Source organism: Triticum dicoccoides, chromosome 1A (genome assembly GCF_002162155.2).
Source record: "Triticum dicoccoides isolate Atlit2015 ecotype Zavitan chromosome 1A, WEW_v2.0, whole genome shotgun sequence".
Taxonomy (NCBI): domain Eukaryota; kingdom Viridiplantae; phylum Streptophyta; class Magnoliopsida; order Poales; family Poaceae; genus Triticum; species Triticum dicoccoides.
Window position 1 is genome coordinate 409,139,806 of NC_041380.1, and position 62,097 is coordinate 409,201,902.

The 62,097-nt window shown below is 44.6% G+C and overlaps 6 protein-coding genes and 1 pseudogene across 8 annotated transcripts; 4 read left to right on the forward strand and 3 right to left on the reverse strand.

Annotated features, from left to right (window-relative positions):
- Window positions 1-18,128: 18,128 nt before the first annotated feature.
- On the forward strand, window positions 18,129-18,732 carry LOC119295818 (metallothionein-like protein 1). The gene is made up of 2 exons (XM_037574293.1): window positions 18,129-18,249; window positions 18,337-18,732. The coding sequence occupies exons 1-2, from the start codon at window positions 18,197-18,199 to the stop codon at window positions 18,503-18,505; spliced, it is 222 nt and encodes a 73-aa protein (XP_037430190.1). The 5' UTR covers window positions 18,129-18,196; the 3' UTR covers window positions 18,506-18,732.
- A 19,983-nt stretch (window positions 18,733-38,715) lies between these two features.
- On the forward strand, window positions 38,716-39,216 carry LOC119295891 (metallothionein-like protein 1). Its single transcript, XM_037574347.1, has 2 exons — window positions 38,716-38,824; window positions 38,915-39,216. The coding sequence occupies exons 1-2, from the start codon at window positions 38,772-38,774 to the stop codon at window positions 39,084-39,086; spliced, it is 225 nt and encodes a 74-aa protein (XP_037430244.1). The 5' UTR covers window positions 38,716-38,771; the 3' UTR covers window positions 39,087-39,216.
- Window positions 39,217-41,377: 2,161 nt separating this feature from the next.
- Window positions 41,378-41,991, forward strand: LOC119295967 (metallothionein-like protein 1). The gene is made up of 2 exons (XM_037574417.1): window positions 41,378-41,467; window positions 41,552-41,991. The coding sequence occupies exons 1-2, from the start codon at window positions 41,415-41,417 to the stop codon at window positions 41,721-41,723; spliced, it is 225 nt and encodes a 74-aa protein (XP_037430314.1). The 5' UTR covers window positions 41,378-41,414; the 3' UTR covers window positions 41,724-41,991.
- A 2,157-nt stretch (window positions 41,992-44,148) lies between these two features.
- LOC119276282 (60S ribosomal protein L29-1-like) lies at window positions 44,149-45,499 on the reverse strand. Its single transcript, XM_037557313.1, has 3 exons — window positions 45,383-45,499; window positions 45,149-45,274; window positions 44,149-44,430 (listed from the first exon to the last, which is right to left on the reverse strand). Exons 2-3 carry the CDS (start codon window positions 45,248-45,250, stop codon window positions 44,350-44,352), a joined length of 183 nt encoding a protein of 60 aa, XP_037413210.1. The 5' UTR covers window positions 45,251-45,274; window positions 45,383-45,499; the 3' UTR covers window positions 44,149-44,349.
- Window positions 45,500-45,783: 284 nt separating this feature from the next.
- On the reverse strand, window positions 45,784-48,203 carry LOC119353415 (annotated as a pseudogene).
- A 3,836-nt stretch (window positions 48,204-52,039) lies between these two features.
- On the forward strand, window positions 52,040-53,066 carry LOC119353423. Its single transcript, XM_037620050.1, has 3 exons — window positions 52,040-52,731; window positions 52,809-52,976; window positions 53,020-53,066. Exons 1-3 carry the CDS (start codon window positions 52,308-52,310, stop codon window positions 53,064-53,066), a joined length of 639 nt encoding a protein of 212 aa, XP_037475947.1. The 5' UTR covers window positions 52,040-52,307.
- Window positions 53,067-57,957: 4,891 nt separating this feature from the next.
- Window positions 57,958-60,337, reverse strand: LOC119276288 (pumilio homolog 24-like). Of its 3 annotated transcripts, none has more exons than XM_037557330.1 (8): window positions 59,946-60,337; window positions 59,816-59,857; window positions 59,576-59,637; window positions 59,438-59,497; window positions 59,294-59,333; window positions 58,956-59,027; window positions 58,586-58,635; window positions 57,958-58,072 (listed from the first exon to the last, which is right to left on the reverse strand). In XM_037557330.1, the coding sequence occupies exons 1-8, from the start codon at window positions 60,051-60,053 to the stop codon at window positions 58,042-58,044; spliced, it is 465 nt and encodes a 154-aa protein (XP_037413227.1). In that variant the 5' UTR covers window positions 60,054-60,337; the 3' UTR covers window positions 57,958-58,041. The 3 variants fall into 3 exon arrangements, with proteins under 3 accessions (XP_037413227.1, XP_037413222.1, XP_037413230.1); XM_037557325.1 differs by lacking the exon at window positions 57,958-58,072 and adding an exon at window positions 58,091-58,492; XM_037557333.1 differs by lacking the exons at window positions 57,958-58,072; window positions 59,816-59,857 and adding an exon at window positions 58,091-58,492.
- Between the last annotated feature and the right edge of the window lie 1,760 nt (window positions 60,338-62,097).

Genomic DNA, 62,097 nt, shown 5'->3' on the forward strand with positions numbered 1-62,097 from the left:
GGAGATACCTGTAATGCACCTTTATAGTCACCCAGTTACGTTGTGACGTTTGATACACCCAAAGCACTCCTACGGTATCCGGGAGTTACACGATCTCATGGTCAAAGGAAAAGATACTTGACATTAGAAAAGCTCTAGCAAACGAACTACACGATCTCACGCTATGCTTAGGATTGGGTCTTGTCCATCACATCATTATCCTAATGATGTGATCCCGTTATCAATGACATCCAATGTCCATAGCCAGGAAACCATGACTATCTATTGATCAACGAGCTAGTCAACTAGAGGCTTACTAGGGACATGTTGGTGTCTGTTATTCACACATGTATTACGATTTCCGGATAATACAATTATAGCATGAATAAAGACAATTATCATGAACAAAGAAATATAATAATAATGCTTTTATTATTGCCTCTAGGGCATATTTCCAACAGTCTCCCACTTGCACTAGAGTCAATAATCTAGTTACATTGTGATGAATCGAACACCCATGGAATTCTGGTGTTGATCATGTTTTGCTCTAGGGATAGGTTTAGTCAACGGATCCGCTACATTCAGGTCCGTATGTACTTTACAAATCTCTATGTCTCCATCTTGAACATTTTCACGGATGGAGTTGAAGCGACGCTTGATGTGCCTTGTCTTCTTGTGAAACCTGGGCTCCTTGGCAAGTGCAATAGCTCCAGTGTTGTCACAGAAGAGCTTGATCGGCCCCGACGCATTGGGTATGACTCCTAGGTCGGTGATGAACTCCTTCACCCATATTGCTTCATGTGCTGCCTCCGAGGCTGCCATGTACTCCGCTTCACATGTAGATCCTGCCACGACGCTCTGCTTGCAACTGCACCAGCTTACTGCCCCACCATTCAAAATATACACGTATCCGGTTTGTGACTTAGAGTCATCCAGATCTGTGTCGAAGCTAGCGTCGACGTAACCTTTTACGACGAGCTCTTCGTCACCTCCATAAACGAGAAACATTTCCTTAGTCCTTTTCAGGTACTTCAGGATATTCTTGACCGCTGTCCAGTGTTCCTTGCCGGGATTACTTTGGTACCTTCCTACCAAACTTACGGCAAGGTTTACATCAGGTCTGGTACACAGCATGGCATACATAATAGAACCTATGGCTGAGGCATAGGGGATGACACTCATCTCTTCTATATCTTCTGTCGTGGTCGGACATTGAGCTGAGCTCAATTTCACACCTTGCAAAACAGGCAAGAACCCTTTCTTGGACTGATCCATTTTGAACTTCTTCAAAATCTTATCAAGATATGTGCTTTGTGAAAGACCTATGAGGCGTCTCGATCTATCCCTATAGATCTTGATGCCTAATATATAAGCAGCTTCTCCAAGGTCCTTCATTGAAAAACTCTTATTCAAGTAGGCCTTAATGCTGTCCAAAAGTTCTATATCATTTCCCATCAAAAGTATGTCATCTACATATAGTATGAGAAATGCTATAGAGCTCCCACTCACTTTTTTGTAAACACAGGCTTCTCCATAAGTCTGTGTAAACCCAAACGCTTTGATCATCTCATCAAAACGAATGTTCCAACTCCGAGATGCTTGCACCAGCCCATAAATCGAGCGTTGGAGCCTGCACACCTTGTCAGCATTTTTAGGATCGACAAAACCTTCCGGTTGCATCATATACAATTCTTCCTTAAGGAAACCATTAAGGAATGCCGTTTTGACGTCCATTTGCCAAATTTCATAATCATAAAATGCGGCAATCGCTAACATGATTCGGACGGACTTCAGCTTCGCTACCGGTGAGAAAGTCTCATCGTAGTCAACCCCTTGAACTTGTCGATAACCCTTAGCGACAAGCCGAGCTTTATAGATGGTCACATTACCATCCGCGTCTGTCTTCTTCTTAAAGATCCATTTATTTTCTATGGCTCGCCGTTCAACGGGCAAGTCAGTCAAAGTCCATACTTTGTTTTCATACATGGATCCTATCTCGGATTTCATGGCTTCTAGCCATTTGTCGGAATCCGGGCCCGCCATCGCTTCTTCATAGTTTGAAGGTTCACTGTTGTCTAACAACATGATTTCCAAGACAGGGTTGCCGTACCACTCTGGTGTGGAACGTGTCCTTGTGGACCTTCGAATTTCAGTAGGAGCTTGATCAGAAGTATCTTGATCATTATCATTAACTTCCTCTCTAGCCGGTGCAGGCACCTCAGGAACATTTTCTTGAGTTGCGCCATTTTCCGGTTCAGGAGGTAATACTTCATCAAGCTCTACTTTCCTCCCACTTACTTCTTTCGAGAGAAACTCTTTCTCCAGAAAGGACCCATTCTTGGCAACAAAGATCTTGCCTTCAGATCTGAGGTAGAAGATATACCCAACAGTTTCTTTAGGGTATCCTATGAAGACGCATTTTTCCGATTTGGGTTCGAGCTTTTCAGGTTGAAGTTTCCTGACATAAGCATCGCATCCCTAAACTTTTAGAAACGACAGTTTAGGTTTCTTCCCAAACCATAATTCATACGGTGTCGTCTCAACGGACTTCGACGGTGCCCTATTTAAAGTGAATGTGGCAGTCTCTAAAGCATAGCCCCAAAGATAGTGGTAAATCGGCAAGAGACATCATAGATCGTACCGTATCTAATAGAGTGCGATTACGACGTTCAGACACACCATTACGCTGAGGTGTTCCAGGCGGCGTGAGTTGTGAAACTATTCCACATTTTCTTAAGTGTGTACCAAACTCGTGAGTCAAGTATTCTCCTCCACGATCTGATCGTAGAAACTTGATCCTCCTGTCACGTTGATTCTCAACTTCACTCTGAAATTCCTTGAACTTTTCAAAGGTCTCAGACTTGTGTTTCATTAAGTAGACATACCCATATCTACTCAAGTCATCAGTGAGGGTGAGAACATAACGATAGCCACCGCGAGCCTCAACACTCATTGGACCGCACACATCAGTATGTATGATTTCCAATAGGTTGGTTGCTCGCTCCATTGTTCCTGAGAACGGAGTCTTGGTCATTTTACCCATGAGGCATGGTTCGCACGTGTCAAATGATTCGTAATCAAGAGACTCTAAAAGTTCATCAGCATGGAGCTTCTTCATGCGTTTGACACCTATGTGACCAAGGCGGCAGTGCCACAAGTATGTGGGACTATCAATCTTACATCTTTTGGTACTTACATTATGAATATGTGTAGCATTACGCTCGAGATTCATAAAGAATAAACCATTCACCATCGGAGCATGACCATAAAACATATCTCTCATATAAATAGAACAACCATTATTCTCGGATTTAAATGAGTAGCCATCTCGAATTAAACGAGATCCTGATACAATGTTCATGCTCAAACTTGGCACAAAATAACAATTATTGAGGTTCAAAACTAATCCCGTAGGTAAATGTAGAGGTAGCGTGCCGACGGCGATCACATCGACCTTGGAACCATTCCCGACGCGCATCGTCACCTCGTCCTTCGCCAGTCTCCGTTTATTTCGCAGCTCCTGCTGTGTGTTACAAATATGAGCAACGGCACCGGTATCAAATACCCAGGAGTCACTACGATTACTGGTAAGGTACACATCAATTACATGTATATCAAATATACCTTTGGTTTTGCCGGCCTTCTTGTCCGCTAAGTATTTGGGGCAGTTCCGCTTCCAGTGACCACTTTCCTTGCAATAAAAGCACTCAGTCTCGGGCTTGGGTCCATTCTTTGGCTTCTTCCCGGCAGCTTGCTTGCTGGGCGCGGCAACTACCTTGCCGTCCTTCTTGAAGTTCTTTTTACCCTTGCCCTTCTTGAACTTAGTGGTTTTATTGACCATCAACACTTGATGTTCCTTCTTGACTTCTACCTCTGCTGATTTCAGCATAGCAAATACTTCAGGAATGGTCTTTTCCATCCCCTGCATATTAAAGTTCATCACAAAGCTCTTATAGCTTGGTGGAAGCGACTGGAGGATTCTGTCAATGACCGCATCATCCGGGAGATTAACTCCCAGCTGAGTCAGGCGGTTATGTAACCCAGACATAGTGAGTATGTGCTCACTGACAGAACTATTTTCCTCCATCTTACAGCTGAAGAATTTGTCGGAGACTTCATATCTCTCGACCCGGGCATGAGCTTGGAAAACCATTTTCAGCTCTTCGAACATCTCATATGCTCCATGTCTCTCAAAACGCTTTTGGAGCCCCGGCTCTAGGCTGTAAAGCATGCCACATTGAACGAGGGAGTAGTCATCGGAACGTGCCTGCCAAGCGTTCATAACGTCTTGTTCTGCAGGGAGAACAGGTGCGTCACCCAGCGGTGCTTGTAGGACATAATCTTTCTTGGCAGCTATGAGGATGATCCTCAGGTTCCGGACCCAGTCCGTATAGTTGCTGCCATCGTCTTTCAGCTTGGTTTTCTGTAGGAACGCGTTGAAGTTGAGGACTACGTTGGCCATTTGATCTACAAGACATATTGTAAAATATTTAGACTAAGTTCATGATAATTAAGTTCATATAATCAAATTATAATGAACTCCCACTTAGATAGACATCCCTTTGGTCATCTAAGTGTTACACGATCCGAGTCGACTAGGCCGTGTCCGATCATCACATGAGACGGACTAGTCATCGTCGGTGAACATTCTCATGTTGATCGTATCTTCCATACGACTCGTGTTCGACCTTTCGGTCTCCGTGTTCCGAGGCCATGTCTGTACATGCTAGGCTCGTCAAGTTAACCCTAAGTGTTTTCGCTGTGTAAAACTGTCTTACGCCCGTTGTATGTGAACGTAAGAATCTATCACACCCGATCATCACGTGGTGCTTCGAAACGACGAACTGTAGCAACGGTGCACAGTTAGGGGAGAACACTTCTTGAAATTTTTTAAGGGATCATCTTATTTACTACCGTCGTCCTAAGTAAACAAGATGCATAAAACATAATAAACATCACATGCAATTATATAAAGTAGTGACATGATATGGCCAATATCATATAGCTCCTTTGATCTTCATCTTCGGGGCTCCATGATCATCTTGTCACCGGCATGACACCATGATCTCCATCATCATGATCTCCATCATCGTGTCTTCATGAAGTTGTCACGCCAACGACTACTTCTACTTCTATGACTAACGCGTTTAGTAATAAAGTAAAGTAGTTTACATGGCGTTCTTCAATGACACGCTGGTCATACAAAAAATAAAGACAACTCCTATGGCTCCTGCCGTGTATGTTGCAATTAATACATAAATAAAAACTAATAGACTTGACAACCACATGTGTTGAGCACAACATATCGTGACAAATACCTCCATCTTCTACATGTTTCCTCTATGATTACATCCAAGCAACCATTGAAATTTTCAAGAACGCTAACCCGACCAAATAATAACAGTAACGGTCATCTTTATCTTGCCCAAGGAAAGGGTGGACAAACAGCGGCATGAACTCCTGTTGTTGGCGAGGTTGATGATATCATGGTGCAGTGTGAAGGTGGTACTTAGATCAACTCTAGCAGAGTCATCATAATGGGCCAATCGCCATAATAACTGCCAATATGGTGGTTCTGACCAAAAAAGGCATTCTAATAGAACGAAAATACTGGACAGACGACACTCCACGCACGATGCATGCACGATTCACAATCATATGGATGTGAAGCACTTTATTCTCTGATTCAATGGCTGGATGTGGAGCATCATGCCTGGATCGTCCAAAAACATCGTGTGTATAGCAGCTCTGCTAATAGAATCACCATACCTGTCAGAAACGACATAATTTATGGACCGCCATCCATATCTGGTCTTTGTGTATGGAGTGAAGGAGTCTTCACATGGTGATGGCACGGAGATTGTGGGAAAAGGATGTCCAATTGACGAGTGGATCCCATGATATGAAGGCAGCCTAAATGGAGACTTTGAGTTTGTGCATCACCTCGGTAGCCTCCATAATGCACATGGAGCGTGCTTTGTGTGCATAAGGAGGCTGCCAATACAACGACTCTACTAGAGTTGCCCTTATACACCAATGTCGGATTCCACTACTACCGATACAACAGTACTCTAACTTTAAGTACTCCTCCACTCTGTGTGTGTCCACCATGCACCACCACGGGTAAGTAGCTCGACCCCGGCGGCCGACATCATCGTTGACAAGATTGACATGAGGGATGTACCCCACCCGTTTATCGAAAAGAAGATCATTGTACGCAACCACACTCCTCCAAGTTGGATGCATTGTTACCTTAGCCCTGGAAGGACGAATGGCATCGACCAAGTCAGTCTCCGTCTTGATTTAGTTCTTGAAATTGGATGGATTATGAAGTCAATATGGTATCAGAACCGAGAGGTCATTGTATAATATCGTATAAGTTTGAGATAAGATTTAGATATAGAATAGGTTTAAATCATATACGACTTGTCTTCTAGTCTGTTCTCTCGAGTACAAGACCTTGCCAATGAAATATTAAAAAACATTGCGGTCCACATCAAACGTAGGGTCTAAGTTCTAAAAGAGCCCAGACATGAGGATGAGTTTTGAAATATATGGCATGCCTCTCTCCATCAGCTAATTCTCACTTCAGAAAAAATAGATTACAAGGATGCACACCTACACAACAATGCACAAACCCATGCACGCCCTTACTGAAACACTCAGATATGTAGTTCACGGACTGTAGGTGACGATATCAATAGCCCTGATAGGGTAGAGCGCAGAGTCGGAAGTTCTAGAACGGAATGCCTCAGGGGGGATTTACACAGGTTCGAGCCCTCATCATGGAGGTGATACCCTACTCCTGCTTTTGTTTTGATTGATATGGGGAACGCCCCGTGTGAGGGGGTTACAATATGCATGGAGTTGTTTCAATCGAGGCTATGACTAGATGTCAGATGCCTCGAGCTATCCCTAGTCTTGCCTTATAATTAAAGGGGGGCGAGACCTAGGGTTACACAGTTTGCTAACCGACCAAGAGCCTTGATCGAATGAGGGGTTCTTGACTTGCATGCCAAGATGAAGATCCTTCTAGAAGGACGGCTTCATGTGGGACGTGGGGCCCTGGTCACACCTTGGGCGCTAGGCCCTGAGGCCGGCCCAACGACGTGATGGGGAACGTTGCAGAAAACAAAAAATTTCCTACGGTTTCACCAAGATCCATCTATGAGTTCATCTAGCAACGAATGATTAGATGCATCTACGTACCTCATAGATCGCGAGCGGAAGCGTTCAAAGAACGGGGATGATGTAGTCGAACACGACGTGATCCAAATCGCCGGAGATCCTAGCACCGAACGGACGGCACCTCCGCGTTCAACACACGTACGGAACAGCCACGTCTCCTCCTTCTTGATCCAGCAAGGGGGGAGGAGAGGTTGAGGGAGATCGCACCAGTAGCAGCACGACGGCATGGTGTTGATGGAGCTGCAGTACTCCGGCAGGGCTACGCCAAGCACTATGGAGGAGGAGGAGGTGTTGGAGAGGGAGAAGGAGGCAACCAAAGGCCTGGGGTGTTGATGTTCCTCCTTTTCCCCACTATATATAGGGCCAAGGGAGAGGGGGAGGCGCAGCCCTTGCCCCTTCCTCCAAGGAAGGGTGCGGCCAAGGGGGGGAGGAGTCCATCCTCCCCAAGGCACCTCGGAGGTGCCTTCCCCCTTTAGGACTCTCCCCTTTTTTTCTTCTCTTGGCGCATGGGCCTCTTGGGGCTGGTGCCCTTGGCCCATGTAGGCCAAGGCGCACCCCCTACAGCCCATGTGGCCCCCGGGGATGGGTGGCCCCACCCTGTGGGCCCCCGGGACCCTTCCGGTGGTCCCGGTACAATACCGATAACCCTGAAACTTGTCCCGATGCCCGAAACAGGACTTCCCATATATAAATCTTTACCTCCGGACCATTCCGGAACTCCTCGTGACGTCCGGGATCTCATCCGGGACTCCGAACAACATTCGCGTTACTGCATATACATATCCCTACAACCCTAGCGTCACTGAACCTTAAGTGTGTAGACCCTACGGGTTCGGGAGACATGTAGACATGACCGAGATTGCTCTCCGGTCAATAACCAACAGCGGGATATGGATACCCATGTTGGCTCCCACATGCTCCATGATGATCTCATCGGATGAACCACGATGTCGAGGACTTAATCAACCCCGTATGCAATTCCCTTTGTCAATTGATATGTTACTTGCCCGAGATCCGATCGTCGGTATCCCAATACCTCGTTCAATCTCGTTACCGGCAAGTCACTTTACTCGTACCGTAATGCATGATCCCGTGACCAGACACTTGGTCACTTTGAGCTCATTATGATGATGCATTACCGAGTGGGCCCAGTGATATCTCTCCGTAATACGGAGTGACAAATCCCAGTCTCGATCCGTGTCAACCCAACAGACACTTTCGGAGATACCTGTAATGCACCTTTATAGTCACCCAGTTACGTTGTGACGTTTGATACACCCAAAGCACTCCTACGGTATCCGGGAGTTACACGATCTCATGGTCAAAGGAAAAGATACTTGACATTAGAAAAGCTCTAGCAAACGAACTACACGATCTCACGCTATGCTTAGGATTGGGTCTTGTCCATCACATCATTATCCTAATGATGTGATCCCGTTATCAATGACATCCAATGTCCATAGCCAGGAAACCATGACTATCTATTGATCAACGAGCTAGTCAACTAGAGGCTTACTAGGGACATGTTGGTGTCTGTTATTCACACATGTATTACGATTTCTGGATAATACAATTATAGCATGAATAAAGACAATTATCATGAACAAAGAAATATAATAATAATGCTTTTATTATTGCCTCTAGGGCATATTTCCAACACGACGAGCCTCTTAGCCGACGGGCCACCAACGGTTCAATCGTCAGTAGGACACAACGAATTTGCATGGGAAAGAAGGTGTGACAGATAGTGTTTAATCCAAAAATTGAACCATCATAATCCTCACCGACAAGCCAAAGCTCACTTTTGATGGTAGTTCTTTGTATTACACTATCACTATGTATTGCATTATTTTTTCTATAAGGCAAAGGATTAACTGATTTTTATTTGAAAACTCCTTTCAGATAAAAAGAGTTAGTATTTCCTTTCTCATTTGTGTGAAGTGATACAAAAAATGCTTATTTATCAAGAAGACGCTAGTTCCTTTGAGTCAAAATAGATGGTGATTTGAGATACAGAGCGGTTGTTCTATTGGGATCAAGGTCTAAGGACAAAGGAGGGTGAATAGGGCTACAAAATAATGCAACTACCAAACTTTAGGTTGACAGTTTTTAACTTAAGGCAACAAGGACTAGACAACCACAAGCACTTAACATGCAAGAGATCAAGAGTAATAAGGAGGGGAATTGTAAGAATCTTGCAAGTAGGAGGTAGGGTTTAGACATGAAAACACTCGTGAAGCGACAAATTTTCCATGCTCTGGATAGTTGTCTCTATCTTGCGTCCACGTTGATGGAGGTTTCAAACCAAGATGTTCTAGGATCCAAAGATCCCGGCTGCGTCTCCGACCAAGCGGCACATGAAGCAGAACCAGCATATTCCATAATGGCTTGTACTTAGAAGCCCCACTAAGGGTACATCTCCACAAAGTGGGCAATCTCCGGGCACATACAAACTCTTGAGTCCTTCACAGATTGAACTTGATAGAATCACAACTATCTTCTGACCATCTCGATGCACTCACCATCCAAGCGTAATAAACAAAGCAAAGTCACTTGGTAAGAACACCTTGAAATATTCCCAAACAAAGCTTCTCTCTAAACTCCTAAGAAACAGTCTCTCACATGAATAGGAATGTGTTGAAAGAGATGATCTCGAGGTATAAGTATTCAAGAGAGGAGTTCTTGACTGTCAAAGAATCAAGAAGTGAGTCATGGAATCATGCAACAATTCCTTCTTCTTCTCATGTCTTGGATCTCTCTTTCTCTATGTAGTCGATGGATTGACTGGAGTTGAATTCGATGTGGTGGCTTAGAGTGGTTGGCAGGGAGTGGAATGAGTAGAGTGAACTGAATGAAGTGGTTATGGTGGATGTGGATGGTTTCCAACTCGAATGTGTATGGTAGGGAATATATAGAGGAGATCCAAAACCTGATCATTACTCAAATGTAACATAGGCTTGGAAGCACTATAGGATTCTAGCGGAACCAAGGAACCGCATCTAATATATTTGAACGGACAAAGCATTGTTCACAAGCATGAAGAAATACATAGCTCGAAAGTGCCGATGGAGAATGCGCAGTGGTTCCAAACACAAAAAGGTAGCACCTTTTCTACTAAGACATAATGGCTCAGAATTACCAATGATACATATATCTCAGTAGAACATGATACGTCTCAAATGCATCTATAATTTTTGATATGTTCATGCTACTCTTATATCATGTTGGCATAGTTTTAGCACTATTTTATATCTTCTTATTGGACTAACCTATTAATCGAGTGCCCAATGCACGTTGTTGTTTTTCATGTTTTTTAGACTTTTTTTAAAATCACCGCTTCACGAGAGGAAAAAATAGAAAAATATTTTTTTGGAGGTTTTACACCAAGACGAAGCCAGGGGCACTAGAGGGGGCAAGGAGGCGCCCAAGGTCTCCCCCATGCGAACTGCTTGTGGAGCATGAGGTGGGGCCACGTAAGGCCCCTAGGGCACCTCCCTTTCCGTCTCTCGGTCCCCCATGCCTTTATATTCTTCTGAAACCCTACAAAATAGTTATCAAGGATTTTTTACGCCGTCGTTACCTCCTGTTCCGCGTTGATCCAATCTGGAGGCCCTTTTGGTAGTCCCCTGGGGGAGGAATTCATCGTTGGAATCATCTTCATCACCCTTGTTGCCACCATGTCCATGTGTGAGTAGTCTTCCATGGACTATGGGTCCATAGTATTAGCTAGATGGCGTCATCTATCCCTTGTTATCAATACAATGATCACATGAGCTTCCTAACATGATTGTGATCATCTGATGTGATTAATGGTGTATTTTTTGCGGTGTGATGAATTTTCATCTTATGATCAGGTTCATGTATGATTTATTTTGGATTCATGTGAGTTCTTTATTGCATGACTTATAGACAAATATGCTTCCCGATCAATTAGTCTTTGCACTGGCCATGTTTAGATGAATGATCACTGAGAGGGAGCTGTGTAAGTTAGTTTGGTTTAACCTTGCAAGTTAGATATGCATGTTGGATAGTGATTTATAGACAAAAATTCTCTTAGTGACAGAAAGAGAAAAAAAAGCTTGTATTGTGTTATCACCACTATGGATAAAAAGATAGTTCGATAGTTGTCTCGGTGATGATCTGGAAGTAAACATAATATACTATTAACATTATGCCACCTTACTTAATGCAATGCTCTATTTTTATTTAATACTTTGATATGCATGTTGGATAGTTGTTTCTAGTGGAGTATTAGCCATAGTTGCATATGGATAACTATATGTGGATATAAAGTCGCAATGTCTATGTGAAATCATGAATGATATGATCAATCATAAAAACTCCAATTTAATCGATATGCAACAGTAAGTATTCACCACACCTATGTTATGATTTATAAGAGATGTCACTAGTGAGATTATCTAACTCAGTCCATTATTCCTCATAAATTCAACCTTGATCATTTGTTTTCTTATTGTTTACAATCTAAAACGTTTTATTACTTACTTGTAATCATCACTTACAACCATAAAATACATTAATATTTGTAACTAGCAAGACTAGCAAGGTTGACACCCTTACTAGGAGTTTTGGGACCAAGTGAAATGTCTTAGTGTGTAGGTACGGGTCATTGGCTGCAAACCAAGACTCCACGAATTGATGGTTTTCAACTTAGGGAAATTTTGCCTCTTATTGCAAACCCTTCATGGTCCAACCATCCACGTTCATAAGAGTAAGGATATCAGCAGAGAGAAGTAGTATCCTGCAAAAAAGAGTCATCGCAAGACTTCATAAATTTCCAGAGAAGAGCTAAGTCACTACTCGAAAGTTCAAGACGAATAAGCATATTTATCAAATGTATACTATGACCAGCTGATGAAATGTGATGCTTCGAATGTCGAACAAAACAAGACGTTTTGTCAAAGTGGAATATAGGGATTGACAGCTCCGAAACAAAAAGAACGATAGTTCTGAACAATTGAGTCTGGGTAATCTCTTAAGAGTACCTCAAGAAAATCTGTGGAGGTACCGAGGCTTAGAGAAATCCATACAACGATGGCTTGGAAGTGGATTTTGGATAACTTTGTATTAGGATATGTTATTGGAATTCAAACCAAAGTATTTTCTTGCGCCCCTATTCATAGTATGATTGTCTTGTACTAAATGTGATTCTTGGATTCACCAAAATACCTAGAAAGTAAAAAAAATGAGCTTGATGAGGACACCAACTAGAAAAGTTTGTTTTGGGGGTCATAAATCATTTCTCATTTAGCCATAGAGAATATGAAAATTGGTCTAAGGTCTTCAAATAAACTCATTGAAATCATCAGTCCTCGTGTGCCTAGCACCGACGGAGGACATGTGAATGTGTGTTTCCGGATGATATGATTGGGTCTGGTCAGCGTTGGCCTCTAGCAGATCTGCTTGGATCTGGTGAGCTTTGTCTCTCGCGGGTGTAACACCCAGGATGCGGCTATATCTCCCACGTGTCGAGGCATGACTTAGAGGCATAACCGCATTTTGGTATGGTCGCAAGAAGGATCATCTTCACACAATCCCATGTAAATGAACAAGGAAGTAAACAGTTGGCTTACAATCGCCACGTCACACAATGATCAAATTATTCGTACATCATTCAGAGTACACACAAGGTCCTACTACGGATGGATCCAAAAGAAAAGAAGACAACCCCAAATACTAAATCCAGATCGTCCCAATTGGGCACCACTACTGATCATCCGGAAAGGAAACATAGTAACGGGCAAGGTCTTTGTCGAACTCCCACTTGAGCTCGGTGACATCGCCTGCACTGGTATCATCGGCACCTGCAACTGTTTTGGTAGTATCTGTGAGTCGCGAGGACTCAACAATATCAAAACCTGCGAGATCGAGACTATTTAAGCTTAAAGGTAGGATGTGGTTATAAGGAGGAGTTGCAAAAGGCACTAAGCAAATATGGTGGCTAACATATGAGTAGAAGAGTAAGATGAGAAACTACGCAACGGACGCGGATCTAGAAGTGATCCTGAACTACTTACGTTCATACATAACCCAACCGTGTTCACTTCCCGAACCATTTTAATTAAGTCAACTGTCAAGTTCTCTACAATCGGATATTAACAAATTCCATCAGCCACATAACCGCGGGCATGGCTCTCGAAAGTTTAAACCCTGCAGGGGTGTCCCAACTTAGACCATCACAAACTCTCACGATCAACGAAGGATATTCCTTCTCCCGGAATAACCCGATCAGACTCGGAATCCCGGTTATAAGACATTTCGACAATGGTAAAACAAGTCCAGCAAGGCCGCTCGAATGTGCCGACAAATTCCGATAGGAGCTGCGCGTAGCTCATTCTCAGGGCACACCGGATGGGACAAGCTAAGCTACGAGTAAAACCAACCCTCAAGTTTCCCTGAGGTGGCCCCGTAGGCTGCCCGGTTCGGACCAACACTCAGAGGAGCACTGGCCCGGGGGGTTGATTAAGAATCCTCGGGTTAATTACTCCCTAGGCAAACTTTAGTTGTTATTAGGCAAATGGTAAAACCAAGGTTGGGCCTTGCTGGAGGATTTTTATTCAAAGCGAACTGTCAAGGGGGGCCCATAACCCCAACCGCGTAAGGAACGCAAAGTCAAGGAACATAACACCGGTGTGACGGAAACTAGGGCGGCAAGAGTGGAACAGAACACCGAGCAAAAGGCCAAGCCTTCCACCGTTTGCCAAGTATATAGATGCGTTAATTAAATAAGAGATATTGTGATATCCCAACATGTCCATGTTCCAACATGGAACAATCTGCACTGCACCTGCAATTAGCAACGCTATAAGAGGGGCTGAGCAAAAGCAGTAACATAGCCAAACAACGGTTTGCTAGGAAGGTGAGTTAGAGGTTTGACATGGCAATATGGGAGGCTTGATAAACAAGTGGTAGGTAGCATGACATAGCAATAGAGCGAACAACTAGCAAGCCAAGATAGAAGTGATATCGGGGGTAATGATCATCTTGTCTGCAAAGTTCTCAGGGTTGTTGAAAGCTTGCTCCTCGTAAACATACTCGACAGGATCCTCGTTCACAAACTCGTCTCCCGGATCTACCCAAAGCAAGAACACAAGCAACGGAACAACAATCAATCACGGTGCAATGCACAAGCAACATGATGCAAGACATGGCATGGAATGCAAGGTATGATGTGTAATGCATATCGGTACTCCAGAAAGGAAAAGATGATAACGGCGTCAACTTGGCAAACCAAGCATGCCACTGGATAGGTTGAGAGATTTCAGTTGAAATCGATATGAAGATCACCGGAAATGGATGCACGGTTTGCAAATGACGAGCAAAACAAGAACGATGCAAAATTGCGCTTAACAGCAACATAGCACTTAAGATACATCATGAAACTATGCTACAACACTCCAATATAACAACAAAACACATGGCAGTGAAGTACAGGTGAAGCTCTATAAATCATGAACACTGAGCTGCTGCTAGAACTTACTAGAACAAGTCTAAAACAGCATGGCCAAAATGCAAATGACAACAGCTTCACAGACTTGGTGAAAATATTGAACATGGCATAGACAGCATCAGGTAGCAATGTTTAGAGCTAGTAAACTACATGCTACAGAAACCTATCATGGCAAACTTGAGGATGGCATGCTAGTACTAAAAGCAATGAACAAAACTCCCTTACTGAACTAAGCCAAAGATGCACAGAAAAGATGGTAGCATCAATGCAAATATGGCAAGTGATATGAACAGATTCAGATAGAAGAAAACATGGCATGGCAGAAACAGATTCATGATAGCAACTTTGCAAGCTTGTGCCACTCACCACAAGACATTTCATGGCATAAGGAAGCAACTAACAGTAACAAGACACATTTATGAAGCTAAACATGGCAAGAGCATAGTCATAGGGTGCATGGATCACTAGCAAAACACATGGCAAAAATGCTCCTGTTAACAGACTGACAGTAATAATATTTAGCAAAAGGAGAGCACGGTAATGACAATATACAGTACCCCATAATTACCAACAAAGGCATGAATGAATAGATAATAACCATATCTTCAAAATATCCTTACTGAACTTCATCAAAATATGTATGGATTCACTAGAGGCAACACGTCAACATGGCAATCTAATGTAACAGGAAAAGACTTAGCAAAAAAACTAAGTGGATGAAATCAGCAACATCAAGTGGCCTACTTGCATGCCTATTCTAGTCACCACAGGGCACATAAAAACAAAGATTGCACCATTGTAAAGATGGCATGAAGATGCTCCTAAAACATGTAGACATGATGCTCAAAGGACAAACACACAAAATGCTATGAAAAAGACAAAACCACAAGTTATGATGGATTCCAGCAAACAACATCATTTAGCACTTTTGCAACGAAGATTAGGGCATAAATATGGACAGTAACATGCATGCAAATGACACTAGCATGTAGAGCATCACTAGATGAACATTTCGGTATATCATGCACGCAAAATGGAGCTACGAGCACGAACTTATGGACGGTCGAACATGTGCACATGAGATGAAATATTTCGGGGAATTAGAGAAAAAACGACCTCTGGATCTAGGGTTTGACTGGGCGCCCGAACCGAGGCGGGCGGCGAGGTCGGATCCGGTGACAAGGTGCGGCGAGGCGGGATCCGGCGACGACGGCGGCCGGTGGCGAGGTGCAGGGCTCGGGGAGCTCCGGCGAGCGGGGGCAAAGGTGACGGCGGCGACCAGCGACGAGGTGCGGCGGTGAAGGCGGCGGAGCGGCTGCGAGATGCGGTGGCGCGGGCCGGGAGGCGGCGGCGCGACGGCGGGGAGCGGGGAGCGGCGCGCGGGCCGGGAGGGCCCCGCGCGATCTCGGCGGGCCGGTGGCGGTGGAAGGAGCAGGGAGGCCACGTGGCAACCCCCGATTGGTCCGGGCGTGGCGGCGCAGACGCGTCCGGTCCGGGCGGACGTGTCCGGCGGCGGAGGGGAGCGGAATGGCTATGGTTTGCCCGTGATTTCGGAGGGGGGGGGGCTTTTTATAAGTAGAGGGAGTTAGGAGAGTCCAAATCAGGTGCGGTTTTCCCCACACAATCGTGATCCAGCGATGGAGAGCATGAAAGTGGTTTAGTTGGGCTAGTGGGTTGTTTTGGAGGGGTGTTGGGCTGCAAAGAAAGAGGGGTTTCGGCGGTTACACGGTTAACTGTTGGGGTATCAAACGACCTCCAAATGGAATGAAATTTGACAGGCGGCCTACCGGTGATGTACCAAGGCCACTCAATAAATCTCGGCCCATTCCGAGAATGTTTTTCTCCCGCTCACGAAACGGGATTTTAGAGGTGCAACGGGTGCATGTGTGAGTGTGGGATTCTGAAACGAACAACGGGAAAAATGAATGAATGCATGAGACGAACACGAATGCAAAAGAGATGCACATGATGACATGAGATGAAATGCATGATATGAACAAAATGCAAAACGAAGACAAAACCCAACCACGGAGGATATAATATATAACATTGCCGGAAATGGCAAGAGTTGGAGTTACAATTATGGAATGTTACATCCGGGACGTTACAGCAGGTCCGTTTGAATTCGGCCGGCGCTTGTGGTCGTTGGTGTATTTGTATGTGCAGTCCTTTTGTTATGCCCTTTTTTCATCGCTGACGGTTGCTGCACTGATGTATTGGCATGTTGGACCTCTTAGCACGATGACTCCTAATTGTCAATTACGACAAGAATTTTCCTGTCTCTGGTGAGGGAGGGGCGGTGACAGTGGCATACCTTCGGCTTGTCTCTGTGTTTGTAGTCTTCGCCAGGTGGTCCGTCGACCTAGTTGTAATTTTAGTTACTCTTAAAAATCTTTGTGCTATTGTTATATATTATTAGTAGATGGAAGGACTTTTCTTATAAAAGAATGATGAGTCCAATAAATATTTCTTCATCTGAACGTTATTGGTTCCTTTTGAGAAAGGTTGTGTGTATGACTCGATGCACATGCCGAGGGATATTCCCTCTTTTTAAAGAAAAAATGGTTCCTTTTGAGGCAAAAAACAATCAAAGTAAATGATGGTAAGCATAAGAGATCACAACACAAAGAAGGCTCATTTTTGCAGGCGTACAACGACCGCAATGTTAGTAATTGTAAAATGACTTAAAATAGTGTCACAATCTTATTAGCTCTTGATATCGTACGTTCACTAATTAATCGACTAACGTTAGTGTTGGTGCTATATAATCAAAAGGGAAGGAAAGTCAACTACGCATTGTTGCTTTAGCAGAAAGCTAAGACCTTGTTTTCGTTTTTGTTAGGTTTAATGTTTTAGTTGGGGCTGTGTGGTGGTGGTGATATCACTCAATAGGAATAATGTCTCCCACGTCATATCCCTGCCCTAATGGTGCGAATAGTGTCGTCGGAGAATGTGTGGAGATGTGTCTCCGTCGGATCTCACGAAATTCGGTCGGTGCTGGTCTTCGGTGGATCTATTTGGATCCGATTTTTGTTTGTCTTTCGTTCGTGTGGTTACAGGTTTGATGATTCCGATCTACAACGCTCTTCATCAGCGATGGTTGCTACTCTGATATGCTAGTCATTTGGGGCCTTAGCACGACAACTGCCCGACTATCTACTACAACAAGGTTTGTCCGGCTTCGGTGAGGGAGGGGCGATGACAGCGGCACGTCTTCGGCTCGCTCCAGTGTTTATAGTTGTCGCTAGGTGTTTTCTGTACTGCCATGACTGATGAATAGATTGGAAATTTCTCTCAAGAAAAAAAAGCAACCATATCCCAGCACAATATAGTTTGAAATTAACACACTGAATTTAGAAAGCGCCATTGGATGAAAAATAACTTGTGACGACCTATTCCAGGCATATGCATCGTGTACATACACGCAACAACGCCTTTTCCAACACACTAGCACGCCTATAAATAGAGGTGCACAAGCCGAGCATATGCATCGCCCACTGCTCACCATCCCAATCAAGTCTTTCATCTTCGACGGCCGAGCTTACAGCATCACGAAGGATGTCTTGCAGCTGTGGATCAAGCTGCGGCTGCGGCTCAAACTGCAACTGCGGGTATGCATGCTTTCTCTCTCTCTCTTGTAAACTAGGGTGAGTTGCCACTGAGTAGTTGAGCTGATTATTTTGATTCGCCTGATGCAGCAAGATGTACCCTGACTTGGAGAAGAGCGGCGCCACCGTGCAGGCCACCGCCGTCGTCCTTGGCGTCGGGCCTGCGAAGGTGCAGTTCGAGGAGGCCGCCGAGTCCGGTGAGGCCGCCCACGGCTGTAGCTGTGGCGCCAGCTGCAAGTGCGACCCTTGCAACTGCTAAGGTGCAAGCGGTTGATGCGCTTCTGGTGATTGTGCCGTGTGTGATCGAGTGCGAATAATGAAACCGGCGCCGGCCGTCTGGTTGGTGCTGTGGTTTGGTTTGCTATTGGTGTCTTTGTGACTTGTGAAATTTTGTGTTTGTGTGCGCGGAGTCTATATGTGTGTCTTTGAAATGGTCCATCTGAACTGAAGTGAATATATACAAAACAGGTTCGCGCAAAGTGTGAATTATTAGCCGCGTCTTACATATTTCTATCTTATTTCGTAACATAGAAAGATGAAAGATAAACATAATTCTTTCACAAACGGGTGCCAGTATATTTCTCTACATGAACATATATTTCTTAAAAATAAGTTACTACAAAGGTTTGGAAGTAGAGACAAGCCTGGTGATGGGAGAGAGAAAGATAAAAACAAGTTATGCATTAAGTAGGCTTAAGGATTGTGTTATTACCATGCAATTTGAAATAATTATCATAGTACTTTATTTCTAAATATCATATATCATCGGTTCATCACATGCAATGAGAGTAGAGGAGGGGGTACCATTTTTGAATGATTGCCGAGTGGGTAATTTCACCACTTGTGTTGCAAGGTGAGCACAACGGGCCTTATGCACGCAACCAAACAAAAGGGTTTGACTTGTTTCGGCTTGTCCTCAGTGGTTTGTGTGGGAACTCCATGCAACCAAATGTATGCCTAAGAGCATCTCCAGCCGTTGGCCCCCCAGGGGGCGCGTAAAATCGCCGCCTGGGGGGCGAGCCGGCGCTAAAATCGGCGTGGGGGCGAGCGGGTTCGCCGACGTCAACTACAACTAAGGGGTGAAGAAGTCGCTGAGCGCGGCGAAGTCGCCGACGTCGCCGTCGTCGGCGGCGGCCTTCTCCTCCTTGACGCGGACGCCCCTGCTGGACCCCTGCCCGGCGTCGCCCTGGCGGACCGGTGGCGGCGGCGCGTCGTCGTCACTGTCGTCGAGGACGACGACGCCTCCCTTGTCCCGGCCACGGCGCCGAGCTTCGAACCACTCATAGGCGAAGCGCTGGCGCTGCACCTCCTTGACGCCGCCGGCGAGCCCCGGCTCCTTCTTCACGACGGCGCACCCCGGCTCCGTCTTCACGGCAGCGATCCCCGGCTTCGTCTTCGGTTTGACGTAGCGCGAAGGAGCCAAGGAGGAGGCGCACCGACCACCCTCGTTGATGACAATGTCGGCGCTGCAGGTGCGCCGGCCGAGCGGCGTCTCTGTTGCAGGCTCGGCCTTGACGCTGAACACCGCCGGCGAGCCGGAGGAATGGGAAGAGGAGCGGGAGGAGGAGTGAGAGGAGGAAGACGAGGAGGAGCCGAACCTCCTGGGCATCCATTACCCGACGCTCCGGCGGAGGACCGGGGCGGCCGCCGCGACATCGTATGCCAGCGGCGGGTCATTGCCGCCCTCGAGGTGCTGGAGCACCTCGTGGAGCATGCGGCCGGGGGCGCCCCATCATACGCGGCGTCCCTCGCTATTCTTGACGCCCCCCACCATCGGCGCCCCGTTGGTGGATGCCAGCCGCTGTGCCTGCCGGTGCTGGAAGTACGCCGCCCACGACGCGTGGTTGTCAGCGGCGTACTGGGGGAGGGCGCGTTGCTCCTTCGTGGGGGACGCCCGCACGCGGTCGACCTCGACGGCGAAGATGGCGGGCGCGCATCGACATCGGGCACCGGGGGAATGGGGACGCCCCCGTTGCTGAGCCTCCACCTTGATACGTCTCCAACGTATCTATAATTTTTGATTGCTCCATGCTATATTATCTACTGTTTTGGACTATATTGGGCTTTATTTTCCACTTTTATATTATTTTTGGGAATAACCTATTAACCGGAGGCCCAGCCCAGCATTGCTGTTTTTTGCCTATTTCAGTGTTTCGGATAAACGGAATATCAAACGGAGTCCAAACGGAATAAAATCTTCGGGAACGTGATTTTCTCACCGAACGTGATCCAGGAGACTTGGACCCTACTGCAAGGGATCAAAGAGGTGGTCACGAGGGTGGGGGGCGCCCCCCCTAGGGCGCGCCCCCTTGCCTCGTGGCCCCTTGGTGCTCCACCGACGTACTCATTCCTCCTATATATACACACGTACCCCCAAACGATCAGAACAAAAGCCAAAAACCTAATTCCACCGCCGCAACTTTCTGTATCCACGAGATCCCATCTTGGGGCCTGTTCCGGAGCTCCGCCGGAAGAGGGCCGTCATCACGGAGGGCTTCTACATCATCATAGCCCCCTCCGATGAAGTGTGAGTAGTTTACCTCAGACCTTCGGGTCATAGTTAGTAGCTAGATGGCTTCTTCTCTCTCTTTGAATCTCAATACAAAGTTCTCCCCCTCTCTTGTGGAGATCTATTCGATGTAATCTTCTTTTTGCAGTGTGTTTGTTGAGACCGATGAATTGTGGTTTTATGATCAAGTCTATCTATGAATAATATTTGAATCTTCTCTAAATTCTTTTATGTATGATTGGTTATCTTTGCAAGTCTCTTTGAATTATCCGTTTGATTTGGCCAACTAGATTGGTAGTTCTTGCCATGGGAGAAGTGCTTAGCTTTGGGTTCGATCTTGCGGTGTCCTTACCCAGTGACAGAAGGGGCAGCAAGGCACGTATTGTATCGTTGCCATCGAGGATAACAAGATGGGGTTTATTTCATATTGCATGAATTTATCTCTCTACATCATGTCATCTTGCTTAAGGCGTTACTCTGTTTTTAACTTAATACTCTAGATGCATGCTGGATAGCGGTCGATGAGTGGAGTAATAGTAGTAGATGCAGAATCGTTTCGATCTACTTGTCACGGACGTGATGCCTATATACATGATCATGCCTAGATATTCTCATAATTATGCACAATTCTATCAATTGCTCAACAGTAATTTGTTCACCCACCGTAGAATACTTATGCTCTTGAGAGAAGCCACTAGTGAAACCTATGGCCCCCGGATCTATTCTCATCATATCAATCTCCATCACTTTTATATTGTTTTGCTATTTACTTTGCCTTTACTTTTTACTTTGCATATTTATATCAAAAATACCAAAAAAATATTCTATCTATCAGATCTCACTCGCGTAAGTGGCCGTGAAGGGCCTGACAACCCCTAATCGCGTTGGTTGCGAGTAGCTATCACTTTGTGCAGGTACGAGGGACTTGAGCGTGGGCTCCTACTGGATTGATACCTTGGTTCTCAAAAACTGAGAGAAATACTTACGCTGCTCTGCTTCATCATCCCTTCCTCTTCGGGGAAAAGCAACGCAAGCTCAAGACGTAGCAAGAAGGATTTCTAGCGCCGTTGCCGGGGAGTCTACGCAAAAGTCAGCATACCAAGTACCCATCACAATCCCTATCTCTCGCATTACATTATTTGCCATTTGCCTCTCGTTTTCCTCTCCCCCCAATTCACCCTTGCCGTTTTATTTGCCCTCTCTCTCTATCCTCCCTCTCTGTTTGCCTTTTTGTTTGCTCGTGTGCTAGTTTGTTTGCTTGTCGTCATGACTAGTCTCATATCTTCTCCGTTGTCTCCCGAGAGTGAAGTTTTGAATTTTAAACAAAGGGAGGGAGAAAATCTAAAAGATGCTTGGTATAGAATTTGCAATGCTCAAAATAGATCTACCAGGAAACAATCTACCTTAGTTCTTCTTCGCAATTTTTATGTAGGTGTTAATCCTTGGTATAGAATATTCTCGATACCATTACCGGAGGGAACTTCTTGGGTAGCCATACTTTTGATTCTTATAATGCTATGATAGATTTATTTGGCTCACCACCTCTTTTGGTTAATGGAACCATGTTAACTTTGGAGCATGTTATGCAAAGACTTGAAATTATTGAACATAAAGTTTCTACTATTGAATTAATTGAAAATCTAGATAAAAAGATCCACAATCAAATTACTCAATATGGATCTAAGGTAGGAATGACCTTAAAAAATATTAAGGAAAAGGAACCCATAGTTAATGAGAAGATGAACTTGGATTCTACTATAATTGATAAACTTGAGAGTATCATTACAAATTTGGGAACCGCGTTTTCTTCCGTAAAGAATACTCCTAGCCCTCCTACTAAAATTGCCAAGCTTATGTATGTTCCTAAAAATAAGGGTGAATCTTCTAGTAAGGAAACTGTTGATCTTAAATCTATAAGTATTCATCCCAATCTTTTTGCTATCATTAAAGAACCATTTATTACAAATGAATTTTTCGATCTTGTGCCTAAAAGTTTGATAATTAATAAAAAGAAAGAAATTCCTAAAGATGGCAGATGCCTAATTGAAGAATTGCCTACCAAATATGGCAATACCTAGATCTATTCTTGCTCGTTATGCCTAGCTAGGGGCGTTAAACGATGGCGCTTGTTGGGAGGCAACCCAATTTTATTTTTGTTTCTTGCTTTTGCTCCTATTTAGTAATAAATAAATTATTTAGCCTCTGTTTTGGTTGTGTTTTTTGTGTTTAATTAGTGTTTGTGCCAAGTAGAACCGTTGAGAAGACTTGGGGAAAGTTTTGTTGAACTTGCTGTAAAAAACAAAAACTTTAGTGCTCACGAGAACTGCTGTCATTTTTATTTGAAGAGTGCTATTTAGTTAATTATTTTTGAAGGTGATTAATAGATAAATTCCTCATGTCAAGCAATTTATTTTAGAATTTTTGGGGTTCCAGATTGTGCTAGCTACAGATTACTACAGACTATTCTATTTTTGACAGATTCTGTTTTTCATGTGTTGTTTGCTTATTTTGATGAATCTATGGCTAGTAAAATAGTTTATAATCCATAGAGAAGTTGGAATACAGTAGGTTTAACACTAATATAAATAAAGAATGAGTTTATTACAGTACCTTGAAGTGGTCTTTTGTTTTCTTTCGCTAACGGAGCTCACGAGTTTTCTATTTTGAGTTTTGTGTTGTGAAGTTTTCAAGTTTTGGGTGAATTCTTTTGATGGATCATGGAACAAGGAGTGGCAAGAGCCTAAGCTTGGGGATGCCCATGGCACCACCAATATAATCCAAGGACACCAAAAAGTCAAAGCTTGGGGATGCCCCGGAAGGCATCCCCTCTTTCGTCCACTTCCATCGGTAATTTACTTGGAGCTATATTTTTATTCACCAACATGATATGTGTTTTGCTTGGAGCATCTTGTATTATTTGTGTCTTTGTTTGTTAGTATGCCACAATCATCCTTGCTGTACACACCTTTTGAGAGAGCCATACATGAATTAAAATTTGATAGAATACTCTATGTGCTTCACTTATATCCTTTGAGCTAGATAATTTTGCTCTATGTGCTTCACTTATATCCTTTGAGCTAGATAGTTTTGCTCTATGTGCTTCACTTATATCTTTTAAGCTAGATAATTTTGCTCTGTGTGCTTCACTTAGACCTTTTAGAGAACGGTGGTGGATTCGTTTTAAAGAAACTATTGATCTCTCATGCTTCACTTAAATTAATTTGAGAGTCTCTTAATAGCATGGTAATTTGCCTAATAATAATATGCTTGGTATTCAAGATTTGTGAAACTTTCTTTTGAGTGTGTTGAATACTAAGAAAAGATTGAAGCATGATAATTGTTTTGAGATATGAAGGTGATAATATTAAAGTCATGCTAGTTGAGTAGTTGTGAATTTAAAGAATACTTGTGTTGAAGTTTGTGATTCCTGTAGCATGCACGTATGGTGAACCGTTATGTGATGAAGTCGGAGCATGATTTATTTATTGATTGTCTTCCTTATGAGTGGCGGTCGGGGACGAGCGATGGTCTTTTCCTACCAATCTATCCCCCTAGGAGCATGCGCGTAATACTTTGCTTTGATAACTTCTAAATTTTTGCAATAAGTATATGAGTTCTTTATGACTAATGTTGAGTCCATGGATTATACGCACTCTCATCCTTCCACCTTTGCTAGCCTCTTTAATACCACGCACCTTTCGCCGGTATCATACACCTACCATATACCTTCCTCAAAACAGCCACCATACCTACCTATTATGGCATTTCCATAGCCATTCCGAGATATATTGCCATGCAACTTTCCACCATCTAGTTCATCATGACACATCCATCATTGTCATATTGCTTAGCATGATCATGTAGTTGACATAGTATTTGTGGCAAAGCCACCGTTCATAATTCTTTCATACTTGTCACTCTTGATTCATTGCATATCCTGGTACACCGCCAGGAGGCATTCATATAGAGTCATACTTTGTTTTAGTATCGAGTTGTAGTCATTGAGTTGTAAATAAATAGAGGTGTTATGATCATCATTCAATAGAGCATTGTCCCAAAAAAGGCCAAAGAGAAAAAAAAGAAGGCCCAAAAAATATAAATAAATAAAAAAGGGGCAATGCTACTATCCTTTTTTCCACACTTGTGCTTCAAAGTAGCACCATGATATAGCAAGTCTCATATATTGTGCTTCAAAGTAGCACCATGTTCTTCATATAGAGAGTCTCATATATTGTCACTTTCATATACTAGTGGGAATTTTATGTTATAGAACTTGGCTTGTATATTCCAATGATGGGATTCCTCAAATTGCCCTAGGTCTTCGTGAGCAAGCAAGTTGGATGCACACCCACTAGTTTCTTTTATTGAGCATTCATACATTTATAGCTCTAGTGCATCCGTTGCATAGCAATTCCTACTCACTCACATTGATATCTATTGATGGAATCTCCATAGCCCGTTGATACGCCTAGTTGATGTGAGACTATCTTCTCCTTTTTGTCTTCTCCACAACCATCATTCTATTCCACCTATAGTGTTATATCCATGGCTCAAGCTCATGTATTGTGTGAAGATTGAAAAAGTTTTGAAAAAGTTAGAGTATGAAACAATTGCTTGGCTTGTCATCGGGGTTGTGCATGATTTAAATACTTTGTGTGGGAAAGATGGAGCATAGCCAGACTATATGATTTTGTAGGGATAACTTTCTTTGGCCATGATATTTTGAGAAGACATAATTGCTTTGTTAGTATGCTTGAAGTATTATTATTTTCTATGTCAATATAAACTTTTGTCTTGAATCTTTCTATTCTAAATATTCATACCACAATTAAGAAGATTTGCATTGAAATTATGCCAAGTAGCACTCCGCATCAAAAATTCTCTTTTTATCATTTACCTACTCGAGGACGAGCGGGAATTAAGCTTGGGGATGCCTGATACGTCTCCAACGTATCTATAATTTTTGATTGCTCCATGCTATATTATCTACTGTTTTGTACTATATTGGGCTTTATTTTCCACTTTTATATTATTTTTGGGACTAACCTATTAACCGGAGGCCCAGCCTAGAATTGTTGTTTTTTGCCTATTTCAGTGTTTCGGATAAAAAGAATATCAAACGGAGTCCAAACGGAATAAAATCTTCGGGAACGTGATTTTCTCACCGAACGTGATCCAGGAGACTTGGACCCTACTGCAAGGGATCAAAGAGGTGGTCACGAGGGTGGGGGCTCCCCCCCCCCCTAGGGCGCGCCCCCTGCCTCGTGGGACCCTCGGTGCTCCACCGACGTACTCCTTCCTCCTATATGTACACACGTACCCCCAAATGATCAGAACAGGAGCCAAAAACCTAATTCCACCGCCGCAACTTTCTGTATCCACGAGATCCCATCTTGGGGCCTATTCCGAAGCTCCGCTGGAAGAGGGCCATCATCACGGAGGGCTTCTACATCATCATAGCCCCCTCCGATGAAGTGTGAGTAGTTTACCTCAGACCTTCGGGTCCATAGTTAGTAGCTAGATGGCTTCTTCTCTCTCTTTGAATCTCAATACAAAGTTCTCCCCCTCTCTTGTGGAGATCTATTCGATGTAATCTTCTTTTTGTGGTGTGTTTGTTGAGACCGATGAATTGTGGGTTTATGATCAAGTCTATCTATGAATAATATTTGAATCTTCTCTGAATTCTTTTATGTATGATTGGTTATCTTTGCAAGTCTCTTTGAATTATCCGTTTGGTTTGGCCAACTAGATTGGTAGTTCTTGCCATGGGAGAAGTGCTTAGCTTTGGGTTCGATCTTGCGGTGTCCTTACCCAGTGACAGAAGGGGCAGCAAGGCACGTATTGTATCGTTGCCATCGAGGATAACAAGATGGGGTTTATTTCATATTGCATGAATTTATCTCTCTACATCATGTCATCTTGCTTAAGGCGTTACTCTGTTTTTAACTTAATACTCTAGATGCATGCTGGATAGCGGTCGATAAGTGGAGTAATAGTAGTAGATGCAAAATCGTTTCGATCTACTTGTCACGGACGTGATGCCTATATACCTGATCATGCCTAGATATTCTCATAATTATGCACAATTCTATCAATTGCTCAACAGTAATTTGTTCACCCACCGTAGAATACTTATGCTCTTGAGAGAAGCCACTAGTGAAACCTATGGCCCCCGGGTCTATTCTCATCATATCAATCTCCATCACTTTTATATTGTTTTGATATTTACTTTGCCTTTACTTTTTACTTTGCATCTTTATATCAAAAATACCAAAAATATTCTATCTATCAGATCTCACTCTCGTAAGTGACCGTAAAGGGCTTGACAAACCCTAATCGCGTTGGTTGCGAGTAGCTATCGCTTTGTACAGGTACGAGGGACTTGAGCGTGGGCTCCTACTGGATTGATACCTTGGTTCTCAAAAACTGAGGGAAATACTTACGCTGCTCTGCTGCATCATCCCTTCCTCTTCGGGGAAAACCAACGCAAGCTCAAGACATAGCACACCTCGTCGGCCCGACGCGCATGTCCGGTGGCACCGGGATGTTCACCTCGAAGAAGTGGTAGGCCTCCCACTCGTGGAGCGAGCGTTCAGCCGAAGACGTTGGCCGCCGCCGTGTCGCCGGGGAAGCGCTCGGCCATCGGGATGGGGTTGGGGAGAGAGGGGAGGGGAGGAACGTTGGCGGGCGGCTGCGCACGGGGAGAGAGGCAGAGCTCGGCGGAGGCTGTGGGCTGGTTTTATAGCCCCGCGCTGTGTGTACGCGTGGCGGGAGGGGAGGCATCGCCGCGCCGCCCATGAGGAATCAATGGCAAGGCTGACCCCATTGATTCCCCGCGAGAAACCGAGGCGTTCTGAGGACGACGAGGCGCGTGTCGCTGACTCGGCTGGCCGCGGCTCTTTTGCGCCAAAACGCTCGCCCTGACGCCCCCCAGCACGCCGGGTTCGAACTGGGTCAGCCGGTGCCAGTTTCAGCCCAAATCGACGAAAAACGGCCTTCTAGGACGTGACTGGGCCGATTTTTGGGCGCCGGCGCTGAAAAATCGCGTGGGGAAGGCTTGTTGGGGGCATGGGTGGAGATGCTCTAAGCATGCATGTTAGTTGTACGGTTTGTTGACATACTTAATTACTATCATAATTCAGGTGTTGGGAGACATTAGATAAGGGTATATTTGATTCGTGTGATCCCAAAGACAAATCAATAAGATAAATGTAGGGCTCCATTGTCATGTCCACTTGAATCCCACGAGATTGAATTCCCACCAAGATTTCGTCGTGAAAAAAACACTCTTCTAATAGTTTAAGTAAATGGAATTTTGCTTTGAAATGCAGTGCAAAGGAACAAGGAGTATAGTTCTACAAACCAAACAACGTACTTGAAAATGTTACTAAGAATTCCAACCCTCTAAAATTTCTAAAAATCCTTTGAGTCATTAAGACTCTCTCGAGGCACATAGTCAAGTCCTAACAAACTAATGATCCAAGGACATAATCAGATACCAAGTAGACAAGTGTTGGTCATACAATTTCTAAACATCGAATGATGTATTTCTCATACATGAATGGTTCTCCGAGAAAACGAACATATGACTAAACATAGAGCTAGGTATCTCTAATGCATGGTCCTGGTCAATACAATTTCTGATGTGACGGCGGCCCGATCTTTCGATGAGAGTGGGGATAATTATCGATTTGGTGGATTTTGACCTTGACGATCCGGCTATACCGTACCCGACGATACGCCTCGACAATCGCTAAACCAATCTCCGATGGTTATTGACCTTGCCGTAGGCACGATCAACCTGAACAACGAGGTTCAAGTTCCTGCAAGCAACTGAAGAACCGGCAAGAACAAAGGTGAATTGCAACTGAAATTGCGGATAATAAACTGAGCACACGAACTAGATGAAAAGTTGGGGTTCCACTGTGGATCTGACAAGGCGGTAGTCCTACACGTCTCGTAGATGCGAATTATAGCGATGGCTAGACAATACAATAAAACCCGAGTCTAAACCCTAACTTAACCTAGCTATTTATTAAAGCAGATGCCGCCTGGGGCTGATCGGACACCGGTCCGTACGGCGACCGAGTGCTGCACGTAGGAAGTAGTCAAATCGTGTTGGCCCACCATGGCCCAAAACGTGGTGTATCTTGGTCCATGCAACAAAAATCAATTGGCTTGGGTCTTGTGGCATCTGCTTCCTGTACCATGGCATGCACGATGGATGGGATGGATGGTGCGGTGTGTGCATGCATGCAAGGACGGTTGAGAGCATGCACACAAAGAGTGTTGTTCCATTTGGTTTAAAGGCTCCTCTTCAATTGATTGTTTGATTCCTTGGTTTCTGAGTACAATTAAATCAGAACATGAGTGTAATATCATATTCTCGTTAGCTAAATCATATGTACAAAGGAGCGATAGTACCTGGCCATTTATTTGTCTCGCTCGCGCTCTAGTAATAGGACCAGGTGGAATAACTGATGTAGGAGTCGCGGCGGGTGTAACAATAGAAGAGATGTCCTCATCATCCCCCCTTCTTGAATCGAAGTCGTCCTCGACGGCATCTCATCGTCATCACCCAAATAAGGCTTTAAATCTGCAACGTTAAATGTGGGACTAACCCGAAATTCTGCAGGCAAATCAAGCTTATATGCATTCTCATTAATTTTTTCAAGCACTTTAAAAGGTCCATCCGCACGAGGCATTAATTTTGACTTACGTAAATCAGGGAAGCGGTCTTTTCGCAAATGTAACCATACTAAATCACCTGGTTCAAACACAATACTTTTCCTACCCTGACTACCAGCAAGTTTATACTTGGCATTCATGCGTTCAATATTTTTCTTAGTCATCTCATGCATTTTCAATACTAACTCAGCACGTTCTTTAGCGTCAAGGTTTACCTTCTCCGAAGATGGAATAGGTAATAAATCAATTGGCGCACGAGGTATAAATCCATAAACAATCTCGAAAGGGCATAATTTTGTGGTGGAATGAACGGAATGATTATAAGCAAACTCTACATGAGGCAGGCAATCTTCCCACATTTTTAAGTTCTTTTTCAAAACAGCCCTAAGCATAGTAGACAATGTTCGATTAACCACTTCAGTTTGACCATCTGTTTGAGGATGACATGTAGTACTAAATAAAAGCTTAGTCCCCAATTTTGTCCACAACACCCTCCAAAAGTGGCTAAGAAATTTTGTGTCACGATCAGAAACAATTGTATTTGGCACACCATGTAAACGAACTACTTCTCTGAAGAACAAATCAGCAATGTAAGTAGCATCGTCACTTTTATGACGAGGTATAAAATGTGCCATCTTAGAGAATCTATCGACAACAACAAATATACTATCCCTCCCTCGTCGTGTTCTAGGCAGTCCTAATACAAAGTTCATAGATATATCTTCCCAAGGAGTGCTAGGAACAGGAAGAGACATATATAAACCATGTGGGTTCAAGTGTGACTTAGCTTTTTGGCATGTCATGCAGCGTGCAACATATCTCTCCACATCCCTTCTCATTTTTGGCCAAAAGAAATGACTAGCAAGGATGTCTTCTGTCTTCTTGACGCCAAAATGTCCCATAAGTCCTCCTCCATGCGACTCCTCTAACAACAAAAGACGAATAGAGCTATCTGGGATGCATAGCTTGTTAGCGCGAAAAACAAATCCGTCATTAATGACGAACTTGTTCCAAGTTCTACCCTCTCTGCAATTGAGCAATATATCTTTAAAGTCAACATCATTAGCGTATTTCTCTTTTATAGTTTCAAGTCCAAAAATTTTGAAGTCAAGTTGTGATAACATAGTATAGCGTCTAGACAAGGCATCGGCAATAACATTCTCCTTCCCTTTCTTGTGTTTAATAACATAAGGAAAGGATTCAATAAATTCAACCCATTTTGCGTGTCTACGATTCAGTTTGCTTTGACTTCTAATATGCTTGAGGGATTCATGATCAGAATGTATGACAAACTCCTTAGGCCATAAATAATGTTGCCATGTCTCCAAAGTCCGAACTAGTGCATAAAGTTCTTTATCATATGTTGAATAATTCAGACTAGGCCCACTGAGCTTTTCACTAAAGTATGCTACTGGTTTTCCTTCTTGCAATAAAACACCACCTAAACCAATGCCGCTAGCATCACATTCTAATTCAAACATCTTATTAAAATCAGGTAATTGCAGGAAAGGGGCGTGTATAAGCTTATCTTTAAGAATAGTGAAGGCTTCCTCTTGTGCGTCGCTCCAAACAAATGGCACATTTTTCTTTGGGAGCTCGTTGAGCGGCGCTGCGATGGTACTAAAATCTTTCACGAACCGCCGGTAGAACCCAGCAAGTCCGAGAAAACTTCGTACCTGTGTGACCGAGTTAGGGGTCGGCCAACTCTGGATCGCTTCAACCTTGGCTTTATCAACTTCAATTCCCTGTGCTGTCACAACATAGCCAAGAAAAACGACTCGATCCGTGCAAAAAGTGCACTTCTCGATATTACCAAATAAACGTGCATCACGCAGAGCAGAAAAAATAGCATGCAAATGGTCTAAGTGTTCCTCTGGTGACTTGCTATAAATCAAAATATCATCGAAATATACTACCACAAATCGTCCAATAAAAGCTCGCAAAACTTCATTCATTAGTCTCATGAAAGTACTAGGTGCATTAGTCAATCCAAAAGGCATAACTAACCACTCATATAAACCAAATTTAGTTTTGAAAGCAGTTTTCCATTCATCACCTAGTTTCATACGAATTTGATGGTAGCCACTACGCAAGTCCACTTTAGAAAACACAACTGAGCCACTGAGTTCATCAAGCATGTCATCTAATCTAGGAATAGGATGATGATATCGAATTGTAATATTATTGATGGCTCTACAATCAACACACATACGCGAAGTACCGTCTTTTTTAGGAACAAGTAAAATTGGTACGGCACATGGACTAAGGGATTCACGAATGTAACCTTTTTCAAGTAGTTCGTGAACTTGTCGCTGAATCTCCTTAGTCTCCTCTGGATTAGTCCGGTACGGCGCACGGTTGGGTAATGAGGCGCCAGGGATCAAGTCAATTTGATGTTCAATTCCTCTTATAGGTGCCAGCCCCGGTGGTACTTCCTTTGGAAAAACATTATGATACTCCTGCAAAAGGTCAGCGACAACAGGAGGCAAAGAAGAAGGCATATCCTCAAATGAAAACAAAACTTCTTTGCAAATAAGAGCATAACATTCATCAGTATGAGCATCTAACTCAAAAATTTCAGCACGTGTAGCTAAGAAAGATACACCTTTCAATTTAATTTCTTTAGATGTGCTAGGATCAGATTTGTGCAGCTTATTAAATTGTTCTAACTCATCAACAACTTTCTGATTTTCAGATTGAGTACGCTCAATATTTGTGTTTCTACTAGCCCTAGCAAGATCATCTTTTAAAATTTGCTCAGGAGACATAGGGTGTAGAATGATTTTCTTTCCTTTATGTGTGAGAGTGTACTGATTAGTTCTACCATCATGTAAACATTGTTTATCATATTGCCATGGCCTTCCTAGTAACATAGAACAAGCTTGCATAGGCACAATATCACAATCAATAGTGTCATGGTATGAACCTAAAGAAAAAGGAACTCTCACCATGCGTGTTACCTTTACCTTTCCACCATCATTAAACCATTGAATGTAGTATGGTTGTGGATGTTGTCGCGAAGGTAGGGAGAGCTTCTCCACCATGTCAATGCTTGCTAAATTGTTACAACTCCCTCCATCAATGATTATGCGAACGGAACGCTCCTTGACGACTCCTTTGATGTGGAAGAGGTTGTGACGTTGATCCTTCTTTGCTTTGACAATCTGAGCACTAAGTACACGATGTGATATAAGGCTCATGTACTTATCGGCGTCATCAGCGGTCACATGTTCTTCCTCTTGCTCCGATATTGTGTCATCGTCTTCATGTGTAGCAAGCAAGGCATATGTGTCTTTATCAAAATCACTAGCAGAGTCGTACTCGCCGTCTTCACGAATGATCAATACACGCTTATTAGGACACTCCTTCATGACATGGCCAAATCCCTTACAAGTGTGGCATTGGATATCCTTTGTTCTTTTGGAGGAAGCGGACGATGACGATGAACTTTTTGTTGGAATTTGTGTAGTACTTTTCAGTGGTGCCGAAGTATGTGATGCTGAAGTTGATGAAGAAGGCCCCAGTCGAGAGGTTGCAGGTGCTGTTGTAGAGGTGCGAGTGGACGGGGCAGCAGGAGTGCGCGATGCCCATGTGGAAGTACGACCTGCAGAAAAATTAGGACGCAGTCTGGAACGACCCTGCACTTCATGTTCAGCATGTATAGCAAGATGGAATAAACGGGTCATTGAATGATAATCTTTATAAGCAAGTATGTCATAAATTTCTCTATTCAATCCACCCAAGAACCTAGCCATAGAGGCTTCCTCGGTCTCAACTAAACCACAACGTAACATGCCCATTTGCAATTCTTGATAATAGTCTTCCACAGATTTAGATCCTTGGTTCAAGCGTTGTAGTTTATTTAGCAAGTCACGTTCATGATATCCAGGAACAAAACGGTGACGCATTACTAATTTCAAAGCTTCCCAAGTGGCAGGAATATTATTAGGATGTTACGACAATGTGCTCTCCACCAAACAGAAGCAAAATCACTAAACTCACTAGTTGCAGCCCTAACTCTTTTATCATCAGGAAAATCATGGCAAGCAAATTTTTGATCAACTAGTAATTCCCAGTCAAGATAAACATCTGGATCATATTTCCCATCAAAAGGAGGCATGACAAATTTAATTCTACCCAAAGAATCATCATGGCCACGTACCTGAGGATGCTGGTGTCGTCCCATACCTTGTAGATTATTGCGTAGTTGACGATGATCACGATCATTGTTATCATTAACTGCATCAGGATCCTCAGAATCACCATCATAGTTGTCATCTTGGATGTCGTCAGCTATCGAGTTGGCGTTGCAAGGACGGGGCTGGTCGACGGCATCGGTGTATGAAAGAGGGTGCCCCGGGTCTCCTGGGAGTACCCGACGAGCTCGTTGCAGACCTGTGTTGGTGGCTGGAAGATGCGGAGCGGAAGTGGAGGCGGCACCTAGACGGGCATCCTGGGCATCAAGACGTTTCATAATAGATGCAAGTGTTTGGGTGAACGTCTCATTGCTATCCTCGATCGACTTGAGACGCTTATCAAGTGCGCCCTCGAACGATGTGAACCGCTCAGTGTATGCATGCACATCCTCCTCAAGGCGTGCCACCGTGGCTTTCATGTTGTCTTCGTCACCTGCCATGGTTAGGACGGAACAAGAACAAAATCACAAGTATATTGCTCCTATAGTAACTATAGTGAGGCGGTGGAAAATGTCTCTCAACTCTCGAGCAATTACCAAGCTCTTACCAGTTCTTACCGTGCTGCAGTGGTTGTCGGCCGTTGGCGATGTCAAAAGTGATCAAAAGATTGATATAGCGATTACCAAGGGACCGAACAAGATACGATATAGGAAGTGGAGCTTGGTGAAGGTTTCCTCAACTCACAATATGTGGCACAATTAAGCAAAAAGTAATGCAAGCTGAATAATTGCTCAAACTCCTAACTAGTGCTGGCGGTCGACTAGTAAGAGAGAAAACAATCTAAGCCTAGATACTGAGTCACGTGAGTGGGAACCGATGAAAAATTTGAGACAACTCTAATTAGCTAGATATAAATGAAGTACAAGTAAGTGTACAGCAACAAAGAAAAGACAAATGTCCAGACAGTGTCACTGGGATGATAAAGAATAAGTCCTGGACAGAAGGAAAATAATGCCCAAAAGATGCTAGCCGGCCTGATGTTTTGCAACTTTTTCTTTTTCTTATTTTTCTCTTTTTTTCCACTTTTTTCCTTTTTTTTTCAAGCCAGTTACTAGCAAGTATACCCAAGATGGCACGTACACAAATTGGCCAAAAGAAGAAACAAAAGTGCCTTGGCCGAGTGCTACAGCAAGGAAAGAAGACTATAAAAGCTAGCTAGATGTGATTTGGAGTTGAGATTAGCCAGTACTAGTCAGCCGGCGGAGATTTTTCGGATGGCGCGTGGTGGCAGACAAAACATGTGAGATGTCTGGTGCCTCGCGTAACGCAAAACCTGGTAGATGGCAAGCACGCACAGCGTCAGACAGAGATAACTGTGCATCTGGTCGTTCGCGTAACGCTGAGTGCGGTAATGTGGAGAGCGATCGTAATCAACACCTGCCTATTTTTTTTTGGAATTTTCTTCAGATTGGAAAGTAGCGTTGCGGCACGGATTATGTGGGTGGACAAAAACAGATTGATCTAGTAGATGATTTGCTCTCCGACTAATCTAAACCAGCACTAATTCTAGGATGAATGCAACCAACAATTCAACTACACAAATACTAGATACAAAAATTGCTAAAGGCGAAAAAGGTAGGTGTAAAGGATGAACTAATCTATTTTTTTGGCTTTTTTTTGGGTTTATAGGACAGAAAATAACTAATCTAATAAAGCTGTAAATCTCTCACCGATCAACCTGAAAACTGATACCACTTGATGTGACGGTGACCCGATCTTTCGATGAGAGTGGGGATAATTATCGATTTGGTGGATTTTGACCTTGACGATCCGGCTATACCGTACCCGACGATACGCCTCGACAATCGCTAAACCAATCTCCGATGGTTATTGACCTTGCCGTAGGCACGATCAACCTGAACAACGAGGTTCAAGTTCCTGCAAGAAACCGAAGAACCGGCAAGAACAAAGGTGAATTGCAACTGAAATTGTGGATAATAAACTGAGCACACGAACTAGATGAAAAGTTGGGGTTCCACTGTGGATCTGACAAGGCGGTAGTCCTACACGTCTCGTAGATGCGAATTGTAGCGATGGCTAGACAATACAATAAAACCCGAGTCTAAACCCTAACTTAACCTAGCTATTTATTAAAGCAGATGCCGCCTGGGGCTGATCGGACACCGGTCCGTACGGCGACCGAGTGCTGCACGTAGGAAGTAGTCAAATCGTGTTGGCCCACCATGGCCCAAAACGTGGTGTCTCTTGGTCCATGCAACACAAATCAATTGGCTTGGGTCTTGTGGCGTCTGCTTCCTGTACCATGGCATGCACGATGGATGGGATGGATGGTGCGGTGTGTGCATGCATGCAAGGACGGTTGAGAGCATGCACGCAAAGAGTGTTGTTCCATTTGGTTTAAAGGCTCCTCTTCAATTTGATTGTTTGATCCCTTGGTTTCTGAGTATAATTAAATCAGAACATGAGTGTAATATCATATTCTCGTTAGCTAAATCATATGTACAAAGGAGCGATAGTACCTGGCCATTTATTTGTCTCGCTCGCGCTCTAGTAATAGGACCAGGTGGAATAACTGATGTAGGAGTCGCGGCGGGTGTAACAATAGAAGAGATGTCCTCATCAATTTCTTAACACTAATAGATGGAAAAACACTTCTTAAGAAGGAAACATGTAGGGAGGTAGGAATTGTAAATTGGATAGACACACGCACTTGTGCGTGTTCAACCAAGAGTTATTGAAACGCGAACCAACCTATGGTTGAATGTTTAGAAGCACAGTGGTATCACCAGCCCACCAGGGTTTAAGTCTTTTTTTTAAACGGAGGCAAAAGCTTTGCCTCATCCATTAAATAAGAGAGAATAGAGTTTGTTACAAGCCACTGAAATACACCACATGCAGATTACTCGCGTGCAATAAAAGACCCTAATTTCTTAGCTCCGGCGATGACCCAAAGGTTTGCCTCGGTAGAGATGGACGAAAGCAAGATTGGCGGTGGGGCACTCTTATGCTTAAAAACCCTTGCGTTCCGCTCGTTCCAAATTGTCCAAGAGACTAGCATGGTGATGGAGGCCTTGGCTTGACGATCTGGTATTCCTTCGACGCAAGTGCTTGCCCACCAGTCTTCAACCGTTTCAAACAAAGGCCAAGCGGAAGTGTCGAGCCCGAGCATGGGGAATTTCCCAATGACCAGAGACCAAAGGCGCCGGGTGTAGCGGCACTTGAAGAAGAGATGGGGCCCGCACTCTTGCACTCTCTTGCAGAGAGGGCAAACATCACAATTTGGCCATCCTCGCTTTGCCAATCTATCCGCCGTCCAGATTCTATCTTGAAGAGCTAGCCAAGCAAAAAAAATTACTTTTGGAGGTGCCCAAACCTTCCAAACCATCCTGTCCATGGGCGACAGGACCATCCCTAGGAATTGTGCTCTGTATGCGGAAGTCGCCGAGTACTGCCCATTGCTCGTATGCTTCCAAATGATTTCATCCTCGGTGAGCTCGTCAAGGTGGACCTCATTAAGAAGCATCCAAAGAGTGAAGAACTGTGTGGTGTGCTCGGCGGTTACGTTGGTGGGGGTTTTGATCTTGAGGATCCATGCGTTGTGCTTGAGGGCCTCCCTGACCTTCCAACTTTTTCTGTTGGAGGCTTCGAAGATGAGAGGGGCAATGTCTTTTGGCGAACGCCCAAGGAGCCAAGGAGAGTCCCAAAAGGGTGTCCTCGCGCCGTTACGAACGGTGATGGTGGTTGAGGCATAGAAAAAATTGAGGTCCTCCGCATCACATGGGTTTCCCATCCCCACCCACATCTTGTTGGGCTCTTTCCATTCATACCACGGCCATCGTAACCGGAGAGCCCTCGTAAACTTGGAGGTGTTCAGGACCCCAAGGCCTCCGTACGAAAGAGGCCGGCAAACTTTCTCCCAGTTCACTTTGCATTTGGCCCCCGATGTCTTTTCCGAGCCGGACCATAGGAAGGCTCTTTCAAGCTTGTTGACGTTGTGGAGGATGGTTGGCGGTATGACCAACGGGGTGGCGGGGTAGACCACTAGACTTGACACCGGTGCTCGCATTTTTCTAGATTTGTTTCAGGCCTTTCTACGACGTGCATTCAGTGGGAGGAGACGTTCCCGTCGACTATAAAGACGTATGCGATGACTTCGTCAATCCCAAGATAATGTGTTGGCTCAGTCTCTTAGAGGTGCTCATCGGGGTAGGTTATGCATGTGTGTTCATATATAAGGATGAGTGTATGTGCACAGTATAAGCATATGCGTTCTGTGTTCAGAAAAAGAGTTACTGAAATAATGACAAGAAGTAAGAGTGAGTCAGCAAAATGCGTTCAGAAAAAGAGTTACTGAAATAATGACAAGAAGCAAGAGTGAGTCAGCAAAATGCTTCTTATCTGAAGGCTACTTTGAGATAATAAAATACTTTATTTTCTAAAAACTTGTTCCACTGAGAATAAACAGTGATGGTAATAAGGTTGTAAGGGTTATATAAAAAAGTAATGATAAGGGTAAAAAACAAAGAAGGCACATTTCTGGCCGGCAGCCTAGCTGTTGTTGAAGTCAATCGATACAAAATGAATTAAAATGTTAGTATTTTCTTATTAGGTCTTGCTTGCATTAATTTAGCAGTTAACGACACATAGCTTCTTTGAACACGCATCTAAATACTTGTTATTTCTTATAAAGAAGGAGAGCGTTAGGATGATACATACCACGTGTCGTCGCTTTAGAAGAAAAGCAACAATAACACCATAAATGCCCCCAAACGTATAGAAAATTATTCAGGAATCATTAGGACCCATGTCAGGAACACTCACAATTGTTGGCAATTTATTCAACATGTTTTGTTCTTTGAAAATAGAAGTTTTCATTCATCAAATTGAATATTTTTCTGTACGTCAAATTGAATACTTGCAAGGATAAAATTATCAAATCGCAATGTTTTATTCAATCGTTAGAAATTCATATTAGATTGACCAAATCTCCTAAAGACTCATTCTAGGAAGCCTTTGTATAGCACCGTGACACGCAACAAACGTCCTTTCAATCACACTAGTTCGCCTATAAATACTGGTGCATAGAGAGAGCCTATGCATTGCTCATTGCTCACCATCTCAAATCACTTATTCCTCTTCCATCTTCAACAAAACTTACAACAGAACTAAGGATGTCTTGCAGCTGTGGATCAAGCTGCGGCTGCGGCTCAAACTGCAACTGTGGGTATGCATGCATACTTCTCTCTCTTGCAAACTAGAGTGGGTTGCTACTGAGTAATTTCTTGTGCTGATTATTTTGATTCGCCGGTTGCAGCAAGATGTACCCTGACTTAGAGGAGAAGAGCGGTGCCATCGTGCAGGCCACCGCCGTCGTCCTCGGCATCGGGCCCGCGAAGGTGCAGTTCGAGGAGGCCGCCGAGTCCGGTGAGGCCGCCCACGGCTGCAGCTGCGGCGCCAGCTGCAAGTGCAACCCTTGCAACTGCTAAGATGCAAGCGGTCGATGCGTCTGTGGTGATTGTGCCGTGTGTCATCGGGTATGTGAATAATGAAACTGGCGCTGGCCGTCTGGTTAGTGTTGTGGTGTGAATTGTGAAACTATTGCTACCGCTTTGTGTTTGTGTGCGCGAGCCTATGTGCGTGTGTCTTTGTAATGGTCCATCTGAACTGGGGTGAATATACAAAACAGGTTCGCGCAAAGTGTGAGTTAACCACGTCTTACCGATGATTTTCACTTCCATTGAGATTTCGGTGAATTCCACTAAATTTCAATAATTTTAGTAGACACCGAAATACTTACCTTTCGATCAAAATATTTCAGACAAAGGAATTCAAATATTTTCGAATTTTTTCACATAATTTTTGAATTTTGGTATGTGCTGAAAATTTTCTGAAACTGAAATTTAAAACCATATACCGACTCTTATTTGTAAGATAGTAAAGATAGAGATAAACATATTCTTTACTAATGCAGGTGTCACTATATTTCTCTACAATGAACATAAAGGAAAACGCTAAAAAAACTGGAAACTTCCATCTGCAGAGGGATTGAAATAAAGAGGGAGTAGCTTATTAGCTAGACAAGCAGCTCATAGTTCATTTACTTATAGCGTATTTGGTTACATGGATTGACCATAACCAGCCCTGCTAGATGCAAACTCCCGATGTTTGGTTGCCTAATCATCCCTCAGGCGGTGCTTAAGCTTCCCTCGGTCAAGCCCGCTAGGAACGTCTCGCCTGGATGGGTTCTTACATTATAGGAGTAATTGTTATACTAATGAAATTACTAGCAGCAATAGAAGTGTTGGATATGTATGCTTGTGATCAGTTTTGGCCTTCTTCCATGACGAGCATGCTTATTTAGCAGTGTCACGATGAAAAACAGCTTGTCCACTTTGGAGGCTATGCCGCATTGGAGTATGATTTGAGAATGTTGGCTAACTATGATTCACCTTTAGCCATGCATCTTGAGCATTAGTTCATTATTCAGTAAAAGGAATGTTGATGACAATCCCAACAGGTAGAGATAGGAATCATGTACTAAGAATTCCAATCCTCTAAAATATCGACGAAAATCATTTGCATCATTAAGACCCTCTTGGCAGCACAGTCAAGTCCTAACGAACCAAATCAGATACCAAGTATACAAGTACCGGCCAATTTTTTATTTATTTTGAAGTCGCCACTAATACAATTTCTAAACATGGTTGTGTGATGTATTTCTCATGGACGGTTCTGCGAGAAAACGAACATGTGACTAAACATGGAGCTAGGTATCTCTAATGCATGCTCCTAGTCAATACAATTTCTTGATAGTAATAGATGTAATAAACACTTCTTCCATCTATTAGTGTTTTCTTTCTAAAAAGAACACTAATAGATGGAAAACACTTCTTAGTTAAGAGGGAAACATGTAGAGAGGTAGGAAATGTAAATAGGATAGACACTGGAGTTCAATCTGTTCAACCGAGAGTTACTAAAAGAATGACAAGAAGAAAGACTAAGGCAGGATAGCGAGTAAAATGCTTCTTTATCTGAAAGCTACTTTCAGACAAATAAGTTGCTATTTTCCCATTTGCGCAAATTGATACGCAACAAAATGTTTCTTTTTCTACAAACTAGTTCCACTGAGAATAAGCAGTGATGGTAACAAGGCCGTAAGGGTTATAAAAAAGTGATGGTAACGGTAAAAAACAAAGAAGGCACATTTCTGGCCGGCAGCCTAGCTGTTGTTGAAGTCAATCAATATAAAATGAATTAAAATGTTAGTATTTTCTTATTAAGTATCGCTTGCATTAATTTAGCAGCTAACGTACATAGCTTCTTTGGACACGCATCTAAATACTCGTTATTTCTTATAAAGAAGGAGAGCGTTAGGATGACCCATACCACGCATCGCCGCTTTAGAAGAAAGCAACTATAACACCATAAACGCACCCAAATGTACAGAAAATTATTCGGGAATCGTCAGGACCCACGTCAAGAACACTCACAATTATTGATGATTTATTCAGCATGTTTTGTTCTTTGAAAATAGAAGTTCATTCAGTAATTTGAATACTTGCAAGGATAAAATTATCAAATTGCGAAGTTTTATTCAATCGTTAGAAATTTATATTAGATGGACCAAAGCTCCTAAAGACTCATTCTAGGAAGCCGTTGTATAGCACCTTGACATGCAACAAACGTCCTTTCAATCACACTAGTTGGCCTATAAATACTGGTGCACGGGGAGAGCCTATGCATTGCTCATTGCTCACCATCTCAAATCACATATTCCTCTTCCATCTTTGACAAAACTTACAGCAAAACTAAGGATGTCTTGCAGCTGTGGATCAAGCTGCGGCTGTGGTTCAAACTGCAACTGCGGGTATGCATACTTCTCTCTTCCAAACTAGAGTGGGTTGCTAACTCAGTATTTCTTGCGCTGATTTTTTTTATTTGAATGTTGCAGCAAGATGTACCCTGATTTGGAGGGGAAGAGCACCACCACTATGCAGGCCACCGTCGTCGTCCTCGGCGTCGGGCCCGTGAAGGTGCAGTTCGAGGAGGCCGCCGAGTCCGGTGAGACCGGCCACGGCTGCAGCTGCGGTGCCAGCTGCAAGTGCAACCCTTGCAACTGCTAAGATGCAAGCAGTCGATTTGTATGTGGTGATTGTGTCGTGTATCATCGGGTGTGTGAATAATGAAACCGGCGCCGACCGCCTGGTTAATGTTGTGGTGTGGTTTGCTCTTGGCGCCCCTGTGCTCATGTAACTTGTGAAACTATTGCTACTGCTTTGTGTTTGTGTGCGCGAGCCTATATGTGTGGGTCTTTGTAGTTTGTAATAGTCCATCTGAACTGAAGTGAATATACAAAACAGGTTCGTGCAAAGTGTGCATTGTTAGCTAGAAACGGTGCTTAAAGCATCCCTCGGTCAAACCCGCTAGGAACATATTTCAATGTTGTACCCCCTCCTCTACTCCCATTGTATGTGATGAACTGGTGATATATTTCTGTAAAAATACAGTGCAAAGGAATATATTTCTACAAACCAAACAACATACTTCCTCCGTCCGGAAATACTTGTCATCAAAATGAATAAAAGAGGATGTATCTAGATGTATATTAGTTCTAGATACATCTTTTTTTATCCATTTTGATGACAAGTATTTTCGGACGGAGGGAGTACTTAGCAATGTTACTAAGAATTCCAATCCTCAAAAGTTTCTATAAAAAATCTTTGAATCATTAAGACTCTCGCAGCACATATTCAAGTCCTAACAAACCAACGATCCAAAAGGACATAATCAGATACCAAGTAGACAAGTACTGGTCAATGCAATTTCTGAACATGGAGCGGTGTATTTCTCATGGATGGTTCTGTTGGAAAACGAACATATGACTAAACATGGAGCTAGGTATCTCTAATGCATGGTCCTGGTCAATACAATATCTTAACACTAGTAGATGGAAAAACAATTCTTAGTTAAGAAGGAAACATGTAGAGAGGTAGGAGTTGTAGATAGAATAGACACATGCAGTTAGGTCTGGGTTTTTTTTTTTTGCGGGTTGCAGTTCGGTCTGTTCAATTGAGAGAGTTGCTGAAATAATGACAAGAAGCAAGAGTAATAATGACAAGAAGCAAGAGTAAGGCGGGATACTGCGTAAAATGCCTCTGCATCTGAAAGCTACTTTGAGACCCAATAAGTTATTATTTCCCCATTTGTGTAATACGCAATAAAATGCTTCCTTTTCTGAAAACTACTACCTTTGTTTCTAAATGTAAGTTCAAAATTGAACTGTCAAAACATCATACATTTAGGAAGATAGAGTGTAGTTTCATTGAGAATAAGCAGTGATGGTAATAAGGCCTTAAGCGAAAGAAAGCCATGGCAAGGGTAAAAAAGCAAAGAAGGCACATTTCTGGCCGGCAGGCTAGCTGTTGTTGAAGTCAACCGACATAAAATAAATTAAATGTTGTTTTCGTATTAGGTCTTGCTTGCATTAGTTTCTTTGAGCACATGTCTTTCTTTTTGCGAGTTGAACACGCATCTAATTACTCGTTATTTCTTATAACGAAGGGGAGCGTTAAGATAATGCGTACCACGCATCGTTGTTTTAGAAGAAAGCACCAATGACATCGTAAACGCCCCAAACATACATTAGTTTATACAGAAATCATAAGGACCCACGTCAAGAACACTCACCATTATTGGTGATTTATTAAGCATATTTTTCTTCTTTGAAAACGGAAGTTCATTTCGGAACTTCAATACTTGCAAGGATAAAATTTCGAAATCGCAAAACTTTATTTAATCATCGGAAATTTACATTGGAGTTCCTTGTGCAAATATGCTTGGATATCTCTGTTCTGTCTTGCAAATTACTAATAGTTGTTTCAGGAGAGTTCCCCATGCTGATTTTTTTTTGTTGCAGCAAGATGCACCCTGACTTTCAGAGTAGAGCAGCGCCACCGTGGCCGTCTCAAGGAGGCCGCCAAGTGCGGTGTGGCTGGCCATGCCTGCAGCCGCTGTGCCAGCTGCAAGTGCAACTGCTAAGATGCAAGCGATCGGTGCGCTTATGGTAATATTGAGACCGGCTTGTGGTAATATTGAGACCGACCGGCGCAAGCGATCAACTGGTGCTAAGCATGCATGATTGTGGTGTGGTTTGCACGCACATGTGTTCTTGTAATGGTTCATCTTAAGTGAAAATAGAGAGTAGGGTCGGTACGACAACAAGAGCAACTCAGCACTAAAATTGGCGCACCCCTGGTGAACTTCAACATGAACTGGAAACTTGATGAGCCATGTGCATTTGGTTGAAATGTGAATCTTAAATCTTACAGTGCTAAATAGAGGTGTGATCTACTACTATTAGTCAAATGATAATCAACCACTTGCTTGCCGTGGATTTGATCATCTGGGCCACTGTTGTTATCATGTTTTGAACCTCATCGGTCAGCATAACGGGAGCTCACAGGAATATGCCAGTGTACCACAATACATGTTAGATTCCAATCAAGTATAGATCACTGATGAACAAACCACACCAAATAGACTGTTCAATGAAGAACAATGCATGCAAAGACACATTTTATAGATAAAGAAATTCTCATAAAGCTGCAAATATCATTTCCAATCCAGCAGCATGACAAAACTTAGGTAACGACATAGATATTCTTTGGTCATACAGAACACTGGATTAAGTTCAAAACAGTAGATCCTAGCGATACATGAGACATATCGACCACCAGAAACTCGTCCATCTTACTTCTCAACCTCTCCCTCACCAGCCTTGACGTTGTGCTTCCTTGAGTACCTCAGGTTCCTCAGGAACTTCGGGTCCATCTAAAAGGAAACAATAAAGAGGCATATATCAGTAGGCGTAGACAAACAGAAATCACAAATATTTCACAGGCTAAACTCCCAAGCCTTGCATTAGATCCCTACCACACAGGGTTAGGAATAGAAAATCCAATAGAAATAAGATGCGGGTAACAGACATACACGAGACATCAAGAACTGCTCTATCACAAGCTGAGTATTTTCAGACACCAATGTCATCACTTAACATACCAATTCAAAAACCAAATCCTAGAGTACACTCTCAATTGCAGCATGATAGGGCACTGCAGTTATAGTTCACATCATACCTACGGAATAATAACTAATCTACAGGAGAAAACTAGAACAAAGGGCCTAGATTCTTGCACATAATACAGTTTCATCCAGAAATAAATGACCCATTTTGACATAGCGCCAACTATTGACCACAACAATTATCTAATGTAACAACAGATTTGAACAACCTATCTGTCCCGTGCACTAGAATCGAACAATGCTACCTCATATTTCAGGGTCGTACTCCAATTTGTCGACGACAGGTTCACATTTCTAGCATGATTACAGATAATTGCAGGAAAGAAACTAACTAACCCAGATTGAAGGATGCACTGCAAACACTTATCCACGACATGAACAGCAAATCTGAACCAGAAAGTAGGGGAAAACAGAACAGAGACAAGCTCGGGATCTAGGGGCTGCTTGCTAAGCAGGATGAACGTACCCCCTTGGTGGAGGCCTGGCGCTGGCGCTTGGGCTTCTTGATGCCGTTCCTGTGCGCCTTGTACGACTGGTTGTGCGCCGTGTGGTTCTTCGACTTGGCCATCTCCGATCCCTTCTGCTGCGGCTCCTGCCAACCACAAGAGGAACGAGAAACGGCTATCAATTCAGATGATGCGCTCGGATGAGACGTGAAGCGACGAGACGGAGAAGAAGGGAGGGGATGAGAGTTTCTCACCGGTGCGCTGGGGTTCGGCGGCGGCGGAAGAAGGGCTAGGGTTTCGGGAGATGGCGTGACCTCGATGCCTGGTTTTATATAGACGAAGGGCTGGTTTGCCCTAGCCCGCTTATGGATGGGCTGGAACCCCGCCCATTCCAGACCCACGGGCCGCTTACGGATTGAAGATTCCATTAAAGGCCCATCCTACCAGTCAATGTGGCCCAACTTCTTTGCATGGGCTATCCAGCCGTAACACTGCTAAATGTGGGCTAACTTCTCAGGATGGCCTGTGCAACCGTTGGTAAAAGAAAGAAGTGTCGTTTTTCCCCTGAAATCCTTTCTAATGGACCAATTTCCCCCTCAACTCTAATACCGGATCAATCACCCCCTCGAATATCTAAAACCAGATCAGTCACCCCCTAAAGTGGTTTCATACTTGATTTTGAGTGGTTTTGACCCATACCGTGCATTTTTCTTGGGTTGACCGTGCACTTCGCGTCGCAACAGTTGGATGGAGATGACCGCTTCAGTGCACGCGCCCAGCTTGTCGTCTTCTTGGTCTCCACCGGGCTGCAGCTGAAGTACTCCCGCTCGATGCATACGACGACTCCCGATGCTTCCCGTGAAGCCGTTCGCGTGCTGCTGCTCAGGTCTGACCGCTCGCGCGGGAAACGCTTTGTGCGCCTCGCACCGCCCGGACCGGCGTCCCGCCTGGCTGCTGCAGGAGATGAGCCGCATCAGCACCGCCGACGCGCGCATCTGGCCGCCCGCGATCACGCCCTGTTGCGCCAAGCCCGCATCCTCTTCATCCCGCCAAGTGGCGACGGTGTTCGAGGCGGCGGCCACGCGAGCGTCATTCTCGATGAGCGTCTCCAGCGTGTCGGGCCTGCTGGATGATGACGGCGGTGAGATCTCGTCGGCTCCGAGCTCGTCGTAGTGTGTTGCGGCGGAGATGGCTCGAGGTCCCGGTGCCGGCCTTATTTCTCGCCGGTCTGCATGGCCGTGTCCGGCCCGGTGCTGATGCGCGCGGCTGCCACCACGTACTGGCCGAGGTCGAAGGAGCTCCATTTCTTGCGCCGGTCGTGGGCCCTGCTAATGGCCGCTGTAGGCATCTTCTTCTCGTTCCCGGCCTGGCAGCTGGAGGTGAAGGAGGACGAGGATGCGTCGGCGGAGATGTCGCGCAAAATCAAGTACAGGGAGGAGGTGGAGCAGCTTGGGGCCCATGAGCACGTACTCGACGCCGTTGGCGGGGTGCACGGGGTCGTCGGTGGTGAGGTCGTGCCAGACGTAGTCGGTCTTGTAACTCCGCTTGGAGGACCAGGAGTAGGTGTCCGCCATGCCGGCGCCTTGGAGCACGGTCAGCCTAGTCAGTCAGCGAGAAGAGCACGGTATGGGTCTAAACCACTCAAAATCAAGTCCAAAACCACCTTGGGAGGAATTTGATCCGGTTTTAAAGATTTGACGGGCTGATTGATCCGATATTAAAGTTAAGGGGGAAATTGATCCATCAGAAAGGATTTTAGGGGGAAAACGATACTTCTTTCTTGGTAAAATGGGGCTTTGTTTTGGCAGGGACGCTCATAGAGTGAGTAAATTAGGCATCTATCCCTAAAAAAATCTCAAAAAAATCCCTCAAAAAAATTAGGCACCTATCTCTCTGTTTTTCTCAAAAAGAGAATATATTAATATAAATATGATATTTATTATACCCGCTTCCACGATAACAGACATCAAAAGCAATTCAAAACATCAAGGATAATACAACTAAATTATTGAAAAATGGAAGAAAAATATGAGCAATGACGATCGACGTCGAACACCACAATCACCCGTAACAACAGTAGGATCATGAGAATGATTCTCCAAGCAAAACCTTCCTGAAGGAAACAACACGACATTATCGTCGTTGTTACATTTGACCAATATTTTCTATTTCTACTTATAAAGCTTGGAGTTGATCGGATATTGCTTTTGGCTCTAGGGAGTATATGCCCCCGCGCACTAAAAATGTATCTTGATAAGGTCAAAAAAATGAAAAAATATATGTGTGTTCATTATCACACCCAACTGCTACCTACAATTTTTCAGGGCGAAAGCTTAAGCATGTTGACCTGTGAAAAAAAAGATATGTTAAATGATAAATGTTACCTTCAGATGATACACTTAATTTTGTTTTTTTATCGTGAAGCACTGTTATCCCATTTCGCATGAAAATTGGCAAGCACGCTTACTACACTAACGTGAATCATCTGGCTTCTTCAATAGCCAACAACTTTGTGTACTGCGCATTTGGTTCTTTCGGATACTCTGCTCCAAACACCCGCACGACGACGAAGGAAAACTTGATAGTAGTCTTCAGGCATGTGCTCTCCCCCATCCTGACCATCTCACCAACGGCGTCTGCGGCAGTATCAAGTGCAAGCATCCTCAGAGCCGTCGTGCCCGTCTGCGTAGCAGAGAAAGAAAATCAGCCGTAGCAATCCCTTTTGAGCTTGAAGTAGTCACCGTATGCCTTCATTCCCTCCATAATGCGCAAGAACAATGCTCTCCGCATGCGAAAACGGCGACGAAACCATGAATCATCTGAAAAAGTTGGGTTCAGAGCAAACTAATCCTTTTGCAATGGTCGTGCTCCGAACACCCTATCCCTATTGATCACTATTCTACCTTTGATTGAGCCCTTGAAGTTAAGAATATGCTCCCCTTGCGGGTCCATTACCTCTTGCATGCTCATGTCCACTTCTTCGTCTGAATTCGAGTAATCGAATAACTCATCTTGAATAATTTTATCAAGCTCCGTCGGTCCATACTCCTCGTCCGACGAAGCATCGAAATTCATCACTTTCCATAGAAAATCACAAAAAAATCCGGTCAGGCAATGTGTCGAACACATAGCGCACAAGGCGGAGCCAGAGAGTTGCGGGACGTACCGTGACGTCTGGGGGCTGGCAACGACGTCCACGACGACGAGGACGGGAGAGAGGACTGCTCTGTCAGAGGTGGCGGCGCAAAGGCTAGGAACGGCTGCAGAGTGCGCGGCGCGGCGAAGCAGCGAGACAAACGTCGAGGAGGAAGAAGAAGAGAAGAGAGAACAAATGGATCCGATAGGTTGATGGATTTGGTGCATTTTCAGGTGGGGTCGGGCTGCCGGGTTTAATGTGGTGGACGCGTCTGGGCGTCCTCATATCCGTCCCATATTTGGGCTGGATATGAGGGGTGCTGGGTCAGCCTTGGCATTTGAGACGCCTGTCCGAATCAAAGTTTTGTGACTGGTCGGTCCGTCCGGACGTTTGAGACGAGTTTGAAACGCCCGGCTGTAGCTGCTCTCACGAGGCATGCAGATCCATGGCCCGGTCATCCACACTTCGTCGAGCGTCACCGGCACTGGGACGCTGCTTGGGTGCCGTAACTGCACCTGCAGTTGGGTCAATGGCATGTGGGCCAGCCGTCTGTTAGGCCCACATGTCATTGGCCCAACTACAGGTGCAGTTACGGCACTGAAGTTCATTCCCCGGCACTATTGCCCAGAGTACCTCGCGATCGAGTTTTTTCTCCACGAACAGAACAGGTACGCACATGTGGAGGTGGAGCTCAACATGTAGGTAGGCAACCAGCCAAGGCCCCAGGTTCAAATCAATTTCGCACCTAAAAGTGCACTGCCATGCGTGTTCCAGAAGACCACACCACACCACTCTCACCCTAACCTTTGGATCGTCTTGGTCATAAGTTTAGGTAAGCTCGACTTGGCGTGCTTAGGAGAAAAAACTACTAATAGTAAGCGTACTGGTTAGGGTTAACTGCCGTTCGTACGGACCGGTAGCTAGCACGGCTTGGATTCGGGATCACCGGCGGCCGGAGAAGAAGGTACGACCCAGGGCTCATTAGCCATGCATAGGTCTCAGATCTCTACTATTAAAGGGGGATCGAACGTCGTGATGGTTCGACCTCGTTCGATCCCCCTCCCTTCGAACTCCCACACGCACGCAGCAGCCCACCAACATAGCCCACGTACGAAAAAACACCAACTCAGCGCCCGCAAAAAAAAATACAACAACTCAGCCCACGTACGAGATCCACAGTTCAACACACGAACGATAAGTCCATGGAACCCCACGATCGCGCCCAGTCAACAAAAAAACAGCTCCGCAACCCACGAACGAGGACGAGGTCCATCGACCAAAAATCAAACTTCTTCGACCCGCCAACGAACGCCAGTTCTTCCTGGCGTACGAGCTCCATCAAGACGCCAGTTCTTCCTGGCGTACGAGCTCCATCCACACGCGAAAGCACGCCGCCAAAACAGAAACGCCGCTTCAATCGTCGTCCGGCCACATCGTTCGCACGCGAGCTGTGGGAGCTGCAGCCTCTGCTGGTCGCCTCCAAACACAACCTCCGCTCGACGGTTGTTGCTGCGTCATCTCCTGAGCGCGCCTACCGTCTTCTTTCTCTCCGATGGCAAAGGAAGTTATGTTTCATGGTGCCTGAACTCCCTAGGTTTGCCATCCTGACCTGTTCAAAACTTCATAATGTTAATACTCAGATTGCATCTTTAACTTATTTGAACATATCACTTATTCCTCAAAGTTGCAAAATCTAATCAGTCTATAATTCTGCCCAGTAAATTTTAACACCATTTGGTAGATCATGCAGGAGAAAGATTGCAAGTGTACAGTGAAGTTAGGCCATAATTCTGCCCAGTAAAGTTAGGCCATAATTTTGCACAACAGTAAGGCACCCCATAACTAAACAGAAAACACAAAACAAAGCAGAAAGAGGCAACTAAAGAGGCACATACCTAGCATAATGTACTGACATTGTAGTTAGAGAAGCAAATTGTATAAACTTGGGCTTTGGCAAGATAACAGCAGGTATGCCCATTGAGAAAAACATGTAGCAAGCTTCCAATCTACCACCAAGGATAATGACGTCTCTATCTAGCATCTACCCAGTTTCAGTAAATTAAAACAGGCTGATTGTTACGGTCTTGTATGTTGTCACCTGGACCAAATCCCACCATGTTTTTGTATGGAGGACGATGCAAAAAATGCAGGAGAGAGAAACAAATAAATCTAATTTTGGCAATCCAGTACAGACAATATGTATTATATCACGTAGTATGAAGAAACAAAGTCAAGCACTTACGAGAGCCTTTGGTGCAGTGAAATTTTGAGTGGGAGTCTGTATTATTACAGTTTGGTACCATCCAAATGACAGCCCCGTAAATCAGCTCCAGCCGACACACACCTTTGCTTCCACAGCTCATGCATAACCAGCCGACACACACCTTTGCTTTCACAGCTCATGCATAACCACATACCCGGGGATTCAAATCAACCTACAAGAATATTAATCCATTAGTCAGATCCAAGATGACACCAAATCAAATTGGTTAGGATGTGTGTCGATGCTTGGTGGCTTCGCCCGCCATCACCGAGCTATCAAAATCACAAGGCTACTGCTCGCATTTCACAAACACATCATATTACAATCACATGCCTCATTTGGACGTCATATGCCCGAACTCCCTAGGTTTGCCATCCTGACCTGTTTCAGCAAGCAAAGTAGTTATACTAGACTCCTGTTCAAAACTTCATAATGTTAGTACTCAGATTGCATCTTTAACTTTTACTCCAACTACATTGAACAAGTTCTGGCATCTCAAATGTGTCTTTTCAGCAACTACATTTGAACATAGCACTTATTCCCCAATTTACAAAATCTAATCAGTTATGCCGCCTGTTCTGTTCCCACAGTTAAGTTCCTATAGTATGTCATATCATTTTTATAATGCAAAAAGACTGTAGGTTTATTTTAGTAAGAAGAACATGTGTTGAAACTGTCAAAATAATCTAGGAAATTCTGAAATTGCAGTATAAGATTAGGTAACCTCAGACCATGTTTACTTTTACTGGATTCTAGAAGAATCGTAAATGAAAATGAAACATTACATCATGGGAACAAACATGCCTCGCGACAGGAATAGTGATAGAAGGAAATACTTTCATTTAAGCTCACCTCCAGAATACTTTCTCTCCACTCCTTTCCCTCCACCTTCATTCTTGTCGCCATGTCTGAGCCCTCTTTTTACTGAAATATACAAACTTCATCCGTCAACATATAATAGCACAATCATTTTACTTTGGAAGAAACCATATGCGAAGAACATGTCTATGAAAATGAACAAGTGAGTCCTAAAAGCATGTTAAATGAGTCACCATAGGTCATATCATTTTTGTAATTCAATTCATATCATTTTTTAATGCAAAAAGACTGCAGGTTTATTTAAGCTTCTATAGGACAGAAAGATGTCACAGCACAGAGAGCGTCTCTATGATAAAGGAAAAAAAGGTATGTGTATGCCAATCACATGTCTGCACATAAGGTATTCAATAAGCTTCACAACTTAACTTACATTAATCTTATCAGTTGTCGAATATGAGAGGACACCCAGATCACAACTCACCAATACACACCGACCACCATCTGGTTTTTTCATACGCAAACAAACACGCACTACTAACTACAGTGTTTTGTCTTCCGATGATGATGACAATGTGCCCACGCAACTGCCTATGATGATTCCTATAGCCGGCAATCTCAAGGCCTTTCAGCCAGTGCCGCATGTGGAAACATCAATCGGTATCGCCCTTACACACGACTATTTTTTAGTTTGCATTTATACATTTGTTAAAACAAAATGGTTCTTCAGGAAATCATTCTCGTGAAGGCACTTACTATGATCACCATGCATCACTGCGAGTAACAGAGAGAAGCATTGATCATAATATTGGTTCAGACATAGCACTTGGACTCGACACTGAAGACAATGTCCCCGAGCACATTGCTTCAAATGATATCATTAAATCAGATAGAAAACAGAAAAGGCGAGATCAATATATAGCACGGCGAAATAGATTAACACTTGAACAGAAGGAGGAAATCAATGCACGTCGCAGAGAAGCTAGGAAAAAAAACAGAGGAGGAGAGGACTGCCCGTCAAAGAGAAGCCAGGCAACGAATGACACCAGAGGAGAAGCAACAGAGTAACACCCTTAGAAGGGCGGCGTACCAAAATATGTCAGTCCATGACAAGCAAGAGACAAACGCCCGCCGAAGAACACGTCTGCAAAACATATCACCTAAGGAGAAGCAGAACATGCTAGCTCACCGCAAGAAGAGACTCGCGGCTAGGTGCAACACCCCTTGCGCTGAATCCATCGCCATGCCGCGCCCTGATGCAGATACCTTAGCTACACCCAACCTGATGTCGAGCACTCATGCATTGGCATTCAGAGAATCTGAAGCTTCAGCTCCTGCCCCTGCCCCCCGGTTTGCGAGTAAGGCTGGGAACAACTTCGAATCAGACGGTAACCCTTCCATCTTTACTTTACTTGTTGTGTCCATGTGCATTGAACCAGGATTTAACGGCTCCACAATGGTGCAGGCGAGTACCTTAGTCGTACCCTGGATGATAATGATGCCCCCAGCGAACTCATAAATCCCTCGCAGCAAACCAATGAACACCAAATAGACGACCAGCAGAATCAAGCCCGTGAGAAGAGGCAGGAGAGCAGAGCACAGCGTAGGGCTCGGGAGCGAGCTCAGAAACAAAGTATTGGAGCAAAGAACATTCAAGGGAGTGCCTTAAAACGAAGAGTGCGCGGGAAAAGCATACCAGAAGGTGAGAAGTCAGCGTTGCTAGATCGTCGTAATGCAAGCTTTCAAAAAAAGCGGAGGCCTCCAGGCCCAAATGCAAGTACCTTAGATGTGAACAGAGCAGCAGCAAGTTCAGAAGCACCGCCCACAGGAGTTGCTTCACCAGCTTCCTCCCCTTCATCAAACATGCCATCGTACACTATCGGAACCAATGGTAACCCTCTCATGTTTACTCCCCTCTTGGTGTGCACTCACAATTAAAACCATTACTTACCGGCTCAACAATGTTACAGTTGACATGGAGGCCTTCCTTAGCGGCATCATGGACGAGAATGCACTCTCTGGTGACCTCATGGATGATGAGTACTACCTATTTGCCGGTGAAGGTACTCCGAGGCGCCTTTCGCTGCTCATCCCTCTATATTATTGGTTTATGATGTGCATCCCATTATGACTTGTTATATCTCCACAATGCTTGCAGCATCCGACACTGATAGCTCGGACCTCGATGAGCCCGTAGAATCCTCCAACACGGGATCTATCAACCTAGATCCTTTCGACTATGTCTACTCGAACATCCCAGACAGCACGCACATCCTGAAGCACGCGGCAAACTGCGAGCATTGCAAGGCCAAGAAGTTCCAGTACGAGACTGACGGCTTTTGCTGTCGGAACGGGGAGATTGAGCTAGCTGAACCAGAGCCTATCCCAGAGCTGATGAGGTTATGGTCAAGCGCGGATGCAGACTCTCGGCATTTCCGAGAGAGCATTCGGTTCTTCAACGGGCACTTTGCCTTCACTACCCTTGGCGTCAGCCTAGACAACAACTACACAAACATGAAGTCCGGGGTGTACACGTTTCGGGCACATGGCACTATGTACCACAAGGTGCACTCGTTCGGTCCAAGATCTCGCCCTGAACATCTGCAGTTGTACTTCTACGATGACGATCCCAGCTTAAGCCATCGCAAGGAGGCCACCAAGCAATTGGACCAGCACGTTGTCAGCAAGTTAGTGGACGTCCTTAGGGAAAACCCCTACTCCCAACAGTTTAGGAGTTTGGGTGCCCACAAGGAAAACCTCGAGGAGTACCGGATAGACCTCAACATTGACCAGAAACTAGACCAACGAAGATATAATAGACCCGTGTCATCCTAGGTGGCTGCGATTTGGGTCGAGGGAAGCGATCTAGCAAACAGGTTCAACCGCAGCATTACACTCTATGGGGACAACAACGAGAAGTATAGTATACATGCCACAGATGGCTGTTATGACCCGCTCTCGTATCCCCTCTTTTTTCCAAGGGGGGAGCTTGGTTGGCATCCAAATATCCCTAAGCACAATGTCCCTTGGGAGGTTGCACAACAACCAAGAGGAAACCGTGATAACGATTCAGGTGCACCTGGTTGTTATGCTTATATGCCAGAAAAAGTTCTCTATCCTTCCATATGGTACCTAACCTTCTTCTTTCACGTCTTTCCACAGAGGGGAACAGCCGGTTGTGTGTCTCTGTTAGGGACTACTACTGTTACCGGCTACAGACGCGCCCTGCGATATTCAACCCCATACTACATGGAGCACGCCTGTTTCAGCAATGGGGTGTCGACATGTTCATCAAGATTGAGGGATGTAGGCTAAAGTGGATCAGGGACCACCAGAGAGAGATACGTGCCGATCTATACCAAGGCCTTGTGGATAGCATCGCGGTTGGGGAGATGCGGGCGAGCGCTGTTGGGAAGAGGATCGTGCTGCCAGGGACGCATCAAGGAAGCAACCGAGACATGAAGCGGAGGCAGATGGACGCCATGGCACTGGTGCAGACATATGGGAAGCCTGACATCTTTTTGACTATGACATGCAATCCTAGCTGGGAGGAGATACTGAATGAGCTGCTTCCTGGCCAGACACCGCAGGACCGACCAGATCTTGTCGCACGCGTGTTCAAGGCCAAGCTAGAGACCATGAAAGAGATGTTGTTCAAAAAGCACATCCTTGGTGTTGTGGTAGCGCATGTGTATGTCGTCGAGTTCCAGAAGAGGGGCCTCCCCCATGCACACTTCCTGTTGATCATGAATTCAAATTATAAACTCGTGGTGCCAGAGCAGTATGACCGCATCATATCTGCAGAGCTCCCAGACAGGCATAAGTATCCAGAGCTCTATGCCATGGTCGTGAAGCATATGATGCACGGCCCATGTGGCAATCTTAATCCCAAAAATGTGTGCATGCAAGACTTGAAGTGCAAGAGCAAGTACCCACGACCGTTCAACCAAAACACCTTACAAGGGAAGGATTCATACCCGGTTTATCGACGGCGAGACGATGGTCGTCAGGCTAAGGTCCGTCGTCAAATGTTGGATAACAGATGGGTCGTGCCTTACAACCCTTATCTGTTGCGGATGTTCAACTGCCACATAAATGTCGAGGTGTGCTCCAGCATCAAGGCCGTCAAGTACCTTTACAAATACGTATACAAGGGTCACGATCGAGCTTCATTCAGCATTGACCAGCCTGACAGCAACGGGGTTGTAGACGAGATTAAAAGGTACGTTGATGCGAGATGGGTTACTCCACCAGAGGCAATGTGGAGGATATTCGGCTTCAACCTTTCTGGGAGTTTCCCGTCGGTCCTACAGTTGCCGCTTCATCTCCCTAATATGAATAGTGTCACGTTCAAAGCAGGAGAGGACCTGACTGATGTCGTCGCCCGTGATACTGCATCTAAGTCAATGCTGACAGAGTATTTCCTCGCTAATCAGCAGCATGTGTGGGCTCGGGATATCCTGTACAAGGACTTTCCGGGAAGTTTCACATGGCAGAGACAGAAATACTGGAGGCCGAGAGAAAAGCAGCACCAAGTAGGTCGAATCGTGTCGGCCCATCCAGCCGAGGGGGAGCGGTACTTTCTGCGAGTGCTGCTCAACCATGTACCAGGCAAGACATCCTTCGAGGACCTGCGGACCGTGGGCGGTGTGCTCTGTCATAGCTTCCGTGAGGCTGCCGAGAGATTGGGCCTCATCGAGGCCGACAACACGCTTGACGAGTGTCTTATAGAGTCAACACAGTTCGCGATGCCAGCCTCACTCAGGAGGCTCTTTGCAACAATCTTGGTATTCTGCGAGCCAGGTGACGTGCGCGGTCTATGGGATAGGCACCTAGAGGCAATGTCTGATGACTACCGCCGATCACACACGTGCTCAAAGGCAGTGGAGTAGATGGTGTTGCTTGACATAAGGGGCATGCTACAATCCATGGGCAAAGACATAGTGTTGTTCCCTCTTCCGGACATCGATGAGACCTATGACACTACTGGAGGCGAGGCCAGAGAAGTCACCGAGGAGTCCTCCATCGAGGTTGACGCGAACGATGCTGGTTTAGCGTCCTCGCTAAACCCTGAGCAGAGGCTTGCATACGACGAGATACTGGCAACAGTCGATGCTGGTGATGGGGGTGTATTCTTTGTCGATGGCCCGGGAGGCACTGGGAAGACCTTCCTATACAAGGCACTGCTCGCAAAGGTTCGAGGCGAGGGCAAGATCGTGGTGGCTACGGCGACGTCGGGCGTCGCGGCTTCCATCATGCCTGGAGGAAGGACAGCCCACTCGAGGTTCAAGATCCCACTCAGCATTGAAGATGGGGGGTCGTGCAACTTCACCAAGCAAAGTGGAACGGCCAAGCTCCTGCACATGGCTTCACTCATCCTATGGGACGAGGCCACCATGACGAAGCGACAAGCGGTTGAGGCACTGGACAATAGCATGCGGGACATCATGGGACGACGGGACCGACTATTCGGGGGAAAGACTGTCGTGTTCGGTGGGGACTTCAGGCAGGTGCTTCCGGTCGTCAGGAAGGGGTCACGGGGTCAGATAATTGATGCGACCTTGCGGAGTTCGTACATATGGAAGGGCATGCGCCACCTAAGGCTCCTGACCAACATGAGGGCGCATAATGACCCGTGGTTCGCAGATTACTTGCTAAGGGTAGGCAACGGCACCGAGGAAACCGACGAGGAAGGCAACATAAGGCTCCCAGAAGATATTTGTGTGCAGCCAACAGAAGACGGCGTTGACCTAGAGAAGCTAATCGACCATGTATTTCCTGCTCTAGACGACAACATGGCTGATCCAAATTACATGACATCTCGAGCGATCCTCTCCACCAAGAACGACAACATTGATAAGGTAAACACACGCATGATAGAGCGCTTCCAGGGCGAAGAGAAGATCTACCACAGTTTTGATATTGCAGAGGATGATCCACATGGCTACTATGCCCCCGAGTTCCTGAACAACCTAACTCCCAACGGGCTGCCTCCGCATGCGCTCAAACTGAAGTTAAATTGCCCCGTTATACTGTTGAGAAACATTGATCCAGCTAATGGGTTGTGTAACGGCACAAGGCTTGTGGTCCGGGGTTTCCAAAGGAACACCATCGACGCAGAAATCGTGCTAGGACAACATGCTGGTAGGAGGGTGTTCCTTCCTCGGATACCTCTCTGCCCATCCGATGACGATATATTCCCTTTCAAGTTCAAGAGGAAGCAGTTCCCTATTAGGCTCAGTTTTGCCATGACAATCAACAAGGCACAAGGGCAGACCATCCCGATTGTCGGGGTGTACCTACCAGACCCGATATTCTCTCACGGTCAGCTCTACGTCGCATTGTCTAGAGCCACTGCGAAGAGGAACATTAAGATTCTCGCCATCAAGGACAACGACAATGGTAAGGGCAAGGGCAAGGGCAAGGGCAAGGAACAAATCAATAATTCAAATAAGCGAAAAAGATCTGAGCCCTTATTAACGACCATGAAGAACATAGTCTACAAGGAAGTCCTTAGCACATGAAGTCGCCGGATCAAATTATAGCAACTCAAGGTAAAGTATTCAATTCTGCATTACAACCACATACTATTGTAGATCTTAATGCACACTGACCTGAGTTTGTTGCTGCGTAGTACTCGAGGGAGCATGGTCAGTCTTCAGAAACCATGAGTATTCCTTTCGCGACATCTGCCCGTCCTATACTTGGTCAAAGATGGACCTGTTTAAGCTAGAAATAACAAGAGACAGCGTGAAGTTTCCAACATATGCAGGAGGAAGATGCTTGGACAGTGACTTGGTAAAGAAGAACAAAATTACTAAGGTTTCATATTTCTTTCTAATTCATCTGCTTCTCAATATGGTAAAAACCTGAGGCATCTAATATCATATAGAAATAAAAATAATGACTTAAACTTCAGTTGCATAGAATCTCTTGTTAGAAATACATGGATAAGGAACTACGTATCTCTACTCCTAATGGAGCAGTTCGTACGTCATTCGTTGGTACTATTAGGTGGTGTTATATATACTGATATTTTTTTAGTGAAATAAGGGAAGGCACATTGAAATTCAGACAAACTGAATCAGCCGGAGTCAGATAATGTGAGCAAAGTGTGTGCAATAGCTGCAGCAATTGGCGTCTCCCGGTCTGTTCCAGCAAGGAGCTCTATCATAAATAGTCTCATGTGCATATAACTAACAAGTAAAAATAAGCACATTATAAGCTTGGAATTCCTCTTACCTTATCAATATGATTTCCTTTAACTGCTTTGTCAGCTCTTCAAATAGAACCTACAAATATTGAAAGTAAGCTATAAGCATTGTCTCTTCAGATTGCTTGTAATGGTAGCATAATGCTTGCTTCAAGCAAACAATTGGTGTCGGTTAGAATTAGTAACAAGTTTTCTGTCATCGACAATGGAGAGAAGACAAACAAAGAACTGGAGGATAAAAGACATGTTAGTTCAGCTGATGATTAATCGCTTGGAAGCATAAAACCATCTGAAGTTACTGTGCACTGGGAGAATGTTTGTATAGGTTAAAGCATAGAAGCCACACAGTATGATCCTATTTGAACACTAAAATATATTACATATATAGACATCACTTACAAGGCATCCATAATCACTGACATCAAGCTTCATAATCTGCTTCTTCAAGATTCTGATAATATGCGTCCTAACCTGAAAATCATTACTGTGTTAAATTGCAAAAGCACACTGGAAATAAGCGAGAAGGAAAATAATACTGAATATGCAGTGTGAGGCACCAACTATTGTACAGTTCAATTTGCATGACTATTTAGTGTCTCTAGAATCTGCAGAAGTTAATAAATAAATATCGGATAAAACAAATGAGTGGGCAAAGTTAAACCAAGTGATCACTCTGAAATATGTCTCTTAAGATATAATAAGAAAATGGAAAGAGAAAAAAATAACAGAAAATGTACCTTGCCACTCTCTTGAGTGTGAGAACCACTACACACATGTCTGACAAAAAATGGTGGCTATCAGAATAAGTACCAAAACACCATATGCAACGCATTCATAAAGAATGAGTGTCAGCAACTTAGTTGAAGAACAGATGCGTTTACATGGGATCCAGAAATTCCAAATATTTCCAATCCATTTTACGGAGGGCCTCGGTAACTAGCCTGTAGAGATGAGAAATCCATGTACATAAGAAGTTGAACATATGTCGCAACTCACAAGGCTTTGATAGTGACACTTACTTGATTATATCCTCCTTGCTCAAATGACGACCTATCATCTTTCCCCATAGTACTTCGATGTCCTGTTAATATTTAGGTGCCGCGAGCAAACAAAATTAGAGTTGCCCAAAATATGGTACTGAATCATCATAAACAGAGGTGGCGATTCAGGCACAAATTGCAACTTGTCTACTGGAATAAAATTATGGCATCACATACAGAAACTGATACTACTGGAAACATGATGAAAGTAACAATTACTTTCTTAAGGTTGTAGTCGGGCTTCCTCGACTCCGACACTTCCTGCCATGCAGTCAAGAACATTCCGGTTTCAGCTCAAACTTAAGCAGCCCATACTCTAAATCAACACCCATGCTCCAACGATGCGTACCTTAGCTGTGACCCGCTTTTCCTTGGCAGTGACGGGCTGCGGCTTCCCCTTGGTGCCGCCGCCGCCGCCTCGCGATTCCTCTTGTTGGTGGTCGCGGCCACCGACCATGGCGACGCTAGGTGGTGCTGGCAAAGGGAGGAAGACGGACGGAGAGCGAGGGTTTCTTGGTAGAGCTGGAGGAAGGCTCTGTCATCGCGCTAAGCTTCGCCGCCGCCCCATCGTCGGAATAACCTGTCGGGCGTGGATGGCGGTGGATCGAACCAATCGAGCCACCGTGGCAGTCGGAGGAGGATGCGGACGAAGCCATCGAGGGAAGGGAGGACGGGCTCGGCGCGCGACATGGAGGAGAGATGGCTGGGAGAGGAGGGGCCGGCCGACGCCGTGGAGGGGAGACAAGAGTGCGGCGACGCCGTCTATGGACGGGAAGCGGCAGGGACGGGATCAGGCTCGAGCTGAGAGAGTTAGAGGACTGTGTGATGCCGTGAGGATAAGATGTATAGTATTTCTTTGAGAACTGGATAAGATGTATAGTAGGTGGAAAAGAAAACACAGAAGAAATCTATCAGTCTCTAGCTCGGCCCGTCCACTCTTGGGCTGGCCCATCCGCTGCTCAAAGAGTTTTGGGCCCTGGATGAACGCCTCAGGCTGTCTAAAAAAAATCTAATTAGGGGTACTCAGTTAGTTTTATTTCCTCGTCAAATAAAAGTTAGTTTTTTTTGCAAATTTGTCTAAAAAACATTTTTGCAAATATAAAAAGTTGTGTTAGTCTCACTTTTATTTTAATTTATTATAAATGTTTATATAATGTAGTATAAAATATTTCTTATATTTTTATATGTTTATATGTTTAAGTTTTCTTCAACGGAGATTAAAAAGTGATGGACTTGGATAGTGTTTTAAAAATAGCAACTGACATAGGCAATGACGTAACAATGATGGGTCGTACTGAAACATCACGAGAAAATAATCCTTCTTTATATGTATGTTATACATAATAATACAAAAGGTACATGTTAAATATGATTATTTGCATATATGTGAGAGATAGAGATGTATTCTGGTGACGTTCACGAAGTATTCATGCTAACTACATAGTGTTTTTGCGCAGGATGGGAATGAGTTGAGAAAGAAGTTTGTATTATATTTGATCAAATATCGTGTGAATGATGTTAAAGACAACAATCCTGATATTATGTGAGAATATTTTAAGCGTATCAAGCAATTCTTAATTTGTAACAAATTGTTAGTTGGATAATCGCTCTATATGTATACATCGTCAAATTGCCTTTTTTAGTCATTTTACATTGCAAGTGAGGTGAACTTCAATTATTACCTGGTTATGGTTGTGCTATCTTTTTTCTATATGTAAAATTTAACATGCATTATGTTCATATAACATCTGTAAAATATTTCAAAAGCCCGTAGCAACGCACGGGCATTCTACTATTACTAAGAAAAATGTGATGGATCTGCAAATGGTTAACTGTTAGGTGATCGGCATGTGCGCTCATCGCACGCAAGCAGGCAATTTCGAGAAACTAAAGCAGGTCGGCTACTTGACATGTACCCCTCCCTCCCTCCCTCGATCACGCACGGTTTGCAAGCCGGTCAAGAGTGAGCTCAACGACACGCGGTCGAGCTACGTAGCATAGCCACTTCTGGACTTCTGGCGTTCTGCATGCAATGCACGCGCAAAAGAGGAGCAGGCTGTACTCGACTGCGACTGCGACTTTTAAATTGGCGCGCAGTATAGAACGGATGAATCAGTTTTTGTTGTGCGTCGTCAAAAGGTCTCGAGGCCAAGTAATCGACTATTTTGGTCCCCTGAACTTTACCAAGTCCGGTGAAATTTAACCGAGATTCAGTTCGAAACAGGCTATCGCCCCGCTTTACATATATAAGAGCATCTCCAACAAGCACGCCAAACTAGCGCCGGGCCGCAAAATCCCCTCTTTTAGCGCGCGCGCAACCGGAAGAGCTGCTCCAGCGGGCGCGCGGCATACGTAGTCCAGCGCGCGGGCCGAAACGCAATCGCGCGCCGCTTATTTGCTGCGCCCGCTCCCACGCGATGGACTCTCGCGCACTCGCTCGCACCTCCCACCCTCCTCCAGCCGCGCCGCCGCCGCCCACCGCGCCACCCGGCGACCGTTCC

What these genes read in the sequence shown, in the direction of transcription:
- LOC119295818 (XM_037574293.1), top strand. Translation starts at nt 18,197, where the DNA reads ATGTCTTGCAGCTGTGGATCAAGCTGCGGCTGCGGCTCAAACTGCAAC. An exon ending in GGCTCAAACTGCAACTGCGG is followed by an intron (nt 18,250 to 18,336) that starts GTATGCATGCTT and finishes CGCCTGATGCAG; the next exon opens with CAAGATGTACCCTGACTTGG.
- LOC119295891 (XM_037574347.1), top strand. Translation starts at nt 38,772, where the DNA reads ATGTCTTGCAGCTGTGGATCAAGCTGCGGCTGCGGCTCAAACTGCAAC. An exon ending in GGCTCAAACTGCAACTGTGG is followed by an intron (nt 38,825 to 38,914) that starts GTATGCATGCAT and finishes CGCCGGTTGCAG; the next exon opens with CAAGATGTACCCTGACTTAG.
- LOC119295967 (XM_037574417.1), top strand. Translation starts at nt 41,415, where the DNA reads ATGTCTTGCAGCTGTGGATCAAGCTGCGGCTGTGGTTCAAACTGCAAC. An exon ending in GGTTCAAACTGCAACTGCGG is followed by an intron (nt 41,468 to 41,551) that starts GTATGCATACTT and finishes TGAATGTTGCAG; the next exon opens with CAAGATGTACCCTGATTTGG.
- LOC119276282 (XM_037557313.1), bottom strand. Translation starts at nt 45,250, where the DNA reads ATGGCCAAGTCGAAGAACCACACGGCGCACAACCAGTCGTACAAGGCG. An exon ending in GCCAGGCCTCCACCAAGGGG is followed by an intron (nt 44,431 to 45,148) that starts GTACGTTCATCC and finishes GTTTCCTTTTAG; the next exon opens with ATGGACCCGAAGTTCCTGAG.
- LOC119353423 (XM_037620050.1), top strand. Translation starts at nt 52,308, where the DNA reads ATGCACGTCGCAGAGAAGCTAGGAAAAAAAACAGAGGAGGAGAGGACT. An exon ending in GAACAACTTCGAATCAGACG is followed by an intron (nt 52,732 to 52,808) that starts GTAACCCTTCCA and finishes ACAATGGTGCAG; the next exon opens with GCGAGTACCTTAGTCGTACC. An exon ending in GGAGCGAGCTCAGAAACAAA is followed by an intron (nt 52,977 to 53,019) that starts GTATTGGAGCAA and finishes CTTAAAACGAAG; the next exon opens with AGTGCGCGGGAAAAGCATAC.
- LOC119276288 (XM_037557325.1), bottom strand. Translation starts at nt 60,053, where the DNA reads ATGGTCGGTGGCCGCGACCACCAACAAGAGGAATCGCGAGGCGGCGGC. An exon ending in AAAAGCGGGTCACAGCTAAG is followed by an intron (nt 59,858 to 59,945) that starts GTACGCATCGTT and finishes ACTGCATGGCAG; the next exon opens with GAAGTGTCGGAGTCGAGGAA. An exon ending in CCGACTACAACCTTAAGAAA is followed by an intron (nt 59,638 to 59,815) that starts GTAATTGTTACT and finishes AAATATTAACAG; the next exon opens with GACATCGAAGTACTATGGGG.